Source organism: Gossypium hirsutum, chromosome A04, assembly GCF_007990345.1.
Source record: "Gossypium hirsutum isolate 1008001.06 chromosome A04, Gossypium_hirsutum_v2.1, whole genome shotgun sequence".
In the NCBI taxonomy this organism is placed as follows: Eukaryota; Viridiplantae; Streptophyta; class Magnoliopsida; order Malvales; family Malvaceae; genus Gossypium; species Gossypium hirsutum.
This window is the reverse complement of record NC_053427.1, coordinates 45,154,948-45,219,065: the sequence shown is the minus strand read 5'-3', so window position 1 is coordinate 45,219,065 and position 64,118 is coordinate 45,154,948. Positions and strand designations below refer to the sequence as shown.

Here is a 64,118-nt window from a genome sequence, read left to right as displayed (position 1 = left end):
AACGTCCAAACCCAACCGACATTTATGCCATTTCCATGGCTAAAGATTACATACCAAAGTTCAAACACAACATAATAGCCTATACATGCCGAAATGTTCTCCTAAGCCAACTAAGAAGAAAGTACCAAAACTTGCTATCCGGTGTGATGACTTCAATGACGGCCGACCACGCAAAAAGAGACGAGTCCAAGCAACCTAGTATGGGTGATAAGGAAACACCGAGTGAGTTTATAACTCAGTAAGTCATACGCAATACACTACCATCCATTAATAACATTATCACAAGAGGAAACAAAATGGAACGAGGCTAGTTACTCCATCCATACCGAACCATACCATAGTTCCTCCGACCTATCGGTTCAATCTCATACCAAATCATGCATTCACATTCCATATACTCATCAATAGGATATTCGAGGCATTTTCATAAATCATTTTATTTTCGTTACATCATACAACTAACGGCCTTTCACCATTCCACAATAATCTTATGTACGTGACTTCAAGTATATTCGTCACATGGGTTCAAACTTACCAAGCTCAACTCCAAATATAGACATAGCACTATTAGCCATGAGCTCAAGATACTTACCCGATCCGCTGTCCGTGATCGACTCAATAGTGTCGCACACTTAGTGTCCATAATGATTCAAGAACATATTAAGTCCGCACACTCAGTGCTATAATCAGCTCGCACACCTAGTGCTACATAATCAAACTCGCACACTTAGTGCTACATAGTCAAACTCGCACACTTAGTGCTACATAATCAAACTCGCACACTTAGTGCTACATAGTCAATTCGCACACTTAGTGCTGCACAATTTAACCCGCACTCTTAGCGCCAATCTCATGGTCATACTTGTTTATACCCGCACATTTAGTGCCGAGATCAACAACTCAATACATCTCACCTCTTTTCTTTTCATTCAACACTTTCATCATCACATACGTACATGCATTATATATATTTATTCATTCCATTCAGCATCATTACATAGACGTTATGACCATTTGAATTAATACCAACTATATGCTTAATGACTTACTTTATGTTGGGTAAAATAATTCCGAGTCGGCTACTCGATGACCTTCGATTTCCCCTTGTTGGACGCCTCTCCTTTAGGTTCTTGAGCTTAAATAATACAAATAAGAGTATTCAATATTTAACCCAATAACATGAATTTATTTATCACATTCGGCAATCACATATCATTAAATTTTCAAACCAAAATGTCATTATATGACCACATATACACATATCCATATACTTAAGCTCAATAATTATAATGTAATATCATGTACCCACTTTAAGTATATTGCCGAATATACTTAATCATACATACACCTAACCAAAGCAATTTCCTAAAATCTTTATATCATTTATACACTAAGCCGAATACTCTCACCAAGTTCACCTATATTCTTCAACAATTCCTTCATTGATCAAACACATATTCGGCTAAGAAATGGCAATTTTAGCAACCTTCGATTTAGTACTTAACTTTTACCACATATCAATAACTCATTTCCTTACTCATGTGACCACGTATATTCGGTCATGCATACACACATAAAATCAATTTGGAGACTCTATCAATCCAACATACATTCGGCACCTTCATCCACCATTCTACCAAGCATGTAATATTCAAACACAACCAAACTCACATTCGGCCCTAGCTCATAACAAGGTAGCCGATTCTTTTTATAGTTCAAACACTCCTCTATCATCATTCACCTAACTTTAACATGAAACAACAAAACTCACCATTTCTCATCCAAATAACATGAACAACAACCATTTCTTGAACACTTTCTCATGACCGATTGCTCATGTTACCAACAAGATTCAAGATTTGAACATGGGCTATTTAGAACTTAAGTCAATTACTAAAACATGCATGCATCTCAAGGACAACATCAAACATACCTTAGTCTAGCAAACCACCATAGCCGATTTTCTCAAGCTTTTCCCCTTCCTTTCTTTCCTCTATTCGGCCAAAGATGTTCAAGAATGAACACTTTTTTTTGTTTTCTTTCTTCAATTCACGGCAACAAGGGGGTATGGATGAGACCATATTATTATTATTTTTTCATCACCCTTCCTTTCATTATTTAATCACCATGCTCATTATTTTATTTTTCTTAACATACATCACTAGCATAACATGTTGGAGACATGTTTCCACCCATAGCATGGCCGGCCACTATGCTTTAGTTTGGCTAATTTGACATGCAAGGACAACACTTTCCCACTTTAATACTATTTGGTCCTTACTTATTTACCTATCATAATTTTCCAAGTCTTTCAACTAGATCCTTTCAAGCAAATTCACATTCCTAATATAAAATTAAACATCAAATTTTTGTACAAGTACTATCACACATATAAGATATGCAAATAAAATTTTAACTAAATTTTATGACTCGGTTTTGTGGTCCCGAACCACATTCCGACTAGGGTCGAATTAGGGCTGTCACAACTCTCCCCCACTTAAGAAATTTTCGTCCCCAAAATCTTACCGGTAAATAGGTTTGGGTATCGTTCTTTCATCGAGCTCTCAGTTTCCCAAGTAGCTTCCTCGATCCCGTGTTTGAGCCATAACACCTTCACTAACGGAACCCTTTATTTTCGCAACTCCTTCACTTCACGAGCTAGGATACGCATCGGTTCTTCTTCATAACTCATATCGGCTTGAATTTCAACCTCTGATGGGCTAATTATGTGCGATGGATCAGATCGATAGCGTCGAAGCATCGAAACATGAAAGACGTCGTGAATCTTTTCAAGCTCAGGGGGCAAAATTAATCGGTATGCAACTGGTCCAACTCATTCGGATACTTCGTACGGGCCGATGAATCTCGGACTCAATTTGCCCTTACGACCAAATCTAAGCACCTTCTTCCAGGGTGAAACTTTGAGAAATACTTTATCTCCAACCTGATATTCAATGTCTTTTCTTTTCAAATCCGCATACGACTTTTGACGATCCGAAGCGGCTTTCAAACTTTCGCGAATTACTCGGACTTTCTGCTCGGCATCCTTAATCAAATCAACCCCAAAGATTTTACTTTCACTAAGTTCAGTCCAAAATAATGGGGTACGACACTTACAATCGTATAAAGCCTCGTAAGGTGCCATCTTAATGCTTGATTGAAAGCTATTGTTATAAGCAAATTCAATCAAAGGCAAATATCTTTCCCATGAACCACAGAACTCTAAGACGCAACATCTCAACATATCCTCGAGTATCTGAATTGTTCATTCAGATTGACCATCGGTTTGGGGGTGAAAAGCAATGCTAAAATGCAGCTTGGTACCCAAAGCTTCTTGCAATTTCTTCCAAAATCGCGATGTAAATCTTGGGTCTCTATCTGACACAATAGAAATAGGTACTCCATGTAATCTCACAATCTGAGAAACGTACAATTCAACTAGTTTATCCAATGAAAAATCCGTAAGCACGGGGATAAAGTGAGCCGACTTAGTCAGTCGATCGACAACAACCCAAATCGCATCCTTCTTACTTGCTGACAATGGCAGCCCGGACACAAAGTCCATTGTGACTCGATCCCATTTCCACTCGGGTATCATGATCGGCTGAAGTAATCCTGAAGGCACTTGATGTTCTGATTTCACTTGTTGACATATTAAGCATCTCGAAACAAAGTCAGAGATGTCTCGTTTCATACCATGCCACCAAAACTGACGTTTCAGATCGTTGTACATTTTAGTACTACCCGGGTGGATAGACATTCGGCCACTATGAGCCTCATTCAAATCATCGAAATAAGTTCCGAATTCCTTGGAACACACAAACGACTTCTAAACCTCAAACAATCATCATCATCCATTCGAAACTCCGATTCCTTGTTCAGAACACACTCAGCCCGTTTTGCAACCAATTCATCATCAACTTTCTGGGCTTCATGAATTTGATGAATCAACAATGGTTTGGCTTTTAATTCAGCTACTAACACATTGTCGGGTAGAACAGACAAGTGCACATTCATCGCTCGTAAAGCAAACAGCGATTTCCGGCTTAAGGCGTCCGCAACCACATTAGCCTTTCCCGGGTGGTAATCAATGACAAGTTCGTAATCTTTCAACAACTCAAGCCAACGTCTTGGTCGCAGATTTAAGTCTCTTTGAGTCATCAAATATTTGAGACTTTTGTGATCCGAAAATACATGGCACTTCTCACCAAACAAATAATGTCGCCATATTTTCAAAGCAAATACGATGGCAGCTAGTTCGAGATCATGGGTCGGATAATTTCTCTCGTGTGGCTTCAATTGTCTCGACGCATAGGCCACAACTCGACCTTCTTGCATCAATACGCAACCCAACCCGAGTAGGGATGCGTCACTATAAATGACAAACTCTTTGCCTGATTCAGGTTGCACTAAAATTGGAGCTTCAGTCAAATAAGTTTTCAGTTGATCGAAACTTTTCTGACATTTCTCCGTCCATTCGAACTTAACATCCTTTTGAAGTAGCTTCGTCATTGGTGTGGCTATCATCGAGAAACCTTTGACAAATCGTCGGTAATAACCGGCGAGCCCCAAAAAGCTCCGAACCTCAGTAATATTTCTCGGAGGTTTCCAGTTAAGTATGGTTGAGATTTTGTTCGGGTCAACTCGAATACCCGATGCGGATACCACATGACCCAAGAAGCTAACCTCTCTTAACCAGAACTCACACTTACTGAACTTAGCATATAACTGCTTATCCCGCAAAATTTGCAACACTAATCTCAGGTGTTCAGCATGTTTAGTCTCATCTCTTGAATAGACCAAGATGTCATCAATGAACACAACTACGAACCGATCCAAATATGGTCTGAAGATCCGATTCATCAAATCCATAAATACCGCAGGGGCATTAGTGAGCCCAAACGGCATCACTAAGAACTCGTAGTGACCGTACCTCGTTCTGAAAGCAGTTTTGGGTACGTCCGAATCTCGAATCCGCAACTGATAATAACCCGATCTCAAATCTATCTTTGACAACATTGAGGCTCCCTTTAGTTGATCAAACAAATAATCAATGCGCGGTAATGGATATTTATTCTTTATCGTCACTTTATTCAGTTGACGATAGTCAATGCACAATCTCATGGTTCCGTCCTTCTTTTTCACGAACAATACTGGTGCACCCCAAGGTGAGAAACTTGGTCGAGCGAAACCTCTATCCGTCAACTCTTGCAATTGAGCTTTCAATTCTTTTAACTCGGTCAGTGCCATACGATACGGAGCTATCGAAATTGGCGTAGTTCCCGGTACAAGCTCAATACCAAACTCTATCTCCCGAACAGGTGGCAAACCCGGTAACTCTTCAGGAAAAACATCCGGGTATTCACAAACCACCGGCACAGATTCGGGTTTCTTTTCTAACTCTTTGTCATCAAGTACATACGCAAGGTATGCTTCGCACCCTTTTCTTACATATTTCTGGGCCAACATTGTTGATATTACAGCTGGCAACCCCCTTAAGTCCGTAGACTCAACTCGGATTATCTCGTTATTTGCGCACCTCAAATCAATAGTCTTGCTTTTGCAATTCACAACCGCATCATGCGCGGTCAACCAATCCAAACCAAGAATAACATCAAATTCGTCAAACGGCAAAAGCATCAAATCGGTCGGAAAATAGGATTCTCGGATTATTAGAGGGCATCTCTTACACACTTTATCAACAAGTACGCATTGACCCAAAGGGTTTGACACTCGAATTACGAACTCAGTAGACTCAACAGGTAGAGTCTTACTGGATGCTAAGGTTTCGCATACATATGAATGAGTAGAGCCAGGGTCAATCAATGCAATCACATTAGTATCAAAGAGAGTGAAGGTACCAGTGATGACGTCAGGGGAGGATGCCTCCTCTCGTGCGCGAATGGCATATGCTCTAGTAGGAGTGCGGTTCTCGGCTCGAACAGCCATATCAGAGGCCCCTCTCTGACTACCACCCCTACCTCCTAAAATTCTCGGTGGTCTACCTCTAGTTGTCACTCCACTAGGTCTTGCACCTTGAATCTTATTCTTCTCATCAAGCTCCGTGCAATCTCTAATGAAGTGGTCCTTCGAACCGCATCCGTAACAGGCCCTGTTAGTAGACTTACCCCAACATTCACCTAGGTGTCGTCTTCCGCATTGGGGACATTCAGGTTTCTCTTGACGATTATTGCCCACACTAGCTACCGAAGTAGCTCGGGAGTCCGTCGATGGTCGTGCTCTGATGGAAATTCCCGCAGTCGTCCTCGACTTATTAGTGTCCTCCCTGAACTTCTTTACAGCTGAGAACGGAGCTTTACCCGTCGATCTTTTACGATAGTCTCTAGCTTCAAATTCAGCCTTCTTCTCCTTTCCAAGTTCTTCCGCCTTACAGGCTCGTTCGACTAGTGTTACGAATTCTTTTATCTCCAAAATACCCACTAGTAGATTTAAATCTTCATTCAATCCTTCTTCGAATCTTTTGCACATAGCAACCTCATCAGCTACACACTCCCGGGCATACCTACTGAGTCTTACGAATTCATGTTCATATTCAGATACTGTCATACGGCCTTGCTTGAGTTCCAAGAATTCCTTGCGCTTTTGATCAATGAACCGTTGACTAATATATTTCTTTCGGAATTCCGTTTGAAAGAAGTCTCAAGTAACTCGTTCGTTTGGGACTATGGAAATCAGGGTCCTCCACCAATAGTAGGCTGAGTCTCGCAACAAAGATATAGCACACTTTAGACATTCATCGGGTGTGCATGACAGTTCATCGAACACCCGAATGGTGTTATCAAGCCAGAACTCGGCCCTTTCGGCATCATCAGTAACTATGGCCTTGAACTCCTCAGCCCCGCGCTTCCTAATCAAGTCTACAGGTGGCTTACTCAGCCTCACAGGATCAATGACTGATGGCATTACGGGCTCTTGGGGTGGATTATTCAAATTCGGGAATTGTTGGACAGCCGGATTGGTTCGGGCATATTGCGCGACCCACTCATTCATCATGGTAAAGAAGGCTTGTTTAGCCCCCTCACCTTGATTATTCGCAGATGACTGAGGTTCAACAGGCGGCGTCCCTTGTGCAGGAGCAGCCACTACGCTCTCAACGTCATCCGCTAAGGTTCCTTCTACACCGGGGTCCCTTTACTAATCAAAACAAAAACATTTTAACCGTCAGAAGTCATCACACATTTAAACATTAACATTAAGACATGTATAGCTAGACTCACACGTGCTATGGTAGTCCTAGAACCGACTAAACCATAGCTCTGATACCAATCAAGTGTAACACCCCGAACCCGAGACCGTCGCCGGAGTTGAACACGAGGTGTTAACAGACTTTAAACCACTTATTAAAATTTTTCTTGACAAGCTGTCAATCTGCGTACTAGTCGCTTTAAAAATCATATCTTGAGCTCTGGAATTCGAAATCCAGTTCCGTGAATTTTCCCTGAAACTAGACTCATATTCCCATCTACATATTTTTTCTAGAATTTTTGGTCGGGCCAATTAGTACAGTTTATTAGTCAAAGTCTCCCATGTTACTGGGGTCGACTACGCTGACCTTTGCGCATTACGACCTGGGTATCTCCCTGTACAGAGCTTCAATACTGATGCCGTTTGTTTCTATAGAAACTAGACTCAGAGAGGAATCTATACATATATGGTATGACTCCTAATTATCTCTGGTTAATTTATAATGAATTTCCAAAGTCGGAGCAGGGAATCCAGAAACCGTTCTGGCCCTGTCCCACGAGAACCTGATTATCTCTTAACATACTATCCATATGATCTTTTCGTTACTTCTATATGAAAATATACTCATCGAACTTCGATTACATAATTTATTCATCAATTAATTCCACTCCTACTATTTTTAGTGATTTTTCAATCTCATGTCACTGCTGCTGCAAGCATCTGTTACGAAAGCAACTATGCCCACTTCGTGTTTACTCCTTGATCTAACTAATAATTCATCATGCATATCACAAATTATGATCATGACTAACCATGCCAAAGGCTAATCATTGTCAAACTTCCCCCTACTACACTATTGCCATATCATGAATTTTAACACCAAAATAATCAACCATGACGTATGGCATAAAAAGGTCGAATTATCAAGATTTGCGACCTAACGTATGAATCCAAACCCAACCGAACATTTATGCCATTTTCGCATGGCTAAAAGATTACATACCACAGTTCAAACACAACATAATAGCCTATACATGCCGAAATGTTCTCCTAAGCCAACTAAGAAGAAAGTACCAAAACTTGCTATCCGGTGTGATGACTTCGATGACGGCCCGACCACGCAAAAAGAGACGAGTCCAAGCAACCTAGTATGGGTGACAAGGAAACACCGAGTGAGTTTATAACTCAGTAAGTCATAAGCAATACACTACCATCCATTAATAACATTATCACAAGAGGAAACAAAATGGAACGAGGCTAGTTACTCCATCCATACTGAACCATACCATAGTTCCTCCGACCTATCGGTTCAATCTCATACCAAATCATGCATTCACATTCCATATACTCATCAATAGGATATTCGAGGCATTTTCATAAATCATTTTATTTTCGTTACAATCATACAACTAAACGGCCTTTCACCCATTCCACGATAAATCTTATGTACGTGACTTCAAGTATATTCGTCACATGGGTTCAAACTTACCAAGCTCAACTCCAAATATAGACATAGCACCTATTAGCCATGAGCTCAAGATACTTACCCGATCCGCTGTCCGTGATCGACTCAATAGTGTCGCACACTTAGTGTCCATAATGATTCAAGAACATATTAAGTCCGCACACTCAGTGCTATATAATCAACTCGCACACCTAGTGCTACATAATCAAACTCGCACACTTAGTGCTACAAAGTCAAACTCGCACACTTAGTGCTACATAATCAAACTCGCACACTTAGTGCTACATAGTCAATTCGCACACTTAGTGCTGCACAATTTAAACCCGCACTCTTAGCGCCAATCTCATGGTCATACTTGTTTATACCCGCACATTTAGTGCCGAGATCAACAACTCAATACATCTCACCTCTTTTCTTTTCACTCAACACTTTCATCATCACATACGTACATGCATATATATATATATTTATTCATTCCATTCAGCATCATTACATAGACGTTATGACCATTTGAATTAATACCAACTATATGCTTAATGACTTACTTTATGTTGGGTAAAATAATTCCGAGTCGGCTACTCGATGACCTTCGATTTCCCCTTGTTGGACGCCTCTCCTTTAGGTTCTTGAGCTTAAATAATACAAATAAGAGTATTCAATATTTAACCCAATAACATGAATTTATTTATCACATTCGGCAATCACATATCATTAAATTTTCAAACCAAAATGTCATTATATGACCACATATACACATATCCATATACTTAAGCTCAATAATTATAATGTAATATCATGTACCCACTTTAAGTATATTGCCGAATATACTTAATCATACATACACCTAACCAAAACAATTTCCTAAAATCTTTATATCATTTATACACTAAGCCGAATACTCTCACCAAGTTCACCTATATTCTTCAACAATTCCTTCATTGATCAAACACATATTCGGCTAAAGAAATGGCAATTTTAGCAACCTTCGATTTAGTACTTAACTTTTACCACATATCAAATAACTCATTTCCTTACTCATGTGACCACGTATATTCGGTCATGCATACACACATAAAATCAATTTGGAGACTCTATCAATCCAACATACATTCGGCACCTTCATCCACCATTCTACCAAGCATGTAATATTCAAACACAACCAAACTCACATTCGGCCCTAGCTCATAACAAGGTAGCCGATTCTTTTTATAGTTCAAACACTCCTCTATCATCATTCACCTAACTTTAACATGAAACAACAAAACTCACCATTTCTCATCCAAATAACATGAACAACAACTATTTCTTGAACACTTTCTCATGACCGATTGCTCATGTTACCAACAAGATTCAAGATTTGAACATGGGCTATTTAGAACTCAAGTCAATTACTAAAACATGCATGCATCTCAAGGACAACATCAAACATACCTTAGTCTAGCAAACCACCATAGCCGATTTTCTCAAGCTTTTCCCCTTCCTTTCTTTCCTCTATTCGGCCAAAGATGTTCAAGAATGAACACTTTTTTTTTGTTTTCTTTCTTCAATTCACGGCAACAAGGGGGTATGGATGAGACCATATTATTTTTTTTTTTCATCACCCTTCCTTTCATTATTTAATCACCATGCTCATTATTTTATTTTTCTTAACATACATCACTAGCATAACATGTTGGAGACATGTTTCCACCCATAGCATGGCCGGCCACTATGCTTTAGTTTGGCTAATTTGACATGCAAGGACAACACTTTCCCACTTTAATACTATTTGGTCCTTACTTATTTACCTATCATAATTTTCCAAGTCTTTCAACTAGATCCTTTCAAGCAAAATTCACATTCCTAATATAAAATTAAAACATCAAATTTTTGTACAAGTACTATCACACATATAAGATATGCAAACAAAATTTTAACTAAATTTTATGACTCGGTTTTGTGGTCCCGAAACCACATTCCGACTAGGGTCGAATTAGGGCTGTCACATAAAATTTCAAAGTTATCATACAATATAGATATATTATTAACTATTGACTATCATAAGTAAATTATTATGGCTACCAAATTATAACAAATAAAAAAGAAGAATAAAAATTAAGAGATTAGTGGCGTTTTTTAAAAAAACGCCGCAAAAAATAGTATAGTTGAAAGAAAACGGCGTCGTTATAGATTGATAGAGTACTAGTGGCGTTTTTAAAAACGCCGCAACAGAAGTAAAGTGTACTGGAAGCGTCGTCGTTTTAGTCCAATATATAGGGGATTTGCGGCGTTTTTATAGAAAACGCCACAAAATACAGATTAGTTTAACGAAAATGGTGCCGTTTTAGTATATACGGGTATTAGTGGCGCTTTCAAAAACGCTGCAAAATAATTCAAGTTTATAGTACACGTCGTCATTTTAGTTGAGTATATAGGGATTAGCGGCGTTTTTTAAATAAACGCCGCAAAAAACATTAGTGCTTAACAGGAACGGCGTCGTTTTCTTCAAAGATTAGTGGCGCTCACCTGGAAACGCCGCAAAAGATTGTTTTTAGCGGCGCTTTTAATAAGCGCCGCAAACAGTGAATTTTTTTTTCAAAACGGCGTCGTTTTCATTTCAGATGTTATGTCCTTCTTTCATGCCCGATAGTCTCAGCCTTCTCCCTCAAAACACCAAAATAGATTTCCCCTAATCCCTTAATTTCCCCCAAATCCCTAGGCATCTCAGTCGATCGACTACCTACTCATCGTTGTTTGCCATCGTCTCTTCTGTGTCCCTTCACCGTCGTCTCTTCTGCGTCCCTTCGCTGTCACTCTCCGCTTCCGCAATTAGTCAGTAAATTTCAGTACCCATTTGCTGCAACTCTAGCTTCTCATTTTCGTAGACAGGTTATACTTTTTAACTTAGTTTGTTTTTCCTGCTCATGATAAATGTTATTTGTATTTAGTATTTGGTGCATACGAAATTTGCAGACTGAACTTCAGGACGAAATCAGAAGATGTCCTCACCTGAATTTCGGTTACATTTAAGCAGTCGATCTGCATACCATTAGCACTGACATTTGTTACATCTTTAAGCACTGCCCTTCTTTTAGGCTGAAGGCCAACAGTGGCAACCACACAAGTCCTGTTCTTATCTGATAATGCACGTTTGGAGTTCATACGAAGAACACATTTTTGGTCCTGCTTGAAGGATGGTTTTGAAGAGCACATTCCTTCTGCTCCCCTCTGTGCTTTAGCCCGTGCTCGAGTAATTCTTCCTGTAGGCTCTTCAATACTTTCAATAGGTTCATTTTCTTTACTCATACTTGTTTGCCTTCTAGAAGAGCAATGCATGATTTTTAGTTTGAAATTTTCTTCATTGAACCTGCATTCCTAACACTGAATCGTTGTAACATGATGAAAATAATACACATTAAAGTACAATTTTCTAGAAAAAGAAGACAAATTTTATGACTTCAATCAATTCTCGAACAGCATAAGCTCTGCGATACTATGAAAATTTTATTGACTCCAGAAACTTTAGCCTCATACATACTAGAATTAAGTTTTTCATTATATGAAGAATCAATGGAGTCATGCGAGGTCACCCTTTTCCATTTTCAAATATTAGAATTTGAGACCTTCGGAGTCCAAAACCAAAGACTCAATTCTCAAGTTCCAACAGAGGAAATGGGTATTCGGGAAGTTTGGCACGAGATTTTTAAGTTATAACATCTCTACAATGCTTCAGCACTAGCAGTATCAATAAGAAAGATTGAATCACCCTAGAACTCTAAATTAGAAATTGCTTTACTATTTAAAAGTTCACTTTCTTTCAACGTGTGGTTTAAAAAAAGAAACTGAATTTTGTTTTTAATTTTTATTCTCATGATACCAATTGATAACAAGTTTACTGAAATGCATCAATGATATTCCATGGATGAGGCATTGAGCTTAGTATATATGTTGTCATGGTGATTCTGACATTGTATTTGGTTTATATGTAGTGACATGGTGATTTTGTCATTAGTTAAATTCTTCATTCATTTCTCTTTGCTTGCAAATTGCAGGAAGGTTGCATGTAATTTAGAACCCTTCTTGATGATACCATTTGTTTAAAATAAAATTATAACTTATAGGTTCCATGGAACAAATATAGGCACTTTCATCTAATGGAACTTGTGGTTAGTCAAGACATTGTTATTGAAAGGGTCAGCCAAGTGATCCAACAGGTTCTGGTATGGTCCTACACCTGTCACGAGCCTTTGTATGAAGTAACCCAAGATTGCCAACATTTCCAATCTCCCATTCTTCACTTCTTTCAGCTTCAAATCCTTCAATGACTTCTCATCTTTCACAAAACCAAGTGGGTTAAACAGTGGTCCTCCAGGGTATGCCGGCTCACCAGACCCTCCAAGGTACTTCTCGAACCCCAAGAAATATTGTTTCCCCATCGAACCTGGTTTGGCCCAGTCTTGGAACCTTCTGTGCTCTGCAAATCCCATGAGTGCCATCTCGAACACAAACAAAGTGTAAGGGTCTGCCCAATAGTTGTATGTCCCTGCTGGTGGGATCACACTAGTTCTAAACCAAAGGAGGGCTGTTTCTGCTGGGATAAGACCGGCCTTCCCAAGTATTTCAGGGGCAATCGCACCTACTGCACCCAACATAGCATAACGCCCGTTGATGATCTCACCGTAGGCTAGCCATTTTTGCTTCTAGAAACTGAATCATGCATTTTTGCTTCTAGGATTAGCAATCTAGTATGAATAAGTATTGGTAAATGCATTAAATAAACTACGATTATTATACTGTGGTAAATGCATGGATCCATCGAAGGGCCTACGATTTAATACATTTCCAATTTAAAGTGTGTGGTGGTTATTTGTTCAAGTGATTATATTATATGTTTCGCAATTTCATTATTGCTTTTGTCTCCAGAATGGACCTCTTTGGTCCAATAAACTCCTGTGATTTCAAAAACGATCACATAGGGCCTACCTTGTGAAATCCGAAATTACTAGTTTACCATTTATGAAATGGTTTAATTTTTTCTTGTCCCTGTATTCTTTCAAGTTTAGTCCTTCAAATATTTTTTTTACAGAAATTAAACCCTTTTACTTATTCAATTCGTTTTTTTTACTTATTATATATATATATAAAATAAAATATAAAGGTTGAATAAAATGTAGATTTTATGTGAAAGGTTGTCTCATTGGTCAAGAATTGCAGAATTAGTTATATATATATAAGAGAAAAATATTATTCATGTAATGCCTATGTAATGCCTTCTTATGTTTGCTCTGACATTTCATTTTTCATGAAGTACCAATGTGCGGCACTTGTGTTTAACATGTATCCAGACAGTGCTCTGGGGATGATGATCGTCCAAATATATGGAAAAACTTAGAACAAATTTAACATACTTGTGTCAGACATATATCCATACTGTCACACCTGAGTCCAAGTAAAATAGATGCATTCTGATTTCATTATTTGCATTTCAGGTACATCAGCTAGTGTAGGATTTGCTATCCCGTCGTCCACTGTGCTCAAGATTGTACCTCAGCTGATCAAATTTGGCAAAGTAAGTTTCATTAAGTAAATTCTTGGTCTCTTCTTTTTTTCTGATCTGTGCTAATCCCGTTTCAGCTCACCTCAATAAAATCTTTTTTGAAAATGTGTTAATTATATGAATAAGTGAATATTTTAATATTTATAGGAATAAATATTAAATTTATACATAAATATTGATCAAACTTATAATTTGATACATAAATTTTCATTTGGTGTTATTATATAAATGAAACTTAAATTGCGGTTCATATGTATGTATAAAACTTTGATTTCTTTCAATTGTACATGTTTAAAAGAAATAAATACATACATTTTTTTGTTATATTGAATTAATATAATTGTGTGAATGTAATATAATTGAATAATTATATAATGTGTTAAGTTTGAGCATTGTATAAGTTAGTAATGTTTTATATGGAGGACAAATTTGGAAATATCTGCTAAGGTAGGTCTCTCTCCATACTTGGTATGATTTATACTATTGTTTGTTTTGTGTTATAATTTGCGGAGCATTGAATAATTATATAATTGATGGTGATCATTGTGGAGCCTTAGTCTATAAAATATTACTTTATTATAGTAACTGCATTTATAAGCAATTAAAACAATAGCTGACCTTCTCTCCAACATTATTTTAAATATTTTAAAGATTCAAAGTATATAGGCTGGAAACCTGACGGGTTGCCTTTTATCGAGCTGTAAGATATAATGGATCCTCCCTAGGTGTAACAACGCCACGTATGATGAATCTTAAAAAATTTTGGTTTGACTTGAAAAAAGTTCTATCGAGCTCATTTACTATTGAATATTTATTACCATGTAGCTTGCTTGTCCATTAAAATTACAACAATAGCTGACCTTCTATCCAACCTTTTTTTAAATATTTTAAAGATTCAAAGTATATAGGCTGGAAACCTGACGGGTTGCCTTATATCGAGCTGTAAGATATAATGGATCCTCCCTAGGTGTAACAACGCCACGTATGATGAATCTTAAAAAATTATTATATTCAAATTACTATTTTTTATATTAATAATGTTTGATTTTAATATTTAATAATTTTAAATGTCTTTAAAAGTTATAACTAATTTTTATCAAAATAGTATTAATATTGATCATTACTTCAATAAATTACATAACTTACATAACTCATATAACTTACGTAATTTACATAACAACTTACATAATTTACATAACTTACATAATTTACATAACTCACATAACGTACATAACAACTTACATAACTTAACTAATACATGTAGTGTAATCTAATAATTTCTTTAAAAGCATATAGTTTAAAGTTCATATTTCATAAATTACATAATCAATACATGTAGTGTAATCTAATAATTTCTTTAAAAGCATATAGTTTAAAGTTCATATTTCATAACTTACATAATCTACATCACTTACATAAAACATAAAAATATATCATATCAAGACTTACATAATAAACAGCTTACATGTGTAATTTATTGTCAACTTTAGAATTCAAGAACTACGAAATGGATAGGAGTTGGATGAAATTGTCAAGGGTAAGCAACGCCTATCGAAATGGAGTACAAACTTTTCTGAATTTTGCATTTCAAAATGCAAGCCAAGAGAATATGATTCTTTGCCCGTGTAAGAAGTGTGGCAACATCAATTGGCATACTCGTAAAGTTGTCTACGAACATCTAATTGTTGATGGCTTTATTCGAGGGTATAAAAAATGGATTTTCCATGGAGAGTGTACATCTAGTGGAACTTCTTCAACGATTAATCCGACTTATCCTGATACTGATTACCATCAGTATGTTAGACAAGATGACATGGAAGGTATGTTGCGGGATGCATTTAATATGCACAGTCATGGTGAGCAATCGTTTCCACCTGACTTTATTGCATCCGATGATTGTAATATTGGTGGAAATGTTTTTGGCGAAACGGGAACAAGTGCACCTTATGAGGAGCCAAATGAAGAAGCGGCGAAGTTCTACAATTTACTTAATGAAATGAATGAAGAACTTTACGAGGGATCAAAATATTCGAAATTGTCCTTTTGCATTCGTTTATTTCACTTAAAATGTTTGGGAGGGTGGACTGGAAATTCTTTTACAATGCTGCTACAGTTTCTGAGAGAGATGTTTCCTTTTGCAAAAATCCCTGAATCTTGTCAAGATATGAAGAGACTAATAAAAGATTTGGGCCTTGGGTACGATAAAATTCATAGTTGCCCAAATGACTGCATGTTGTACTGGGGTGATCAGAAGAACCAACAGTGTTGTAATGTTTGCGGCAAGTCTCGTTGGATGAATGGGAATACAGAAGATGTGAATGCGGATGAAGGTGGGGCGCAGTTAAGAAAGAAGCCAGTCAAGGTTTTGCGATACTTTCCCCTAATACCAAGACTTCAAAGGCTTTTCATGTCGTCAAAGACGGCCGAATCTATGAGGTGGCATAATGATCAACGGACTGATGATGGATTATTAAGACATCCTGCGGATTCTTTAGCTTGGAAATCATTTGACTTGAAATTTTCAAGCTTTGCAAGCGATCCTCGAAATGTGAGGCTTGGGCTAGCAGCTGACGGCTTTAATCCATTTAAAATCATGAGTACTTCGTACAGTACTTGGCCTGTGGTGCTTGTTCCTTACAATTTGCCTCCATGGATTTGCATGAAGCAATCTTCGTATATTTTATCAATGATTATTCCTGGAGAGAAAGGTCCCAGAAATGATATTGACATCTATTTGCAGCCACTTATTGAAGAGTTAAAACAATTATGGTCGGGTGTTGAGACATATGATGTATTAAGAAAAGAGAACTTTTTTTTATGTGCAGCTTTATTGTGGACAATTAATGATTTCCCGGCTTATGCTAATTTATCGGGTTGGAGTACTAAAGGACGTTATGCTTGTCCTTGTTGTACTGCACAAACTTGTTCGAAGTGGTTGTACAATGGGAAGAAGTTCTCTTACATGGGCCATCGTCGGTGGTTAGATGGAAATCATAAATTTAGATTTCAGAGGACTCTATTTGACGGTACTGAAGAGTACAGAGGAGCTCCTCAGCAGACCGTTGGATCTGAAATCTTGTTTATGTTAAAAGATATCAACTTTAGTTATGAGAAGATGAATCAACCACCTTACACGAAATCAAAGAGAATATCGAGGGATGAATCTGATGATGAATCTAACGAAGAGGATGATCCTAATGAGGCAGACTTGTGGAAAAAAAGAAGTATTTTTTTTAGTTACCTTATTGGGAGCATAATATTTTACGTCACAATCTTGATGTCATGCATATTGAGAAGAATGTCTGTGAGAACATAATTGGGACAATTTTGAATGTCGATGGAAAATCAAAAGACAATCTTTAGAGTCGACTTGATTTAGTTGACATGAGAATTCGGCGTGATCTTCATCCTCAGGTACTTCCGAATGGGAAATATCGGTTGCCGCCTTCTATTTTTTCAATGTCAAAGGAAGAGAAAGAGGTGTTTTGTATGGCGTTGAAGGATATAAAGGTCCCAGATGCGTATGTGTCAAATATATCTCGATGTGTGAGTCTTAAAGATCGAAGATTATATTCATTAAAATCACATGATTACCACATCTTGATGCAAGATTTACTCCCAGTTGCTTTACGGTGCTGCATGTCAAAAAATGTGACGTCCTGTATAATTGAACTATCCAATATAATGAAAGATATTTGTGGCAAAGTTTTGGATGTTGAAGAACTTAAGAAAGTACAGGATTGAGCTGCTTTGACTTTATGCAATTTGGAGAAGATCTTTCCACCTTCCTTCTTCACTATTATGGTGCACTTGGTAATCCATCTCCCTCACGAAGCAATACTTGGTGGACCGGTTTTTTATCGATGGATGTATCCAATAGAAAGGTGCTAATTTATTTGTCAAGTATTTATTTATTCGCGTCTATACATTTAGTTACAACTTTTGATAAATATTGTATATCGTGTTTAGGTTCCTAAGCAAATTGAAATCTTATTGTCGCAATAAGCGTTATCCAGAAGGATCAATTGCTGAAGGCTACTTGGCAGAGGAGTGCATGACATTCTGTTCTAGATATTTAGAAGATGTTGAAACACGAATGAATAGAACAAATAGAAATGCTGGGCTCAATGATCATAACTTGGCCGAAACTTATTTATTCCAAAGTTATGGAGAACCAATTGGCAAAGTTGAAATTGCAGAATTAGATGATATATCGTGGATACAAGCACATCGATATGTACTTTTTCACCACGATTTAGTTGAACCGTTACGCAAGTAAGTTCTAAAATTTCCTCACATATTTGTCGTTTTGATTTGTTTATCTTCTAACCAAATACACTTGTTTTTAACATAGTGAGTACAAACAAATTTTGAGATCTCGTGCACGCTCTCGAAGATTGCAACATCGAGAGATTAATAAGTTATTCACAGAATCTTTTCATGAATGGTTAAGTCAAACGGTATGTAACTAAAGTTAATAAGTTACATATAATCCCGAAATTTAGTTAATTATTCAATTTACTTTCGATTCAATAGGTTTGGAGTGGAAAGGACGTCAATGACGAAGTTAAATGGCTTTCCCAAGGTCCGAATAGAATAATAAAAAGATATAGTGCTTTCCTCATCAATGGATACAGATTTCATACAAAGTATCGTGAGAGAATGAGGAGAACTCAAAATTGTGGAGTTGTTGTTAATTCTTCAATTACGAGTTATGCTAGTGCTAGGGACAGTAATCCGGTTGAGGGTAATGTGGAGTATTACGGACTTATTACCGACATTATTGAGTTGGATTACTATGGCAGATGGAAAGTTGTCTTATTTCGGTGTGATTGGGCTGATGTTAATACTGCTCGAGGAATTAAAGAAGATCAATTTGGTTTTACAATGTTGAATTTCTCTCGCTTGATTCACACTGGACAACAATTGATGGACGAGCCATATGTATTTTCCTCTCAAGTGAAACAAGTTTTTTATTTGAAAGATCCAACTGATGAGGGTTGGTATGTTGTACTCCGGAACACCCCTAGAGACTTGTTTGAAATGGGTAATGGAAGTAGAGATGACATCGTCGAAAGATCAGAAACATTACCTTTTCCAGAACAAAACTTAGATGAAAATATCCCTAGTACTAATACACAACATCAATGGGTTCGACATGATGTGGATGAAGATATTTACGAATAATGATGTAGTAAGATTGTAACACCTCGAACCCGAGACCGTCACCGGAGTCGAACATGAGGTGTTAACAGACTTTAACCACTTATAAACAAATTTCCCAGACATTGCCAATCTGCGTAATAGTCGCTTTAAAAATCATATCTTGAGTTCAGAAACTCGGAATCCAGTTCTGTAAATTTTCCCTGAAACTAGACTCATATGCCCATCTACATATTTTTTTCTAGAATTTTTGGTTGGGCCAATTAGTACAGTTTATTAGTCAAAGTCTCCCATGTTACAGGGATCGACTACACTGACCTTCGCGCATTACGACTTGGATATCTCCCTGTACAGGGCTTCAATACTGATGTTGTTTGTTTCTATAGAAACTAGACTCAAAGAGGAATCTATACATATATGGTATGACTCCTAATTATCTCTGGTTAATTTATAATGAACTTCCAAAGTCGAAACAGGGAATCCAGAAACCGTTCTGGCCCTGTCTTACGAGAACCTGAATATCTCTTAACATACTATCCATATGATCGTTTCGTTACTTTCCTATGAAAATAGATTCATCAAGGTTCGTTTACATAATTTATTCACTATTTAATTCCCTTCCTACTATTTTTAGTGATTTTCCAAATCTATATCACTGCTGCTGTCAGCATCTGCCTTTAAGGTAGACTTTACCTATTTCATAGTTTCCATGATTCAACTAACCCTTTTAGCATAAATAGCACAAATTATGATAGTGATTAACCATTCCCATGGCCAATCCTTGTTAAGCATATCCACACCTCTCAATAACCATATCCATACCAAATGATTATAACATTATACTCAAACATATATAAGCCATTTTCGCATGGCTATCCAAAATTATACAAGTCCAAAGGGTCCATGACCCCCAACAAAAATGGTAGTCCTATACATGCCATTTCGAAGTTCAACCAAAATTGTACCAAAAGGGGGGCTTTGATAGTGTTGGCGACTTCGACATCAAAATCCCGAGTCCGATAGCTGGAGAACCAAAATCTATAAAACAGAGAATCAAGGAGACAGAGTAAGCAATTTATGCTTAGTAAGTTTTGAGCAAGGGATTCCAGCACAACAAAAGTATAGCATTCATGTAGCTAAACGGATAATTTCATATGCACAATTTTTCAATATCATACTTACTTCACATTACCAACCCTTTTATTCATACACAAAGATCAACTTAGCCAAAGGCCGGTAGCTCATTTATCAACTGAGCGAATACTTATTTGTAAGGGCTCAACTAATTCAAAGCACATACGAAACATACCTCAATGTTGGGATGTTTCAAGCGTATAACTGAAATTTTTACAGCAAGATCATTCATTCCCAAATCACGTACCTTCGGAATTTAACCGGATATAGCTACTCGTTCAAATGCCTTCGGAACATAGCCCGGTTATATTAACTCGCACAAATGCCTTCAGGACTTAACCCGGATTTAGTAACTCGCACAAATGCCTTCGGGACTTAACCCGGATTTAGTAACTCGCACAAATGCCTTCGGATCTTGGTCCGGATATGGTCACTTAGCACAAAGCCTTCGGGACTTAGCCCGGACATCATTCAAATAACCATGCACATTTAACAATAAATCATGGCACATTCGTATTTCGTTTTCGTTAGCAAAACTCAAACACAAGACACTTATCATTCTTGCAATTTCGGCTCAATAGCCACACACAAGGAGCATGATTTTGATTTGCTTAAAATATGATCTAATCAAATCATAATTTAAGCTCTTTTACTCAAGAACTTACCTCGGATGTTGTCGAACGATTCCGATGGCTACTCGACCACTTTTTTCTTTCCCTTATCCAACTGGAGTCCTCTAAGCTCTTGAGCTAATTCAAACAAATTTAACTCATTAAAGTCTCATTTTGCTAGCTTATGGCCGAATATGACAAGGAGTTTGATAGGTCATATGGCCACCCTTTTAGCTCAAATACACAATGGTCATACGCATTTTTAATCACATCAAGCAATTTAATACAATTCATTCGAACATCAAAAGAGAAGCTCAAGGTACTTAGCCCATATATACATTAGACATTAGAGTCACATGTGTACGAAATCACGAATCGAATTCAACATACTAGCTAATATTTCCCCTTAGCCGAATTTTCTAAGTCAAGCTAAAGCCATCAATAGGCTACCTATGGCCGAACATACACATAGCTTATGTACTTATTCATGTGGCCGAACATACATGTCTATGTTGGGGCCGATTGCAACACTTAATACATTCTACAAGTATGGTTACTTGTATTGACTAAACACCATTTTGTTTCAAGTTCAAAACTTGGCTAATACACACATATATACACTAGTAAAGCATCCTCTCCCTTTCCATCAATTTAACACATGCATTACTCATTAATATACAAAAATTATATTCGGCCTTAGCACACAACTTGCTAGCCGATTCTTCTCCATCTAGCAACCAATGCACATATGTGCTCACTCAAAAATGCTAAAAAGAAGATTCAAGAATCATCAATCCACCATCACATGCATCATTAACAAGCTTAATATTTAGCATGCAATGGCATTAACACAAAATCCACCTAGGCCGAATATCATCCCCATGACATAGCAAAGATTTGAACTATGGGCTAATTAGAACTCAAGCTAGCAACTAAAAACATGCATGAATCTCATGGCACAACCTCAAACATACGTTGATCTAGATACAAGTATGGCCAAACCTCCTCCTAATCCTCTTCCAAACCAAACATGAAGCAAGAACTCCTTCCTCATTCCTTATAATTTTCGGCCAAAAGAAGATGAAAAAGGATGAACAAAATTTTTCTTTTCTTTTCTTTAACTCACGGCAATGGGGGGGGGGGAAACAACCACACATTTTTTTTTTGTTTCCATTTCTTTATTACCCATACTCCTTATTTTATTTTTCCTAACATACCTCACTAACATAACATGTTTGTGACATGTTTCCACTCATAGCATGGCCAGCCACTATGCCTTAATTTGGGTAAATTGACATGCAAACCCATCATTTTCACAATATGCATTAATAGGCCACTTTGCATTTGCCTAGCAAATTTCAAAATTTTCTCACATAAGTCCTATTTGATAAAATTCACTTACAATTAACAAAATTCAAACACGAAATTTTCACACATGCACATGTACATATAATGAGCATCAATTATGACGGTTAATTATTTTTATGACTCGGTTTAGTGGTCCCGAAACCACTTCCCGACTAGGGTCAATTTTGGGCTGTCACAAAGATTTTACAATTTTTTAATTATATGTAATATTATAATTTTAATCTTTGTAATGTTATATAATTTAACTATTTTATATGTACTACTATTGTTGTAATTTGTTACTAAAACTTTAATTATTTTATGTGTATTGCAGGAAAAATGCGTAGAAGAAGAGTACGAGATTTAAGTATTGTCCAGAATACTCCAAATTCGGAAGAAAGAAATAGTGAACAGCAGACAGTTGTTGGATCTTCGAATGTGCCGGAGACACTTGATGAGCCTGAAGAATTTCAAAGTAATATTATGTTCATTTTACATGTGTTGACTTTTATTATTGAATTATTTGTCAATTTTAATATAATAATAGTATATCATTTTTCAGCTGAAAGTGGTGGGACGCGCAGAGTTCGAGGACGTACGCTACTTAGAGATTTATACGACTTAGATCCTGTCGAGCGTGTTAAAGTAAGTAGAAATACTCATGGTCAGCCTGTTGGATCTGAAGCTCGACTTTTAGCAGGCTATTTGGGCATTTTAGCACGAAATGCAAATATGTTGCCCATCAACTACGAATCATGGCATCACATGCCTGATAGCAACAAAAACTAGGCTCTCGCTAATATTGAGGTAACAAAATGTGAATGCAATTTATAATACTTTGGTTTAAGTTTCATTTATATTTACATTCTAAACTTATGTTTTTTTTAGGAGAGATTTGCTTTAGAAGTCTCCGATGATTATATCAAGAAGGCATTAGGTAAAAGATGGAGAGACAATAAAAGCACTTTAAAGAAACAATATTTTAAGAAAGACATAAGCCTCGAGGAAAAATTGAGAAATGTTCCGCCAGGAATGCTGAGGTATCAATGGGAATATGCGGTTAGATTTTGGAATTCAAAGAAAGGAGAGGTATTGCGTATTTCCAAACTCTTATATATAGTGTTTACTATATACGTAATAATAATTTTATTATGTAGGACCGTGAGCGAGTTGGAACAAGCAGCAGGGAAAAACAAAAATTCACGCACACGGCAGGGTCGAGAAGTTTTGCTTCTGTAGCTGAGGCCGAGGTATTATGAATTTATTAATTCTTTCAAATATTAATAACTTTCTATTATTAAATAATATTCTTACTACTATATTGTAGGAAGTCAAATCCGGACAAAAAGTTAGACGCCTTCAGCTTTTTGAGATTACGCATAGGAAGAAAGATGGATCTCCTATGATATCCGAAGCTGGAGAAATTATGGTATATTCATTTAATAATATTTGATTTATTCTAAATATTTATAATCTTTAATTATAATTGTTTAATTCAATTCATCATTAGTAGCTTTAAAAAATGTTAAGTTATGTTGCATTTCTTTTTATTATATATTTCGTTTCTAACTCTTTAATTGATTTTTTAGGAGAAACTAAAGGAGAAGAAGGCGGAATATGAAGCGATTGCTTCAAGTGATAGTTCTGTTAATCTTGAGAACATTGATAACAGAATTATCACTGAAGTTTTGGGTCCTGAAAGGTACGGTCGGGTTCGATTTCAAGGATCTGGTGTTACCCCGACCCAATATTTTGGATCCGGCTCCCAGCAATACATGCCTTTCGGAAGTCAAGCTCAAGCTGAAGTTCAGAGGTTAAGAGACCAGATAGCTCAGATGCAAGCGAACACGGTTGAGCAAATTGCCGAGGTTCAACGAAAATATGAAGAACTCCAGCAACAACTTAGAGCGGAGGCAGCAGAGAGGGAGGTAGTGGCTGCAGCGAGAGAGGCAGAGGCATGAGTGATGGTAGCAGAACAGAGCAAAAAGTACGATGACCTCCAGCTACAGCTTCAGCAGATGATGCATATGTTTCAACAATCGCAAAAGCCGCCGTCTTAGACATTAGTTTTCTTATTGTAAGAATGTTTTTAAGTTTTGTCACATTTAACATTATTGTAAAAATATTTTAAATTATACTTTATTTATTAATTATATCATATATCTTTAGTTAAATTTGAAGTATCATTTAGAATTAATGTTTTTGGTTGTATTTTTTATGTTAAATTTGCTGCTTTTGGCTGCATTTTATATTATATTTGTTGTATTTGGTTGGATTTTAATGTAGGAAGGGATAGATATTGGTGAAAAAAAATATTACAAATCTACCAAAATTAGCGGCGTTTGTAAAAAAAAGCGCCGCTAAAAGCCTTAACCTTTAGCGGCGTTTTTCCCACAAACGCCGCTAAAAGCCTTGACCTTTAGCGACGCTTTTACCATGAACGCCGCTAAAAACCTTGACCTTTAGCGGCACTTTTCCCACAAACGCCGCTAAAAGCCTTGACCTTTAGCGGCGCTTTTCCCACAAACGTCGCTAAAAGCCTTGACCTTTAGCGACGCTTTTCCCACAAACGCCGCTAAATGCCTTGACCTTTAGCGGCATTTTTTCCCAATAAATGCTATAAATTTTTGTGGCATTACCTATAGCAACGTTTTTTGCGGCGTTTTAGAAAGCGCCGCTAAAAGTTTTAGTGGCGCCTAAAACGCCGCTAAAGGCTAAAAAAGCGCCGTTAAAAGTCTATTTTTCTGTAGTGATTTAAAAAAAGATTGAAAATTGGAGTGCCTAAAGGAGTTTTTCATTAAGGCGGTTCTCCAAACCATTCCTTCTTACTCGATGGCATGTTTTCTGTTACTTAAGACCATGCCAAATTTTGGTCACAGAAAAGTCATGGTAAAAAAGGAATTCATTGGTGTTGTCGGAATCTCCTATGTGAATGTAAAGAAGATGGGGGAATGAGATTTCAAAGTATTACCAAATTCAATATTGCTTTATTAGCCAAGCAGGGTTGGCACCTTATTATTTATTTGAATTCTCTTTTAGCTCGTATTTTAAAAAGCAAAGTATTTTCCATTTACATATTTTTTAAATGCAAGGTTAGGAAGTCTACCTTTGTATACCTAAAAAAGTGTTTGGGCTACGCAGGGACTACTATAGAAGGGTTTGGGTTGGAGCGTGGGATGGGGTGAAAGAATATCTATTAGAGAAGACTCTTGGTTGCCAAAGTCTGCAGGGTATAGATTAAATACTACTGTTATTAATGATGATATTAGACTTGTATCAGATATAATTGATGATTGATCTAGGGTTTAGAAAGAAGACCTTATTCTCAATACCTTTCAAATTGAGGTTGCAAATAAAATTCTGCAGATCCCTTTGTCGAGAGTTGCTCATGAGGATATTCAAATTTGGGGTAGAGGGCCGATTGGAGAGTTTACTGTGAGAAGTGCCTATAAACTATTACAAATAGGTTCCTTACTTTCTAATGATAATATATTACAACCAAATCCTAACTACTTTTACAAAAAAATTATGGGATTTACATCTCCTTCCGAAAATAAAAACAACAATATAGAGAATTTCGTGGAATTACACGCCTACACTTGCTAACCTAAGGTACAAGAAAATAATCGTGGGTACATTATGCCCAAGCTGTCGCAGATCAGTGAAGGACTCTATTCATATGTTTCGGGACTGCCCCATTACAATTGAGGCATGGGTCAGTCTGAATTTTTCATGGATACTTAATAATCTGTATAGAAACAGTAGGGAGTGGATTACCTGGGTTTTCCGAAATTCATCAAGTGAGCAGTGTAGATTATTCTGTTGTGGTATCTGAACGTTTTCGACAAGTAGAAACCAACTTGTGCACGAAAGAAAAATGATGTCAGGAAAGGAAATTTCTGACTGAACTATTAGATATATGAGAGAACTTGATGGTATAGAAAGGGGAAAAAAATACCGTATTGAATATTCAAGAGCAGTGGACACCTCCATGCGAATCAATCGTCAAGATTAACTTTGATGGAGCTTTTGATGTCTATCAGGCTAGATCGGGATTTGGGAGTGGCTAGGAACTCCTCAGGGGAAATCTTGGCCTTGATGGTTGTTTGTGATAAGGTGACTCTCTCTTTGTTTGCCGCGGAGGCGTATGTATGTTATCAAGCGTTGAGATTTGGAGTCCGTTTGGGTCTTGATTCAGTTGTAATTGAGGGAGACTCGTTGAAAATGATCAAGATATGCAGGTCGGACAGAAGGGACAAATCGAAGATTGGGACTATTATTGCAAATGTTCAACACTACATGTTTCTAGATTTGCAAGCACACGTCTTCATAATCTGGCTATGGAAGGTTTGAAAAAGAGGGAAGATTTTTACATAGATGGGGCCATTCCGAACTTTGTGTAACGAGCAATGGAGAGGAAGAGGCAGCAGAACCCGAACTGAATGGGAAAGGGAAATGGGTAGCAGATAAAACTTTAGGGTTTTCTTTTTGGAATATGGACAATTAATGGAAATTACTAGAAGCCAGCTTTCTAATTTGCTTGGATAGGACATGTATTTTAATTTTTTTCTTTTTTTGTTTTGGGTTAGATAGGTTGAGCTGCTCATGGGTTGAGCCACCCGGCCCGACTAAAAGGCTTGTCTAAAATATGGGAGAGTTTGAAAAAAAATATAAGCTTGAAAAATAAGTTTGGATAAAAAAAAGGTTCGTTTAAAAAATGTGTCAGACCTCAGATAAGGCATTTTTGGCCTGGGCCCAGTTTGACTTGACCTGAATTTACTAAAGGACAAAAAAAATTTGTTTTTTAATATTATTTTCTTGTTATTTTCTCACTATTTTACTATCATTTTACTATTATGTTGCTACTATTTTGTTGTTATTATTTGGATATTGTATAAAACTTATTTTATTGTTAATTTTTTTATTATTTTAAAGGTATTTGTTAATTTTGTTATTATTTTAGGGACATTTGCTTGTTAAGTTACATCTATATTAGTGTTATTTAAGTATATGTATTTTTTAAAAATTATTTTTAATTTGTTGAAAAATATTTATTTTGATGTTTTCGGTATTTTTGATGTATTATATATATTTTAAAATTATATAAAAAATAATATAAAAGTTAATATGGTTGAGCCGGGTCGGGCTTGAGTTTTAGTATTTTTATCCGAATCGAGTTTGAGTAAAATTTTAAGTTTATTTTTTGAGCTAAGCTGGGCCCGAGTCTAATAAGAACTCAACCCGAACTTGGCCTGGCCTGACACATGCACACATGTAGATAGGTCTGATAGTGCTTTCTATTTGCTTTTTGCTTGTCTTTTAAGTTTTTTTTCTGTTTTGGGCTTGTTCACCTTTTGGTTTTTCGGGTATCTTTAGATTCTATTTTGTAATTTTGAATTTACATTAATCCAGTCCAGTATTTGTTTCAAAAAATATATAAAAAATACAGAAATAATATTTTTTAATTTTATTTCTTTTAATATTATCTTTTAAATATTTTAATAATATTTCATTCTTAATTTTAAGGAAGATGACAAACATATTTTATGATTTTTTTAATATTTAATTTTTGAATTAATTTACCAAACATGTAAATTTAAAATTTATATAGATTGAAATTTTGGAAGCATTAAACCTATTTTTGAGCTTTATAATTGGAATCAACGACGCTTGCTTTGGGAAAAAAGCGAGTCAATCGAGCAGAACTTCTGTCTCTAATCTAAGTTTCCTCTTCAATGGCGTGGCCTCGTTTGTTCACCATTATCGTAATCTCATGTCTTTCTAAAGTGCATCCGCAGCTTCAGTCAGGACTGGACCTGGGTTCGCTGACACGAGAACTGTTGCACTCAGCCAAGGAACCCGCGTTCTTCGATTGGTTAAAGAGGGTAAGGAGGAGAATCCATGAATACCCAGAATTAGCATTCCAAGAACACGAGACTGGTCGACTCATAATGTCCGAGTTGGAATCGCTTGGGATCGACTACTCATGGCCTGTTGCAAAGACTGGTATCGTGGCCTCCGTGGGGTCAGGTGTTGAGCCCTGGTTCGGTCTTCGAGCTGACATGGACGCCCTTCCTATCCAGGTTTTCTTTTGCCTGCAATCCTTTTTTATTTTTCATAGGTTTTGTTTGGTAAGTTCGGGAGAAAAGTGTTTTTCTTTAAGGAAAAAAAATAGAAAGCTAATATACCAAGAATTCTGGCACTTCAAAAAGAATTTTTGGCTTCGCCCCTGCTAAAATACAGAATTATTTGATTCTTTTAAGACATTGGTCTAATCTGGCTAATATACCAAGAGAATAATGAAGAACTGTAATGAGCGCTGAAAATGGTAGGATGTATAATTGGGTTTGCTCAATTTTTTATGTTTGTTTTGTATATACCTTCTTCCCAAGATATGTCAGAATACAAGTAATATTTTAAGAGAAAATGAAAAGTTAGTATATTGAAGGAATTGGTGGAGTGGGAGCATAAAAGCAAGAAGCAAGGGAAGATGCATGCTTGTGGGCACGATGCTCACGTGACAATGCTGCTTGGAGCAGCCAAATTACTTGAGCGAAAGCGAGATGAGTTGAAGGGCACTGTTCAGCTTGTTTTTCAACCTGGAGAAGAGTCTTACGCTGGTGCTTACCATATGATAAAAGACAGTGCAGTTGATAATGTCCATGCCATTTTTGGCTTACATGTTTCACCAGAATTACCCACCGGAACCGTATCCTCCAGACCTGGCCCTATGCTTGCTGGCTCAGCCAGGTTCCAAGTCATAATCCAAGGGAAAGCTGGGCATGCTGCTCAGCCTCATACCACTAGAGATCGCGTACTTGCTGCATCATTGGGTATCCTTTCTCTCCAACACCTCGTTTCTCGAGAGACGGATCCTCTTTAACCCAGGGTAAATCTTGATAGACATATTTTCTCCATTCACAATGCTTAAAAATCCGTTTCTCACCAACCTGCAGGTTGTCTCAATAGGGTTCGTTCAAGCCGGTCAAGCAGCAAACCTTATCCCAGAAACAGTCAGCTTTGGAGGCACGTTTCGGAGCATGAGCAATGAAGGCTTGTCTTATTTGCAACAGAGGATCAAGAAGGTATCCATTAACTAAACAAATCGTAAATTTAAACTTCTAGTGTTGATATAAATGATTTACAGGTGATTGAGACTCAAGCAATGGTACATCGATGTACTGCAGCTACAGACTTCTTTGAGGAAACAATGAGACCTTACCCTGCTACTGTCAACGATGAATCAATGTATGAACATGCGAAAAAGGTTGGAGAATATGTGGTTGGGAAATCTAATGTACTAATGATGCCGATGAACATGGGAGCAGAAGATTTCAGCTTCTATTCGAACAAAATGGCGGCTGCCTTCTTCGTGATTGGGACAAGAAACGAAACAAAAAAACCAAAATACGGATTGCACTCACCTTACTTGATTATTGATGAGGATGTTCTTCCCATTGGAGCAGCCTTCCATGCTGCAGTAGCCATATCTTATTTGGATAATCATGGCAGGTAACTTTTTATTATTATCTTAGGATGAAGATTGACACATCAAAATTATTACAAGCATCATATTAAACTTGCCACCCAAGCAAGAATTTGAACTCATATATTTACCCAAAAGCAATACCTTCATTCATTGCTCAAATCAAAGCTCTTTAAAAATTGAATCATGATAACTGAAATTAAGAGATCTACCATTTATTAACCTATCATAGCTCCAAATATTTTATTACTTTCTTTGATTTGAGAGTCCAAACATTAATAATTGAATGGTAAATGAAAGACACCTTGTGTGAGTGTTCTTTTTCATATTCTATTATTAATTTATCCATGAGAAGAGGGCTGGGCAGATGGGATTGTACTAGTTTTTTTTTTTTAACGGAAGAAAAAAACTGATTAACTAAAATATCAATAATTATAATATTTATATATGGATAAAATACGATGTTTAATAAAAATATATACATTTTTCCAAATTTTATATTGTGGGCTAAATAATTAAACACGTATGAAAAATCAAAACCCTTATAAATTATTAACATTTCCTTAAATCAATATAGCTTATTTAAATCTTTCAAAGAAAAAATATATAGCTTATTTAAATAAATTTTTCTTTATCCACAGAAATTTTTTTGTTTGAAATTAAATTATATGTTTTTATGATAATAAAAATATAATTTTTCTATTTTAATAGTCTATATATTTATAATTTTTAAAGAATTGAATTAATTTTTTATCAATTTTGAAAAAATTAAAGTGTAATTTTATTATTATTAATTTAAAATTTTATAAATTTTGCTATTTTAATAGTTTATATATTTATAATTTTTAAAGAATTGAATTAATTTTTTATCAATTTTGAGAAAATTAAAGTGTAATTTTATTATTATTAATTTAAAATTTTATAAATTATAAAGGAATGAAATGAATTTTCTTTTTTATTTTGGGGATCGCAAACCTCTCGCTTGGCCATTGCTACCATATATAAAAGTAGTATTATGAGGTTTTACTATGTGACACATGTAGCGCTTCTTCCTTTTTTGTCCTTAATACCTTAAACGTTTACTGCCTTTTTTTTTCTTTTTTTTTGTATCATTGATGTGCGTAATAAGTTTTATATTTATGATTGATCGTACTTGAAAACTAACTATTTATCACGATAAAGACAAGCACACCTATCGAACAGTAGTATAGCTTATAGCAAGACCGGAATGTCGAACCCACAAGAACTAAAAGTACTAGTATTAACCATCTTTTTATTATCTAGCCTAAAAATAAGGGATTTGTTTTATCTAAACTAATTAACTAAACTAAGAATGCGCAGGAAGTAAATTGGGAAAATACTTTTGGGAAAACTGATTGATTTAGATAATATCCAAGGAAGAATCCACCTAGACTTCAGTTGTTGTTTGACTCTGAATTAGATGATTTATTCACTTGACTTGATCCGTAGAAATCCCTAATTTATATTATTATCTCTCTCTCGAGACTAACAACGTCTAACCCTAGGTTGATTAATTAAAATCTCTTTCTAATTAAAACCCCTAGTGTTGCATTAACTTGATCTATGGATTCTCTTATTAGGCTTAACCCTAATCTGACAGATTTATGTCGCCCTATGTTTAGGGGTACAATCAACTCCGTTTAATTATGCTAGATCTACTCTTAGATAAGGAAATTTTCTCCTCTAAATAAGCACATCAATACTTGAATCAATATCTTGGAATATTAAAGCAAAAATTAAGAACACATAATTAAGAACAAATCAAGTATTTATCATATAATTTAGAAAATAATAATAAGATCCGTCTTAGGTTTCATCCCCCTTAGGTATTTAGGGGATTTAGTTCATATATGTAAAAGAAAATATCTCAGAAGAATAATGATAACAAAACATAAAGAAAACCCAAAAACCCCTGAAGGAAATTGAAGGGAGATCTTCAGTCTTGAAGGAGAATCCAGCTTCTGAGATGGATCAATCGGCTTTCTTCGAGTAATTCCTTGCCTCTTACTCTGTGTCTCCCCTTTAATCCTCCTCTAGGGTGTTTATATAGGCTTTAGAATGCCTCAGAACCCTCAAAGGTGCCCTTGTCCAAGTAGGATTAGACTTGGGCTCGACAGGGACACGGCCGTGTGCAAGTGCTTCAAACTGTATGCAAGTCTGTTAAATAGGCACGGGCGTGTGGTATACCCGTGTGAGGAAATCCAGGCCGTGTTGATTTTCCACGTTGACCCATTTTCTCTGTTTTTGGCCAGTTTCTCTCTCTTTTTACTCTCATATGCTCACCTAAGTATAAAGTATGAAATTAAAGGATTAGAGCATCAAATTCCATAAATCTAATGATAATTCATCCAAAAATGTGCTAAGCATGGGATAAAAATATGTATAAATTACGACTTACCAATCATAATGGTTAAATTTCAATTTTAATCCTTCTACTATGATTATATTTGGTATTTAATCTCTACATTCTAATTTTATCCTAAGGTTTTACCATCTGACACGTGTAGTGTCTCTTTTTCTTCTTTCTTTTTTGTCCATAATGCCTTATGTGTAGTCTTTTGTCAAATTTCAATTTTAGTCCCTCTACTATGATTATATTTAATATTTAGTCTTTACATTTTAATTTTATTTAATTTGGCCATCTATTTTTATAATTTAGGACCTTATCCGATAGTGTTTTTTTTTCTTTTTTGGGGATTTATCTTATAATGGTCAAATTACATTTTTGATCCTTCTACTATACATATATATAAGATTTAGTGTTTAAATTTTAATTACATAATTTAATTTTCTATTTCTACAATGACATTAATTAGTCCAGGTTGTTAACATTTTCAATTGTTACAATTAAATTGCTAATGTGGTTTTTTTAAAAGCTGCTTCCTAACAATAAAAAGTTAAAAATCTATTCTAGCATGATTATTTGGAATGTGTATTTTTTGCATGTCAACTAATGACATTATAAATATCTTTAAGTATATTTTAAATTTCAAAATGTTGCTCAACAATTTAATAAAAATGATAAGTAACCCAATACAAAGCACGGGCAATAAGTAACCCGATACAAAGCACGGGCAAGCCATACTCGTAAGTCTTATTCTTTAACGCATAGTTATAGAAGAGGATTTTAACTAGAAAAGGATTTTTAAAGTGACAAAATTAGGTAGAAAATTATCTTTTTGTTGATTTACAATAGACTTATTTACAGGGCAAGTAGCCTATACTTAGGTATAGTTTTGACAAGATTTTTAATGTAAATAAAAGTTATTTTTAAAATTTAAATTTAATTATAAAATATTAATATAAAATATAGGATACATCACACTAGTAGTCTCCTAATTATTAGTCAATTTCTTTTTTAGTCATCCAACTATTAGTAAATTTATTTTTTGGTCATCTAATTATGAAACGTTATAAAATGATTATCTAGCTATTCAATGTTGTTTTTTTTGTCACCAACAGGATGATGGTGGTAGCTTTTAAAATTGGCATAGTAGTGACCTTAATCTGTTGGAAACACGGTTTTGGAAAACAAAGTGGAAAATAAATTTAGGGAAAAACTAGAGTTTTAAAATTTTTTCCAAAATAAGATCTTGGTTGTGATATCTAAAGTAATAAACATTTAATCAAAATTGTACCTTTCTGATTCTTCTAGGATGGGAGCTTTGACCGAGCAGTCTTCTCCGCTATCCTCAAGCTCACGTTTTCTGAGTGTGGGCTCGCTTCGAATCAAAAAAAAAATCACAATAGTGGGGTAATTTTGTAAATTTTCTAAACTTTTGAGTCAAGTTGTAAATCAGAAAAATTTCTCTAGACAGTTTCTAGAATAATCTCTTAAGAGAATTTTTTTTACAACTTTCTCTTGAATTCAAGTGTGTGTAAATAATAACCCAACTCTCTTTATATATGGAGAGTTTAGAGAGTTCAACTATGATTAAACTTAATCTTATTAAAATAATAGAATGTTTATCTACAATATAAACATTAATTAAATTTAATATTAAGATAATCACTTTAATATTAAATTAATAAAATACTATTAAGATAAGTATTAAATTTAATTTAATATTAAACTATTAAAATAATACTATTTTTGTAATAATTAATCTGAAATCAAATTCTCTCATAGAGTCACAGTAGAAGTGTAACACTTCTACTGCTCAACCACTGATTGCCAACCGCTGCCGGCCACTAAGACACCGCCGTCGCAGCCATCAGCATCGTCATGTTTGGTGGTGCAGGTGCAACACCATTACGGCACTCCGAGCTGGTTCGGTCTAGGTTAGTGACAAATTGATCGGTTCGGTTTAGCCACCGATTGGATCGATAGCCTAGTTTTACATACAGGGCTCAGTTCGACCAGTTTTTAGGTCTTGGTCTCGGTTTTGGGCTCCCAGTGTGACAACCTGAATTAGGGCCTAATCGAAATAGTGGTTTGTGACCACAAATCCGAGATAGAAATAATTGTTTTATAATTATTTTGGGGTTTATGATATAATTTCATGATTTCGTGAAAATTTCGTGATGAAATTCTATGCATTGAGTGCTTAAGTTGAGACTAGGGACTAAACCGAATAAATTGCAAAACTCGTGTTTTAGAAGTTTTTAGTATGAAATTGTTTTGAGATATTAACTAGGAGGTCTTAAATAGCAATTTGACCAATTCCTAAGTTATGGACAAAAGTTGGACATGGAGGGAATTTTTTTAAAAGTTTAGTAGTAAGGGCATTTTGGTTATTTGTATATTAAATGAAATAAAATGGGAAAAATAACACAAAATTGGTCATCATCTTCACTAGTTGCTGCCGAAATTTTCTCTCCTCCATAACTAGGGTTTCTTCAACTTTCAAGCTTCATAGTAAGTGATTTCAAGCCCCGTTTTTAATGTTCTTCACATTTTTGAAATCCTCGTAGCTCGGTTTACCTATTTCTACCATTATTTCGAGTTAGGGTTTATGTTTAAAAATTTACCCATGAATGATAGGCATGTATTTTTTTGTTTGATGGTAGAATATGAATGTTTGAAGTTAGGAGAACGATCTTTTCTAAGCGTTTTTTAGCGAAAACGAGCAAAACGACATAATCGATAAAAATACCTATTGTTCATAACTATGTGTTAGAGTGAGAATTTGATGTTGCCATAGAAGAGAAAAATGATCAGCAGGTCATTAAACATAAGAATAAGGGCTGAAATTAAATTTCCGAGCCTTGGGGCAAAATCATAATTTTATAAAAGTTAGGGGGCAAAAATGTAATTTTTGTATAATGTGATTTTTGGATTAAAATAAATAGTTTGAGTGTTAAATGAGCTAAATATGTTGTTATAGATCAAGAAAGGTGTGGAATCGACCTCGAACGGGGGAAGGAAAAAGTTTTGGACTAAATTGCAAAATTTTCATATTTTGCACCGAGGTAAGTTTGTATGTAAATAATACATTAATTTCATTTATATTTTTATATTTCAGCCTATTATATATATACTAGCTGATGTTGAAGTATAAATCGACTATTGGAAGAATGGAAATAAGTAATAGAGAGAGAAATCCCGGTTGAACATTCGGAAAGATCGAATAAAATAGATGGAGCGTAGCTAGGTCACATGTATGGTGCTGAGTGCACATCATGTGTATAAGAAAGCTACGACATACTATGTAGTAGCTAGGTCACATTTGTGATACGGGATGTATCCTATGTAGACAAGAGAGCTACGGGAGAGATAAATGTAGCTAGGTCGCATGCGTGATTCCAAGTGAAGGACACCATGTAGACAAAAGAGCTACGAGACAAATTGGCTAGGTCGCATGAGTGGTACTAAGTGTTCACCATGTGTACAAGAGAGCCGAATTAAATGAAATATGATAGTGGGGCTGTGTGCTGAAACCATCAAGTATCGAGGATTAATCCGAATTGTTCAACAGGATGGCTTTGTGGTGACATTGTAATCATGGGCCTATACTCGTGATGTATAAAATGTGGTGAAAATGATTTGGTGATATATATATAAGTTAAAATGAGGTTAGTACAAAGAATGTGTGAAAGAGTGAAATTAGCATTAAAACTGTTTTGGACAGTAGCAGTAACGTGATTTTGAAAAATCACAAAAAATATAAGGAATTTAATTAGAGGTTTAATGAGATGTGAAATTAAATTTTAATGAGTCTATTTTCATATAAAAGAAACAGAGAAAGCAAAGGAATTCTATATTTTGAGATATTTACAATTGTGTGTGACTTGCTCAGGATGACTATGTGATCCCCTATTCCAACTTTGAAAATTCATTAAAAATTGTAAAAAAACAAATTAAGAAATATAGTTTATATGCCTAAATTCCTTATTGAGTCTAGTTTTAAATGAAACAGGTTTCATGGTTATTTGAATTGTGTACTTAGAGAAATTTAATTCGTAGTGAACAGAGGTCAGATCAATTGAGCTGTGTAACAGGGGAAAATTTAACTAATAAACTGTACTAATTTGCTGAACCAAAAATTCTAGAAAAAAATTAGTAAGAAGTTTTATGAGTATAGATTCAGGGAAATTTTATGGATTTGAATTTCGAGTTTCTTAACTCGAGTTATGATTTATTTAGTGATCATGATGCATGAGGGATAGCTTGATCAAACCGGAGTAAATAGTAAAATTAAAAATATGATATAATTGAGTTATGTTGTAAACATATTAGATTCCTTATTTGTTATTTATATACTTACTTACTAAGTTATAAGCTTAATTTCTTTTTTCTCTTTTGTCTTATAGTGTCATCTAGCTAGCATAGGAGTTAGAGATCGTTGAAGATCCGCCCGCACTATCAATACTCTTGGTATTTAAACTTAACATTTTGAAATATGGCATGTATAGTAGACTTAGTTATTTTGTTACGTGTCATAATTGTCTAGGTTTAAAATATTAATTATAGTATCAAACTAATCATTTTGTACGAAGTCTTTGAAATTGGTTTGTATTGTTAATGGCATATGTTATAATGATTCATGATCAAATTGCACGCCATATTTTTGTTTGGGTTTTATTTAGTAGTATATACTATAATTTGTTAATACCTCGTACCCTGTTCCAGCGACGGATACGGGTAAGGGGTGTTACATTTAGTGGTATCAGAGCTATGGTTTAGTCGGTTCTCGGACTAATAAAGTGTGTGTAAAAGTTTAGCAATACATGCCATAAAAATATTGTGATAGTGTGGTGACTCCTGATTATTCTAAACTGTGTTTTGTTTTAATATAGTAATGGATCCTGACGGAATTGCGGCTGATGATGCTGCTAGTAATGCGCCGGCTCCCGCACAAGGGACCGCGCCTGTGGAAAGTAGACCTGAGACATTGAGACAGGGAGATGAGGCTCGGGATGCCTTTCTTCAAATGATGAACAATTGGTATACTGAGTTTATTCGAGCAAATCCAAATGCTCAATCTCCTCCACCCCCTCCCATACCTCAGACGATTCCTGTAGCTGCTCAAGGCATAGATTTGGTAAGAATGAACAAGAATCCGGTTGACAAGATTCAAAAACAAGGGGCCGAAGAGTTTAGAGCAAAGATCGACGATGATCCTGAGAAAGCGGAGTTCTGGCTTGAAAATTCTACCCGTGTATTTGATGAGCTCTCATGTACACTCGAGGAGTGCTTAAAGTGTGCTGTATCACTTTTGAGAGATTCGGCCTACCACTAGTGGAAGACTTTGGTAGCAGTGGTGCCAAAAGAAAGAGTTACTTGGGATTTCTTCCAGGAAGAATTCAGAAAGAAATACATAAGTCAGCGATTTATTGATCAAAAACGGAAGGAGTTCCTTGAATTGAAGTAGGGTAAGATGTCTGTGGCAGAGTATGAACGCGAATTTGTAAGACTCAGCAAGTATGCCCAGGAATGTGTGTCCACCGAGGCCATTATGTGCAAAAGGTTTGAGGATGGGCTAAATGAGGACATCAAAGTGCTTGTGGGAATTTTGGAGTTGAAAGAATTTGTAGTATTGGTTGATCGAGCTCTTAAAGCCGAAGAATTGAACAAAGAAAGAAGAAAAGCTGCTATTGAGGCTCAAGATGCCAGAAAAAGGCCGATAAGCAAGTCATTTCAATCTCAATCAAAGAGGTCCAAAGAGACAAACCCTCGAATGACAATTTCAACTGGGGATTCACACAGAGATCGTGGTAGAGCATATTCGGGGTCTAAAGCTCAAGCTGCTTCGGTGGCAAGTGTGGGTAATGTACGACCTAGAAAGCCCAAGTGTCAGCAATGTGGCAGGCAACATTATGGTGAGTGTTGGGGAAACGAGCGAGCTTGTTTTAGGTGCGATTCTCGCGAGCATTTTATTGGAGACTGTCCGGAGAAAGTTAAAGAAGAAAGATTTCAGAGTGCTAGACAGAATACCACCGCTAGCAGAGGTAGACCATCGAGAAATAATGGAGGTGGGACTAGCAGTAAAACTACAATGAAAGATTCAGCGGCGAGATCAGAAGCTAGAGCGCCTGCTAGAGCTTATGCTATACGTGCCCGAGAGGATGCATCATCTCCCGATGTCATTACTGGTACATTTTCTCTCTATGATACTATTGTTATTGCATTGATTGATCCCGGGTCCACTCATTCCTATATTTTCATGAATTTAGTATCTAATAAAAAGTTGCCTGTTGAGTTTACTGAGTTTACGATTAAAGTGTCGAACCCCTTAGGCCAATATGTGCTAGTTGACAAGGTTTGCTAGAATTGCCCATTAATGATTCAAGGTCACTGTTTTCTGGCTAATCTGATGCTGTTACCATTTGATGAGTTTGACGTTATTTTGGGAATGGACTGGTTGACATTGTATGATGCCAAGGTAGATTGTAAACAAAAAACACTAGAGTTGAAATGTGAAAATGGAGAAATTCTGTAGGTTGAAACAGATGAATCAAATAAATTGCCTATGGTGATTTCGCACATGTCTGCACAGAAATACATGAGGAAAGGGTGTGAAGCTTATCTGGCTTATGTAATGAATACTGAGTTACCTCAATTGAAGTTTGAATTAGTACTGATAGTCTGTCAATTTCCAGATGTATTTCCAGAAGAATTACCTGGGTTGCCTCCGAACAGAGAGATAGAGTTTGCCATTGATTTGTTGCCGGGTACTGCACCAATCTCGATTGCTCCATATAGAATGGCTCTGACTGAATTAAAAGAATTGAAGGCTCAGTTGCAAGAGTTAACAGATAAGGGATTTGTGAGATTGAGTTTCTCTCCCTGGGGTGCTCCTGTATTGTTCGTAAAGAAGAAGGATGGTTCAATGAGGCTTTGCATTGATTACCGTTAGCTTAATAAGGTGACTATAAAGAACAAGTACCCATTGCCGAGGATTGATGATTTATTCGATCAGTTAAAGAGGGCCACAGTGTTTTCAAAGATCGATTTGAGGTCTGGTTACTACTAGTTGAGAGTTAAGGAGTCGGATGTGCCGAAAACCGCCTTTAGGACAAGTTATGGACATTATGAGTTTCTTGTGATGCCTTTCGGCTTAAAAAATGCTCCAGCTATATTTATGGAATTGATGAACCGGATCTTTCGACCATATTTGGATAAGTTTGTAGTAGTGTTTATAGATGACATTCTAATTTATTCTCAGGATGAGTCTGAACATGCCGAACACTTGAGAACCATATTGCAGATCTTGAGAGAAAAGAAACTGTTTGCTAAGTTTAGAAAAAGTGAGTTCTGGCTTCGTGAAGTCAGATTTTTGGGACATATAGTCTCAGGTGATGGTATTCGGGTGGATCCGAGCAAGATTTCCACGATTGTTGATTGGAAAACCACCAAAGAATGTATCCGAGGTTAGAAGCTTTTTAGGCTTGGCCGGGTATTATAGACGTTTTGTTGAGGGATTTTCGATGTGTAACACCCCGAACCCGAGACCGACACCGGAGTCGAACACGAGGTGTTAACAGACTTTAAACCCCTTATAAAAAAATTTCCCAGACACTGCCAATCTGCGTACTAGTCGCTTTAAAAATCATATCTCGAGTTTCACAACTCGAAAATCAGTTTTGTGATTTTTACCTGAAACTAGACTCATATGCCCATCTACATATTTTTTTCTAGAATTTTTGGTCGGGCCAATTAGTACAGTTTATTAGTCAAAGTCTCCCATGTTACAGGGATCGACTACACTGACCTTTGCGCATTACGACCTGGATATCTCCCTTCACAGAGCTTCAATACTGATACCGTTTGTTTCTATAGAAACTAGACTCAGAGAGGAATCTATACATATATGGTATGACTCCTAATTATCTCTGGTTAATTTATAATGAATTTCCAAAGTCGGCACAGGGAATCCAGAAACCGTTCTGGCCCTGTCTCACGAGAACCTGAATATCTCTTAACATACTGTCCGTATGATTGTTTCGTTACTTTCCTATGAAAGTAGATTCATCAAGGGTTGTTTACATAATTTATTCACTATTTAATTCCATTCCTACTATTTTTAGTGATTTTCCAAATCTACATCACTGCTGCTGTCAGCATCTGCCTTTGAGGTAGACTTTACCTATTTCATGGTTTCCATGATTCAACTAGCCCTTTTTGCATAAATAGAACAATTTATGATAGTGATTAACCATTCCTATGGCTAATCCTTGTCAAGCATATCCACACCGAATGATTATAACATTATACTCAAACACATATAAGCCATTTTCGCATGGCTATCCAAAATTATACAAGTCCAAAGGGTCCACGACCCACAACAAACGGGTAGTCCTATACATGCCATTTCGAAGTTCAACCAAAATTGTACCAAAAGGGGGGGCTTTGATAGTGTGGGCGACTTTGACTTCAAGATCCCGAGTCCGATAGCTGGAGAACCAAATCTATAAAACAGAGGAGCAATGAAACGGAGTAAGCAATTTATGCTTAGTAAGTTTTGAGCAAGGAATTCCAGCACAACAAAAGTATAGCATTCATATAGCTAAACGGATAATTTCATATGCACAAATTTACGATATCGTACTTGCTTCACATTATCAACCCTTATGTACATACACAAAAGATCAACTCAGCCAAAGGCCGGTAGCTCGTTTATCAACTGAGCGAATACTTATTTGTAAGGGCTCAACTAAATTCAAGCACATACGAAACATACCTCAATGTTGGGATGTTTCGAGAGTATTAACTGGAATTTTACAGCAAGTTCATTCATTCCCAAATCACGTACCTTCGGAATTTAACCGGATATAGCTCCTCGTTCAAATGCCTTCGGGACATAGCCCGGTTATAGTAATTCGCACAAATGCCTTCGGGACTTAACCCGGATTTAGTAACTCGCACAAATGCCTTCGGGCTTAACCCGGATTTAGTAACTCGCACAAATGCCTTTGGGACTTAACCCGGATTTAGTAACTCGCACAAATGCCTTCGGGACTTAACCCGGATTTAGTAACTCGCACAAATGCCTTCGGGCTTAGCCCGGAATTAGTATCTCGCACAAATGCCTTCGGATCTTAGTCCGGATATTGTCACTTAGCACAAGCCTTCGGGACTTAGCCCGGACAGCATTCAAATAACCATGCACATTTAACAATAAATCATGGCCCATTCGTATTTCATTTTCGTTAGCAAAACTCAAACACAAGACATTTATCATTCTTGCAAATTCGGCTCAATAGCCACACAAAGAGCATGATTTTAATTTGCTCAAAACATGATCTAATCACATCATAATTTAAGCTCTTTTACTCAAGAACTTACCTCGGATGTTGTCGAACGATTTTGATGGCTATTCGACCACTTTTTCCTTTCCTTTATCGGATTTAGTCCCCCTTTGCTCTTGAGCTTAATTAAACAAATAAATTGATTTAATCATTTGCGCATCGAAAAGAGGAACACAAGGCACTTAGCCCATATTTATACATTGGACTTTAAAGTCACATACATGTGAAATCATGCATCAACTCAACATATTAACCAACACTCCCCTTTAGCCGATTGTCCTAACCAAGATATAGGCATCAATATGTTTGCCTCTAACCGAATTCATGCAACGCCAATCCATCTCATGTGGCCGAATATGCATGTCTACTTTGAGGCTAAATTATATTCTTAGTACCACATATAAATGACATACATTTTACTAACTAATGCATTACATATTATAACTCAATATGCATCCATCATTTAGTCCATAACTAAACCACCACCATATATAAACATATACTTTGGGGTGATATATATTTGTATCATACCAATACATCATGTGCATATATATATATATACAAGAGCCGAATCACAAGGCTAATTATAGCCATCTCATATATTTTCATCCCATACCCGAATGTACAAATACATTATAATAGCTTCCAACTTAATTCATCATAAATTTCCCCCCCTTTTTTTTTTCTTCATGGCCGAATGCTCCTTCTACTCCTTTTACCTTCACAAAGCATGAATTTCATCATCCAACTTACAAGCTTACAATCTCATGAAGTTTAACCTCATGGTACCTATCAAACTCTCACTCATTAGCTTCTATCATAAACCTCCAACAACACCAAATAAACATATACTTTGGGGGTCTATGGTAGAACCAAGAAAGGAACTCATAGATATCAAGATGTGAGCAACTACCATTATTCATCTAAGTTTAGCATGAAACACAATCATCACCCTTATTAATCTTTTATAGTCGAAAACCATACTCACCCCCAAAATCGAAATTTCAACATGGTTTACAAAAATCACTTGATAACTCACTCAATATCAACTAAAATTTCAAAAGCTAGTACAAACTTCCTTACCTTAATAGTGACCTAAGATGACCGATTGCTTCACTCCCTTCTTCTTCTTTTCAATTCGGCCGAGAAGAACCAAAGAACACAACTTGTTTTTCTTTCTTCCTTAGAAGATTCGGCCAAGGGGAAATGAAGAAAGATGGACACTTTTTTTTTCTTTGTTTTCTTTCTTACTTTCACGGCAATGGGGAGGGGAAGAAACAATTACACACATCCTTTCCTTTTTCCATTTCTTTATTCCCCATACTTCTTATTATATTTTATCCTACATACCTCACTAGGCCAACATGTTCCCAACATGTTTCCACCCATAGCATGGCCGGCCACTACTTATTAGGGGGAATTTGACATGCAAGTCCCCCCTTTTTTTCCACATGCACTAATAGGTCCTTACGCATTGACCTATCACATTTTAAAATTTTCTCACATAAGTCCTATTGACTTAATTCACATGCAATCGACTAAATCGAAGCTTGAAATTTCCACACATTCATAATTACATATTCTAGACAATAAATATCACATTCAAACATTTCGGTGACTCGGTTTAACGGTCCCGAAACCACTCCCCGACTAGGGTCAATTTTGGGCTATCACAACTCTCCCCCACTTAAGAAATTTTCATCCCCGAAAATCTTACCGGTAAATAGGTTTGGGTATCGTTCTTTCATCGAGCTCTCGGTTTCCCAAGTAGCTTCCTCGATCCCGTGTTTGAGCCATAACACCTTCACTAACGGAACCCTTTTGTTCCGCAACTCCTTTACTTCACGAGCTAGGATACGCATCAGTTCTTCTTCATAACTCATATCGGCTTGAATTTCAACCTCTGATGGGCTAGTTATGTACGATGGATCAGATCGATAGCGTCGAAGCATCGAAACCTGAAAGACGTCGTGAATCCTTTCAAGCTCAGGGGGGAAAATCAATCTATACGCAACCGGACCAACTCGTTCGGAGATTTCGTACGGCCCAATGAATCTCGGGCTCAACTTGCCCTTACGGCCAAACCTGAGTACCTTTTTCCAAGGCGAAACTTTAAGGAACACTTTATCTCCCACCTGATGTTCAATGTCCTTTCGTTTCAAATCCGCATACGATTTTTGAGGATCTGTGGCTGCTTTCAGACTTTCACGGATTACCTTTACTTTCTGTTCAGCATCCTTAATCAAATCAACTCCGAAAATTTTACTTTCACCGAGCTCGGTCCAAAACAACGGTGTACGGCATTTACGACCGTACAGAGCCTCGTAAGGTGCCATCTTAATACTTGATTGAAAACTATTATTGTAAGCGAATTCAATCAAAGGTAAATACCGTTCCCATGAACCACTGAACTCGAGGATGCAACATCTCAACATATCCTCAAGTATCTGAATTATCCGCTCAGATTGACCATCGGTTTGGGGATGAAAAGCAGTGCTAAAATGCAGCTTGGTACCCAAAGCTTCTTGCAATTTCCTCCAAAATCGCGAGGTGAATCTCGGATCTCTATCCGACACGATAGAAATAGGTACCCCGTGTAATCTCACAATCTGAGAAACGTACAATTCAACTAGTCTATCCAATGAAAAATCCATACACACGGGGATAAAGTGAGCCGACTTAGTCAGTCTATCAACAACAACCCAAATCGCATCCTTTTTACTTGTTGACAATGGCAGTCCGGACACAAAGTCCATTGTGACTCGATCCCATTTCCACTCGGGTATCATGATCGGCTGAAGTAATCCTGAAGGCACTTGATGTTCCGCTTTCACTTGTTGACATATTAAACATCTCGAAACAAAGTCGGAGATGTCTCGTTTCATACCATGCCACCAAAACCAACGTTTCAAATCGTTGTACATTTTCGTACTCCCCGGGTGACTTGACATTCGGCTACAATGGGCTTCGTTCAGAATCATCGAAATGAGTTCCGAACTCCTTGGAACACACAAACGACTTCTGAACCTCAAACAATCATCATCAACTTTCTGGGCTTCACGAATTTGATGAATCAATAATGGTTTGGCTTTTAATTCAACAACTAACACATTGTCAGGTAGAACAGACAAATGCACATTCATTGCTCGTAAAGCAACCAATGACTTCCGGCTTAAGGCGTCCGCAACCACATTAGCCTTTCCCGGGTGGTAATCAATGACAAGCTCGTAATCTTTCAACAACTCAAGCCAACGTCTTTGTCACAGATTTAAGTCTCTTTGAGTCATCAAATATTTGAGACTTTTGTGATCCGAAAATACATGGCACTTTTCACCAAATAAGTAATGTCGCCATATTTTTAAAGCAAATACGATGGCAGCTAGTTCAAGATCATGGGTCGGATAATTTTTCTCATGTGGCTTTAATTGTCTCGACGCATAGGCCACAACTCGACCTTCTTGCATCAATACGCAACCCAACCCAAGTAGGGATGCGTCACTATAAATGACAAACTCTTTGCCTGATTCGGGTTGCACTAAAATTGGAGCTTCGGTCAAATAAGTTTTTAGTTGATCAAAGCTTTTCCGACATTTCTCCGTCCATTCGAACTTAACATCCTTTTGAAGTAGCTTCGTCATTGGTGTGGCTATCATCGAGAAACCTTTGACAAATCGTCGGTAATAACCGGTGAGTCCCAGGAAGCTTCGAACTTCGGTAATATTTCTTGGAGGCTTCCAGTTAAGTATGGCTGAAATTTTGTTCGGGTCAACTCGAATACCCGATGCGGATACCACATGACCCAAGAAGCTAACCTCTCTTAACCAGAACTCACACTTACTGAACTTAGTATATAACTGCTTATCCCGCAAAATTTTCAACACCAGTCTCAGGTGTTCAGCATGTTCGGTCTCATCTCTTGAATAGACCAAGATGTCATCAATGAACACAACTATGAACCGATCCAAATATGGTCTAAAGATCCGATTCATCAAATCCATAAATACCGCAGGGGCATTAGTGAGCCCAAATGGCATCACTAAGAACTCGTAGTGACCATATCTCGTCCTGAAGGCAGTTTTGGGTATGTCCGAATCTCGAATTCGCAACTGATAATAGCCCGATCTCAAATCTATTTTTGAGAACATTGAGGCTCCCTTCAGTTGGTCGAACAAATCATCGATACGCGGTAACGGATATTTGTTCTTTATCGTCACTTTATTCAGTTGACGATAGTCAATGCACAACCTCATGGTTCCGTCCTTCTTTTTCACGAACAATACTGGTGCACCCCAAGGTGAGAAACTTGGTCGAGCAAAACCTCTATCCGTCAATTCTTGCAACTGAGCTTTCAACTCTTTTAACTCGGTTGGTGCCATACGATACGGAGCTATCGAAATCGGCGTAGTCCCAGGTACAAGCTCAATACCAAACTCTACCTCCCGAACAGGTGGTAAACCCGGTAATTCTTCAGGAAAAACATCCGGGTATTCACAAACCACCGGCACAGATTCAGGTTTCTTGTCTAATTCTTTGTCATCCAGTACATACGCAAGGTATGCTTCGCACCCTTTTCTTACATATTTCTGGGCCAACATTGCTGATATTACAGCTGGCATCCCCTCCAAGTCCGTAGACTCAACTCGGATTACTTCGTTATTTGCGCACCTCAAATCAATAGTCTTGCTTTTGCAATTCACAACTGCATCATGCGCGGTCAACCAATCCAAACCAAGAATAACATCAAATTCATCAAACGGCAAAAGCATCAAGTCCGCCGGAAAACAGGAACCTCGAATTTCTAGGGGACATTTCTTACACACTTTGTCGACAAGCACGTAACGGCCCAAGGGATTTGACACCCGAATTACGAACTCAGTAGACTTAATAGGTAAAGTCTTACTGGATGCTAAGGTTTCACATATGTAAGAATGAGTAGAACCGGGGTCAATCAAAGCAATTACATTAGTATCAAAGAGAGTAAAAGTACCGGTAATAACATCAGGCGAAGAAGCATCCTCACGGGCACGTATAGCATAAGCTCTAGCAGGTGCACGAGCCTCGGATCTGGTCGTAGCATCTCTAGATCCTCTCTGACCACCACTAGCATTGCCCGTATTTCCAGATGGTCTACCTCGAGCAGTGGTAGCACCCGGTTTCCCACTCTAATTTTTATTCTGTTCAAACAACCTCGGGCAATCTTTAATGAAGTGGTCAACTGATCCGCACTTGTAACAGGAGCGGTCAGGGAATCTACAACTCCCCGAATGCCATTTACCGCAATATCGACATTTCGTTCTATCTCGACGTTCATTCCCAACACTGGCGACCGAAGTGCCTCGTGTACCCACAGGGGGTCGATCACGATCTCGTCTAGAAAGGCCCGAAGTGCCTCTAAACTGGCCCGCATCATCTCAAAATTTCTTCGATGCCTGTTGAAGAGACTTTCCCGAAGATCTTTTACGAAACTCTTCAGTTCCCACATCAACTTTTTGTTTTTCTTTTCTAAGCTCTTCGGCTTTACAAGCTCGCTCGACCAGTACTACGAACTCTCGTATTTCAAGAACGCCAACGAACATTTTTATATCTTCATTCAGTCCATCCTCGAAGCGTTTACACATGATAGCCTCGGACGAAACACATTCCCGAGCATATCTACTAAGTCTAACAAATTTTCGCTCGTAATCAGTAACTGACATGGAACCTTGCTTAAGCTCAAGAAATTCCTTCCGTTTTTGATCAACAAATCTTTGACTGATATACTTTTTCCGAAACTCAGTTTGGAAAAACTCCCAAGTTACTTGCTCTCGGGGCACAACAGAAGTCAGAGTACTCCACCAATAATAGGCAGAATCACGTAGCAAGGAGATAGTACACTTTAGGCATTCATCGGGTGTACAAGATAGCTCATCGAGTACCCGGATAGTGTTGTCCAACCAAAATTCAGCTTGCTCGGCATCGTCGCTATCCGTAGCTTTAAATTCAGTAGCCCCATGTTTTCGGATTCTGTCAACTAGGGGCTTATTTGACCTTATTTGGTCAGTTACCGGAGGCATTGTAGGTGCGGGGGTGGTATTAGTTGGGAATGGAGGTTGTGGGACAGCCGTATTAGTTCGAATGTATTGGTTGAACCAATCATTCATTACGCTATAGAAAGCTTGTCTAGCTTCATCATTCGGGTTACTAGCATTAGGTTGAGAGTCCGCCGGCGTTGTCCCTTGTGCGGGAGCAGGCGCTACACTCTCAAGATCATCAGCTACCTCTCGGTCGGGATCGGGATCCATTACTATAAATAAACACATTTACAATTGTCAGAAATCACCACACTATCAAGTAATCACATAAAATGGCATGTATAGCTAGACCCAACGCATTACGGTAGTCCTAGAATCGACTAAACCGTAGCTCTGATACCAATCAAATGTAACACCCCGAACCCGAGACCGACACCGGAGTCGAACACGAGGTGTTAACAGACTTTAAACCCCTTATAAAAAAATTTCCCAGACACTTCCAATCTGCGTACTAGTCGCTTTAAAAATCATATCTTGAGTTTCACAACTCGAAAATCAGTTTCGTGATTTTTCCCTGAAACTAGACTCATATGCCCATCTACATATTTTTTTCTAGAATTTTTGGTTGGGCCAATTAGTAGATTTTATTAGTCAAAGTCTCCCATGTTACAGGGATCGACTACACTGACCTTTGCTCATTACGACCTGGATATCTCCCTTCACAGAGCTTCAATACTGATGCCGTTTGTTTCTATAGAAACTAGACTCAGAGAGGAATCTATACATATATGGTATGACTCCTAATTATCTCTGGTTAATTTATAATGAATTTCCAAAGTCGGAACAGGGAATCCAGAAACCGTTCTGGCCCTGTCTCACGAGAACCTGAATATCTCTTAACATACTGTCCGTATGATTGTTTTGTTACTTTCCTATGAAAGTAGATTCATCAAGGTTTGTTTACATAATTTATTCACTATTTAATTCCATTCCTACTATTTTTAGTGATTTTCCAAATCTACATCACTGCTGCTGTCAGCATCTGCCTTTGAGGTAGACTTTACCTATTTCATGGTTTCCATGATTCAACTAGCCCTTTTTGCATAAATAGCACAATTTATGATAGTGATTAATCATTCCTATGGCTAATCCTTGTCAAGCATATCCACACCGAATGATTATAACATTATACTCAAACACATATAAGCCATTTTCACATGGCTATCCAAAATTATACAAGTCCAAAGGGTCCACGACCCACAACAAACGGGTAGTCCTATACATGCCATTTCGAAGTTCAACCAAAATTGTACCAAAAGGGGGGGCTTTGATAGTGTGGGCGACTTTGACTTCAAGATCCCGAGTCCGATAGCTGGAGAACCAAATCTATAAAACAGAGGAGCAATGAAACGGAGTAAGCAATTTATGCTTAGTAAGTTTTGAGCAAGGAATTCCAGCACAACAAAAGTATAGCATTCATATAGCTAAACGGCTAATTTCATATGCACAAATTTACGATATCGTACTTGCTTCACATTATCAACCCTTATGTACATACACAAAAGATCAACTCAGCCAGAGGCTGGTAGCTCGTTTATCAACTGAGCGAATACTTATTTGTAAGGGCTCAACTAAATTCAAGCACATACGAAACATACCTCAATGTTGGGATGTTTCGAGAGTATTAACTGGAATTTTACAGCAAGTTCATTCATTCCCAAATCACGTACCTTCGGAATTTAACCGGATATAGCTTCTCGTTCAAATGCCTTCGGGACATAGCCCGGTTATAGTAATTCGCACAAATGCCTTCGGGACTTAACCCGGATTTAGTAACTCGCACAAATGCCTTCGGGCTTAACCCGGATTTAGTAACTCGCACAAATGCCTTCGGGACTTAACCCGGATTTAGTAACTCGCACAAATGCCTTCGGGACTTAACCCGGATTTAGTAACTCGCACAAATGCCTTCGGGCTTAGCCCGGAATTAGTATCTCACACAAATACCTTCGGATCTTAGTCCGGATATTGTCACTTAGCACAAGCCTTCGGGACTTAGCCCGGACAGCATTCAAATAACCATGCACATTTAACAATAAATCATGGCCCATTCGTATTTCATTTTCGTTAGCAAAACTCAAACACAAGACATTTATCATTCTTGCAAATTCGGCTCAATAGCCACACAAAGAGCATGATTTTAATTTGCTCAAAACATGATCTAATCACATCATAATTTAAGCTCTTTTACTCAAGAACTTACCTCGGATGTTGTCGAACGATTCCGATGGCTATTCGACCACTTTTTCCTTTCCTTTATCGGATTTAGTCCCCCTTTGCTCTTGAGCTTAATTAAACAAATAAATTGATTTAATCATTTGAGCATCGAAAAGAGGAACACAAGGCACTTAGCCCATATTTATACATTGGACTTTAAAGTCACATACATGTGAAATCATGCATCAACTCAACATATTAACCCACACTCCCCTTTAGCCGATTGTCCTAACCAAGATATAGGCATCAATATGTTTCCCTCTAACCGAATTCATGCAATGCCAATCCATCCCATGTGGCCGAATATGCATGTCTACTTTGAGGCCAAATTATATTCTTAGTACCACATATAAATGACATACAATTTACTAACTAATGCATTACATATTATAACTCAATATGCATCCATCATTTAGTCCATAACTAAACCACCACCATATATAAACATATACTTTGGGGTGATATATATTTGTATCATACCAATACATCATGTGCATATATATATATATACAAGAGCCGAATCACAAGGCTAATTATAGCCATCTCATATATTTTCATCCCATACCCGAATGTACAAATACATTATAATAGCTTCCAACTTAATTCATCATAAATTTCCCCCCCTTTTTTTTTCTTCATGGCCGAATGCTCCTTCTACTCCTTTTACCTTCACAAAGCATGAATTTCATCATCCAACTTACAAGCTTACAATCTCATGAAGTTTAACCTCATGGTACCTATCAAACTCTCACTCATTAGCTTCTATCATAAACCTCCAACAACACCAAATAAACATATACTTTGGGGGTCTATGGTAGAACCAAGAAAGGAACTCATAGATATCAAGATGTGAGCAACTACCATTATTCATCTAAGTTTAGCATGAAACACAATCATCACCCTTATTAATCTTTTATAGCCGAAAACCATACTCACCCCCAAAATCGAAATTTCAACATGGTTTACAAAAATCACTTGATAACTCACTCAATATCAACTAAAATTTCAAAAGCTAGTACAAACTTCCTTACCTTAATAGTGACCTAAGATGACCGATTGCTTCACTCCCTTCTTCTTCCTTTCAATTCGGCCAAGAAGAACCAAAGAACACAACTTGTTTTTCTTTCTTCCTTAGAACATTCGGCCAAGGGGAAATGAAGAAAGATGGACACTTTTTTTTCTTTGTTTTCTTTCTTACTTTCACGGCAATGGGGAGGGGAAGAAACAATTACACACATCCTTTCCTTTTTCCATTTCTTTATTCCCCATACTTCTTATTATATTTTATCCTACATACCGCACTAGGCCAACATGTTCCCAACATGTTTCCACCCATAGCATGGCCGGCCACTACTTATTAGGGGGGGAATTTGACATGCAAGTCCCCCCTTTTTTTCCACATGCACTAATAGGTCCTTACGCATTGACCTATCACATTTTAAAATTTTCTCACATAAGTCCTATTGACTTAATTCACATGCAATCGACTAAATCGAAGCTTGAAATTTTCACACATTCATAATTACATATTCTAGACAATAAATATCACATTCAAACATTTCGGTGACTCGGTTTAACGGTCCCAAAACCACTCCCCGACTAGGGTCAATTTTGGGCTGTCACACGATGATTGCCTCTCGTATGACTAAGTTGTTGCAAAAGAATGTTAAGTTTGAATGGACTGATAAATGTCAGCAGAGTTTTGAAAAGTTGAAAGCATGATTGACTGAAGCACCAATTTTAGTATAGCCCGAGCTAGGGAAGGAGTTCGTAATTTATGGTGATACATCATTGACAGGCCTTGGATATGTGTTGATGCAAGAGGGTAAAGTGGTAGCTTATGCTTCGAGACAGTTAAAACTGCATGAGAAGAACTATCCTACACATGATTTGGAATTGGCCGCTATTGTCTTTGCCTTGAAGATTTGGTGACATTATTTGTATGGTGAAAAATGCCAAATTTTTACTGATCACAAAAGTTTGAAGTATTTGATGAATCAAAAGGATTTGAATCTTCGACAGCGGAGATGGGTTGAATTATTAAAGGATTATGAGCTAGTGATTGATTATCATCCGGGAAAAGTAAATGTAGTTGCTGACGCCTTAAGCAGGAAATCTCTTTTTACTTTGAGAGCCATGAATACAAGGTTAGCATTGTCTGATGATGGGTCAATCTTAGCAGAAATGAGGGCTAAACCGTTATTTCTTCAATTGATTTGTGATGCTCAAAAGAACGATAGTGAGTTGCGAACCAAGAGAACTCAATGTGAATCAGGTTACGACTTAGATTTTCGAGTTGGACCAGATGACTGTTTGATGTTTCGAGACAGGATATGTGTACCGAAAAATGATGAATTGATTCAGGAAATATTACATGAGGTGCACAGTGGCTGTTTGTCAGTTCACCCTGGTAGCACAAAAATGTATAATGATTTAAAGAAGTTGTATTGGCGGCCAGGTATGAAAAGGGACATTTCTGAATTTGTAACCAAGTGTTTGATCTGTCAACAAGTAAAAGCTGAACATCAAGTGCCTTCAGGACTACTCCAACCGGTAATGGTGCCTGAGTGGAAATGGGATAAGATTACTATGGATTTTGTAACCAGTTTGCCTTTGACTCCTAAAAAGAAGGATGTTGTCTGGGTAGTGGTTGATAGGTTAACAAAGTCAGCCCACTTTATACCAGTACGTACCGATTACTCACTTGATAAATTAGCTGAATTATATATTGCTGAAATTGTGAGGTTGCACGGAGTACCTATGTCTATAATATCAGATAGAGATCCGAGGTTTACCTCGAGATTTTGGAAAAAGTTACAAGAAGCTTTGGGTACAAAATTGAACTTTAGTACCGCGTTTCATCCACAAACAGATGGTCAGTCGGAAAGAGTAATCCAGGTACTCGAGGATATGCTTAGATGTTGTGTTTTAGAATTTGGAGGTAGTTGGGAGAAATATCTATCTTTGATTGAATTTGCCTACAATAACAGTTATCAGTCAAGTATACAAATGGCACCGTACGAAGCCTTGTATGGTCGCAAGTGTCGGACTCCTTTATATTGGACCGAACTTAGTGAGAAATAGATTCACGGAGTTGATCTAGTTAAAGAAACCGAAGAGAACGTAAAAGTAATTCGGGATTGCTTGAAAGCTGCTTCAGATCGACCAAAGTCATATGCAGATTTAAAGAGAAAAGAGATTGAATTTCAGGTGGGTGATAAAGTGTTCTTGAAGGTGTCACCATGGAAAAAGATTCTGAGATTTAGCCGAAAAGGCAAGTTGAGTCCGCGTTTTATTGAGCCGTACGAGATTACTGAAAGGATTGGACCAGTGGCATATCGGTTGGCCTAACCGGCAGAGTTAGAAAGAATTCATAACGTGTTTCATGTATCAATGTTGCGACGTTATCGTTCTGATCCTTCACATGTGATTTCTCCAACAGAAATTGAGATTCGACCGGATATGACCTATGAGGAGGAACCAATAAAGATTTTGGCTCGGGAAATTAAACAATTAAGAAATAAAAGTATAGCCTTAGTGAAAGTATTGTGGCACAGACATGGGATAGAAGAGGCTACGTGGGAACCTGAGGAAGCTATGAGGAAACAGTACCCGAACCTCTTTATCGGTAAGATTTTCGGGGACAAAAATCTCTAAAGGGGGGAGAATTGTGACAACCCGAATTAGGGCCTAATCGGAATAGTGGTTTTGTGACCACAAATCTAAGATAGAAATAATTGTTTTATAATTATTTTGGGGTTTATAATATGATTTCATGATTTCGTGAAAATTTTGTGATGAAATTCTATGCATTGAGTGCTTAAGTTGAGATTAGGGACTAAACCGAATAAATTGCAAAACTCGTGTTTTAGAAGTTTTTAGTATGAAATTGCTTTGAGATATTAACTAGGAGGTCTTAAATAGCAATTTGGTCAATTCCTAAGTTATGGACAAAAGTTGGACATGGAGGGAATTTTTTTAAAAGTTTAGTAGTAAGGGCATTTTGGTCATTTGTATATTAAATGAAATAAAATGGGAAAAATAACACAAAATTGGTCATCATCTTCACTAGTTGCTGCCGAAATTTTCTCTCCTCCATAACTAGGGTTTCTTCAACTTTCAAGCTTCATAGTAAGTGATTTCAAGCCCCGTTTTTAATGTTCTTCACATTTTTGAAATCCTCGTAGCTCGGTTTACCTATTTCTACCATTATTTTGAGTTAGGTTTTATGTTTAAAAATTTACCCATGAATGATAGGCATGTATTTTGTTGTTTGATGGTAGAATATGAATGTTTGAAGTTAGGAGAACGATCTTTTCTAAGCGATTTTTAGCGAAAACGAGCAAAACGACATAATCGATAAAAATACCTATTGTTCATAACTATGTGTTAGAGTGAGAATTTGATGTTGCCATAGAAGAGAAAAATGATCAGCAGGTCATTAAACATAAGAATAAGGGCTGAAATTAAATTTCCGAGCCTTGGGGCAAAATCATAATTTTGTAAAAGTTAGGGGGCAAAAATGTAATTTTTGTATAATGTGATTTTTGGATTAAAATAAATAGTTTGAGTGTTAAATGAGCTAAATATGTTGTTATAGATCAAGAAAGGCGTGGAATCGACCTCGAACGGGGGAAGGAAAAAGTTTTGGACTAAATTGCAAAATTTCCATATTTTGCACCGAGGTAAGTTTGTATGTAAATAATACATTAATTTCATTTATATTTTTATATTTTAGCCTATTATATATATACTAGCTGATGTTGAAGTATAAATCGACTATTGGAAGAATGGAAATAAGTAATAGAGAGAGAAATCCAGGTTGAACATTCGGAAAGATCGAATAAAATAGATGGAGCGTAGCTAGGTCACATGTCTGGTGCTGAGTGCACATCATGTGTACAAGAAAGCTACGACATACTATGTAGTAGCTAGGTCACATTTGTGATACGGGATGTATCCCATGTAGACAAGAGAGCTACGGGAGAGATAAATGTAGCTAGGTCGTATGCGTGATTCCAAGTGAAGGACACCATGTAGACAAAAGAGCTACGAGACAAATTGGCTAGGTCGCATGAGTGGTACTAAGTGTTCACCATGTGTACAAGAGATCCGAATTAAATGAAATATGATGGTGGGGCTGTGTGCTGAAACCATCAAGTATCGAGGATTAATCCGAATTGTTCAACGGGATGGCTTTGTGGTGACATTGTAATCATGGGCCTATACTCGTGATGTATAAAATGTGGTGAAAATGATTTGTGATATATATAAGTTAAAATGAGGTTAGTACAAAGGATGTGTGAAAGAGTGAAATTAGCATTAAAACTGTTTTGGACAGTAGCAGTAACGTGATTTTGAAAAATCACAAAAAATAGAAGGAATTTAATTAGAGGTTGAATGAGATGTGAAATTAAAGTTTAATGAGTCTATTTTCATATAAAATAAATATAGAAAGCAAAAGAATTCTATATTTTGAGATATTTACAATTGTGTGTGACTTGCTCAGGATGACTATGTGATCCCCTATTCCAACTTTGAAAATTCATTAAAAATTGTAAAAAACAAATTAAGAAATATAGTTTATATGCATAAATTCCTTATTAAGTCTAGTTTTAAATGAAATAGGTTTCATGGTTATTTGAATTGTGTACTTAGAGAAATTCAATTCGTAGTGAACAGAGGTCAGATCAATTGAGCTGTGTAACAGGGGAAAATTTAACTAATAAACTGTACTAATGTTCTGAACCAAAAATTCTAGAAAAAAATTAGTAAGAATTTTTATGAGTATAGATTCAGGGAAATTTTATGGATTTGAATTTCGAGTTTCTTAACTCGAGTTATGATTTATTTAGTGATCATGATGCAGGAGGGACAGCTTGATCAAATCGGAGTAAATAGTAAAATTAAAAATATGATATAATTGAGTTATGTTGTAAACATATTAGATTCCTTACTTGTTATTTATATACTTACTTACTAAGCTATAAGCTTACTTTCTTTTCTCACTTTTGTCTTATAGTGTCATCCAGCTAGCATAGGAGTTAGAGATCGTTGAAGATCCGCCCACACTATCAATATTTAAACTCAACATTTTGAAATATGGCATGTATAATAGACTTAGTTATTTTGTTACGTGTCATAATTGTCTAGGTTTAAAATATTAATTATAGTATCAAACTAATCATTTTATGAAAGCTTACTGATAAACCGTAATTTATACATATTTTTATACCATGCTTACCACATTTATGGATGATTTCTCCTTAGATTTGGTGAATTCGATGCTCCTAATCCTTTAATTTCATGTTTTATACTTAGGTGAACATAGGAGAGTAAAAAGAACGAGAAACGAGCCAAAAACGGAGAAAACGGGCCAACATGGGAAATCAACACGGCCTGGACTTCCTCACACGGGTAGGCCACACGGCCAAGTCCATTTGGCAGAATCGAAGCACAACTCACACGGGTAGACCACACGCCCGTGCCTATTTAACAGCCTTGACCACGGTCTGAAGCAATCCCTCACAGGCGTGTCCTTGTCGAGCCCAAGTATAGTCCTATTCGAAAAACGCCACTTTTGAGGGCTCTTAGGCATTCTAAAGTCTATTTAAACACCTGAGGAGGCACTTAGAAATGACACACGGAGTAGGAGGCAAGGAATTACTCAAGGAAAGCCGATTGATCCATCTCAGAAGCCAGATTCATCGTCAAGACTGAAGATCTCCCTTCAATTTCCTTCAAGAGTTTTTGGGTTTTCTTTATGTTTTGTTATCTTTATTCTTTTGAGATGTTTTCTTTCATAATTATGAACTAAACCCCCTAAATACCTAAGGGGAATGAAACCTAAGACGGATCTTGTTATTATTATCTGAATTGTATGATAAATATTTGACTTGTTCTTAATTATGTGTTCTTAATTCTTGTTTTAATATTTCAGGATACTGATTCAAGTTATTGTGCTTATTCAGAGGAGAAAATGTCCCTATCTAAGAGTAAATTTGTCGCAATTAAGTGGAGTTGATTACACGCCTAGAGATAGGGTGACAAGATTTTGCCGGATTAAGGTGAAACCTAATAAGGGAGTTCATAGATCGAGTTAATGCAACACTAGGGTGTTAATTAGAAAGAGATTTCAATTAATCAACCTAGGGTTAGACATTATTGGTCTCGAGAGAGAAAACAATATAACTTAGGGATTTCTACGGATCAAGTCAAATGAATAAATTGTCTGATTCAGAGTTAAATAACAAGTGAAGTCAGGTGGATTCTTCCTTGGGTATTATCTTAATCAATCGAGTTTTCCCAAAAGCTTTTCCCCAATTTTCTCTCTGTGCACCCTTAGTTTAGTTAATTAGTTGAGATAAACAAATCCCTTAATTTTTAGGCTAGATAATAAAAAGAAAGTAATTACTAGTACTCTTGGTTTCTTTGGGTTCGACAATCTGGTCTTGCTAAAGCTATACTACTGTTCGATAGGTACACTTGCCTTCATCGTGATAATAGTTAGTTTCAAGAACGATTAATTATAAATTTTTAAAATCTATCACGAATATCACATATCAAGTTTTTTTGTGCCGTTGCCAGGGAACTAAGATATTAGTGACACTTGATTTTTATTACTTTAGCCATTTTACTTTATTTGCAATTTAATTTTTTTTCTAATTTTCTCTTTTATTCACTTCTGGCAGGTTTTTTATAGTGTATAACTAGAAGAAACCCGTCGGGACCATTACTTTTGATAGTGAGATCAATCGCACAGCTCGCAGAAATTGAAGAGAAATACAGAGAAGCTTAAGATACACAGAGGAATAGGAAGAGGAAGATATTCAAACCAAAACCGAGGAGATGGCTGAAAATCAAGAAAATCCGCTACCTCCTGCAATTGCCGCTGATCTAATAAATCAGAATCCTACTCTGCGTACTATGTATTATTATGCTAAACCGAATTTAACAGGAACTGAGTCAAGTATAGTTAGGCCTGCTATTGCTGCAAATAATTTTGAACTAAAACCTAACACGATTAAAATGATACAGCAATTTGTTCAGTTTGATGGTTTGCAAGATGAGGTTCCAAACACTCACTTGGCGAATTTTCTAGAACTCTGTGACACATTTAAAATAAATGGCGTCTCTGATGATGCCATATGCCTTCGGTTATTTCCCTTTTCATTAAGGAACAAAGCTAAACAGTGGTTGAACTCGTTACCACGAGGGTCAATCACTACTTGGGAACAAATGACCGTAATTTTTTTACTAAAATATTTTTTGCCGGCTAAAACGGCTAAATTAAGGAATGATATCTCTTCTTTTGTATAGATGGATTTAGAAACACTATATGATGCATGGGAGAGATACAAAGATCTGTTGAGAAGGTGCCCTCACCATGGGTTACCACTCTGGCTACAGGTTCAAACTTTTCACAATGGCCTGAATCCTTCAACTAGACAGATGGTTGACGTAGCCGCTGGTGGGACTATCAATTATAAGACACTTGAGGATGCTTATGAATTTATAGAAGAGATGTCACTGAATAATTACTAGTGGCAAGTCATGAGGACAAAGCCAACGAAAGCAGGTGGCGTTTTTAACATCGATTCGATCATGCTTTCTAATCAGGTAGAACTTTTGAATAGAAAACTTGATGGTTTCCTTGGTTCTTCACAGGTTCACCCAATAATACAATGCAATGCAAGTGAAGGAGGAATGAGCAAATCAGAGTACCCATCTTACAGCCACAACATGGAAAACGAGCAATTAAATTATATGGGTAATAATCCTCGACCTCAACAAGTGTCGATCCAAGGGCTCGAAACTCAAATAGGCCAACTCTCTAAATTGATATCTAAATGACCATAAGGTAGCCTACCGAGTAATACTGAATCTAACCAAGAGAACAGCTCAATACGATTACCATTCAAGATAAGGAAGGGTTAGTTGCACCTAAACTAGAACCGAGGCAAGAAACTGTGGTAAGTAAAGGTAAAGGTGAAGTGGACCACAATGACCAAAAACAGGTAAGTAAAGAGTTCAAACCACATGTACCATGCCCCAATGCGACAAGGAAAGACCACTCAGATGAACAATTCGATAAATTCCTTAAACTTTTAAAGAAATTATATATTAACTTATAGCTTATTGAGGCTTTTTTGCAGATGTCGGACATAGTCAAATTTTTAAAGGAGCTTTTAGCAAATAAGCGGAAGCTAGATGAGGCATCGCATATGGAGATGAATGCAGTTTGCTCAGCCATTCTACAGAATAAGCTGGCCAACAAATTGAAAGATTTAGGGAGTTTTACGATTCCTTGTTTAATTGGTAGGTTAGATGTTAATAATGCCTTGGCTGATTTAAGGGCTAGTATCAATGTCAAGTCTTACAAATGTTTAAGCAACTAGGTCTTGGGAAACCCAAACAAACTAGGATGAGCATTCAATTAGCAGATAAAACAATCAGATTTCCTAGGGGTATTATTGAAGATGTACTCATTAAAATTGACAAATTATGTTCCCAGTTTATTTCGTTATTCTGGACATAGAGGAGGATAGTAACGTGCCTTTAATTTTAGGGAGGCCCTTTTTGGGAACTGCTAGAACGATAATTAATGTTGGTATAGGTGAACTCACACTTCATGTGGGTGATGAAACAATCACTCTTCAAGCTCGTAATTCGAGTAACACCTCAAAAATCGAGGGTGATTGCATAAATCATACTAGTAGTACTGATCATGTGGTGAAACCCTCTGTGCAGAAAACATGTTCGAAGAGTGCACATGAGCTGTGTTCAACCAACAACAAAGGACCTATCTATGAAGAACGAAGGCTACGAGTTGAGGAACTAGATGAATGGCAGACACATAAACAAAAACCAAGCCTTGACGAGCTCAATATTCCGCCAAATCAACTTAAGGTTAGAGACAAAGTACTACTGGATGTAGCAGATCCTCGTATTGTCGCTTCTGAATCTAGTGGAGAAATTTCTCTCATGACTCAATATTTTTCCATACAGTACAGTCGAGGTAATTCATCCTAAATTCGGCACTTTTAAGGTAAATAGTACTAATTTAAAACCTTATTTTGATAAAATTGATAGCAAGAAGGAGGAGTGTAAACTCCTCGCACCACCATAACCACGCAGTAGAAAGGTAAGTCGAGCTTAGACTATAAATAAGCGCTTCTCGGGAGGCAACCCGAGCACTAATGGTGTTAACTTCTTTAAATTTTAGTTTTTAGCATTTAATCACTAATTGAGTACTTGGCCTTAGGTTTTCCAGAACCACACGGCTAGGCACACGGGCTTGCCTTAGGCCGTGCTCACACCACGAGCGGAGACATGACCGTGCGATATGGCCATGTGAAAACATGGTAAAATTTTTCCCAAACACGGGATCGATAAGTTGCCACGACCGTGCGACGTGGCCGTGGGCGAGTCTGTCAAAACAACACGGGCGTGCGACACGCCCAAGTCTAGAAATCGTGGTTGAAACTGAGAATTTAGCACGGGCGTGTCAACCACCCGTGCTCAAGACTGATAAAACTACATGGGCGTGCACCTATACACACGGGTGTATGAGAAGCGAACGAAGTAGGACACGACCGTGTGACACGACTGTTTGCACCAACACGCCCAAGGGACACAGGTGTGGGACGAATTTCAGACGTGCCCAAATTTGAAAATCACGACTTACACGGGCTGAAACAAGGGCACACGGGTGTGCCCTATGGCCGTGTGCCCCAAAATCTATATAAACCCCTCATTATTCATCATCCCCTTCCTCAAAATCCCTAACCTTAGCCGCCGCAACTCTTGCCCACGCCCTCCTTACCAAGCCCGTGTGCCAATTACAGCATCACCATCGAAGTCCCGAGCCCCTCCCTCTACCAAGCCATTGTTTTTGTTCATTCTTTCCTCTTCATTTCTTTTACTAATTTGATTTTTCTTGTGTTATTTTGACTGTTAAATCTTCATAGTTCTAATAATAATCATATTTATGCTATTTGTTTCTTGCTATTATAGTTGATGGATTATGGTACATTCATTCTTGCATTGCCATGGACTTCAATCTATTTCCCATATTATCATTCCCATATGCATGCATCCAATAGTTATTTCCCTTAGCATCATTCTCGTATTTATATTCATAATAATGATTTGATATATCTATTAGGACTTGATTATTTTTCAGTAGATTTTCCCTTTAGTCAGAAAACTCCCATGAAATATTGGTTTTAAGATACATGCATGTTTTTCCATTCGTATGGCTTATTCCTATAACTTCATGTTTTTATTGTAGATACCATGTCAAATCCACGAGGCAAGAAACCGCTGTACCCGTCTTGAAGAAGAGGAAATGAGCAACGTCATCCTCGGGTCCTACCGCTAAGATCAGGCAACCATTCCTCCAATTCCCACTGGGACCACAGGAGGAAATTTTTCAAATACTATGGGCCCGACCCCTAGGTGCGGGCCGTTGCATTGACTGGGCCACACTTGAACAAATCCAACTGGCTAACGCGGTTCGAGCCCTCCTGACAACTAACCCGTGGGGGCTATTCTTTGAGATTGTCGAGCCGACGTACCTCGAGCTCACACTCAAACTCTATTCGACCTTCCACCTCCAAGAAGTTATGATAGAGTTCGATGATCCCGGAATGGTCTAGTTCTATTTCGGTGGTTTAGTCTGCCAGTTGAGCCTACTTGAGTTTGGCATCGCTCTGGGGCTCTATACGGAGGAGTTCATGGACAATGATGATTTTGACACACTCCATCGCCACATCCACTTGTCTCCCTCCAACTATTGGAGGGCCCTCGTTCCTGCTTCAGCCACCTACAACCCTAGTCGCTCCAAGGCATCGGCCCTCGCCCAATCCTTAAGGTAGTTACACCCTATCTATCTCCACATTCTGACAGGGCGGTGAGAGAGCACCGACGTCATCAATACTCACAACGCCTACTTATTATGGAGTATGGCGAATGGGCAAGTCTTCAACCTTTCCTATTTTATTGTCCTCGCCATTCGCCATCAGACAGAACGGCATAGGAGAGGGGTCATCTCCATTGGCCCCTATGTGACTAGACTAGCACGGTACTTTGGGCTCCTCAACACAGCAGCACAATCATCAACCCTCACCGTCATCGGCCAGATGTCTCCACAGGGCATCTCGAGCATGCTTCATATGAGGATGATCAAGCGACGACGTGGAGTTAACCCTCCTCAGTACTGCCTGGTCCAGTCCACCGAGGAGGAGGACCTAGAGGACTTTACTGATGATGTCCCTCCATAGTACGAGGACCCACCGTCTCAGCCACCACCCATCTATCGTCCAATTCACGCGGCGGCTTCATACTCTGGCATCTCTAACTGTCTTACTCGATTTGAGCAGTAGTGTTTTCAGCGCTTTGATCACATTGATGCTACTCTACATCAGATTTGTCAGCACCTTCACATCTCATCGCCACCACCACCTCGCGAACCATCTAGCGATGACGATCTTTAAGAACTTTTTATTTATTATTTTAATTTTAACTTTTACCTTTATTTATCTTCTTTAAGTACTTTTTATTTTATTTTCCTTTAATATTATTTCATTTTTAGGTTTTATAATTTTTATTGAACAATTTATAGTTTCGGCTATTTCATTACGAGTAATTATGCTTCTTTATATTTCCTAAAGAGTTCTTGATGTTATCACAGTTATAAAGAGCTCCAAAGCTCATCATCACCTAGGAACTCGAAACTCCACTGGGAAAGGTTCCCCACAACTGCAATGTCTAGCCCGACTATCACGATAACCTCTTCGCTGGACACTGTGGTTGTGGAACCCAACCTCTACCACCACCGGAGTATCCGCCTCCAATCTTATCATTGCCTTGGCCGATTATTCTCCATTCCTCCAATTCAAGGATTCCATTCAATATTTAGGAAGTTTCACTTCTCTCCCTCTCTCTTCTGATATTATCTTTATATCATTATTATATATCTTTGTATATTGAGGACAATGTACATCTTAAGTGTAGGGGGGTTATTTATTTCATTATCAGAAAAAGCCCTGAATTTTATCTTATTTTCATGTGATCTTCTCATATCATTATTAAAATGAATTTGGATTAATTTATAATTTTTATTGATATGTCTTGAATTAAAACATAGGCATTCATGCATTGATTGTTTAAACTTTAAGGAATTAGAGAATCTAGCATGATAAGTTCATTTTTAAGAATTAAAATTTTTTTAGGTTGTTTCCCCAAGTTTAGGTATTATCTTGAGTTAAAATTCACAGGTTAAACTTCAAAAAGCCATAATTTTTGTGAGGTCTTGAGCCTTTAGAGCATTTATTATTTCTTTCATGCTCACTTTTGTTGTTGCTTTGAGTGCGTCAATATTGAATTGTCATTCTGGAACTTGCTTGATTATGCCTGTCAAGACCACACCATGTGGTTTGATATGTCGAGATGATAGAGGCACTTAGGTTTAACCCACTCACTCCATAAAATTCTACCTTCACAATTAACCCTTAGTGAACCCCCTTGAGCCTAACAACCCATTTATTGATTTACCCTCAACATTAACCCTTAACCCATTATTATTGAAATCCCCTAAATTAATTTGATCCCTATTTTTGTCGAGATTTGATTTGAATAAATTGCTTAGATATGTTTTATTTTTGATAGATAGCCTATGTTATTTGACTTGTTCTTAATAATAATAATAATACATACATACATACATACATACATACATACATACATACATACATACATACATATATATTAGTAGTAATTCGTCGTTTTTTTATCTTAAGTGTTCATTCCATATTCTGAGAAGAAGTTCACTTCTATTCAATTAATGATTAGTTATTTTTCTAGTTAGGTAAAATTTCAATCCAATCTCGATTCTAACCTTTTCTTTCAGCTTGTGACCACACCCCCTAACCAAAGCCACATTACAACCCTCTAAAGACCTTTTGATTGACGTATCATCTAAATATATAGTGGTGGAGGTTTGATTTTCATGCAAGCTTATGGAAATAACTTTTCATATTGACTAACGAGTGCTTCATTTATAGTCCTTAAACACCTCGAGTGATTTCAGTGAATCTTTAGTGAGGATGTTAAACTTTGTGATATTTTGAATCAAAGGTAATCACTTAAATGAGGGAAGACAACTATG

The 64,118-nt window shown here is 37.1% G+C and overlaps 1 protein-coding gene, 1 long non-coding RNA gene, 1 other non-coding gene and 1 pseudogene across 5 annotated transcripts; 1 reads left to right on the top strand and 3 right to left on the bottom strand.

Moving 5' to 3' along the window:
- Positions 1 to 12,772: 12,772 nt before the first annotated feature.
- Positions 12,773 to 13,370, bottom strand: LOC107949259 (chlorophyll a-b binding protein 8, chloroplastic). The gene has a single exon (XM_016883991.2). It carries the CDS (start codon positions 13,300 to 13,302, stop codon positions 12,802 to 12,804), a length of 501 nt encoding a protein of 166 aa, XP_016739480.1. The 5' UTR covers positions 13,303 to 13,370; the 3' UTR covers positions 12,773 to 12,801.
- Positions 13,371 to 21,203: 7,833 nt separating this feature from the next.
- On the bottom strand, positions 21,204 to 26,995 carry LOC107948278 (uncharacterized). 3 transcript variants are annotated; one of them, XR_001697314.2, is made up of 4 exons: positions 26,421 to 26,995; positions 26,240 to 26,321; positions 25,795 to 26,152; positions 25,257 to 25,685 (listed from the first exon to the last, which is right to left on the bottom strand). It is a non-coding gene; the product is annotated as an uncharacterized lncRNA (long non-coding RNA). The 3 variants fall into 3 exon arrangements; XR_001697313.2 differs by lacking the exon at positions 25,257 to 25,685 and adding an exon at positions 21,204 to 21,253 and having other exon boundaries at positions 25,795 to 26,321; positions 26,421 to 26,967; XR_005925648.1 differs by lacking the exon at positions 25,257 to 25,685 and having other exon boundaries at positions 25,912 to 26,321.
- A 1,129-nt stretch (positions 26,996 to 28,124) lies between these two features.
- LOC107948280 (IAA-amino acid hydrolase ILR1-like 3) lies at positions 28,125 to 30,127 on the top strand (annotated as a pseudogene).
- A 28,107-nt stretch (positions 30,128 to 58,234) lies between these two features.
- On the bottom strand, positions 58,235 to 58,341 carry LOC121228389 (small nucleolar RNA R71). The gene has a single exon (XR_005925965.1). It is a non-coding gene; the product is annotated as a small nucleolar RNA R71 (small nucleolar RNA).
- Positions 58,342 to 64,118: the final 5,777 nt, after the last annotated feature.

Excerpts from the sequence above, each read along its gene's own strand:
- LOC107949259 (XM_016883991.2), bottom strand. The coding sequence starts at position 13,302 with ATGTTGGGTGCAGTAGGTGCGATTGCCCCTGAAATACTTGGGAAGGCC.